Source organism: Silurus aristotelis, assembly GCF_946808225.1.
Source record: "Silurus aristotelis genome assembly, chromosome: 13".
In the NCBI taxonomy this organism is placed as follows: Eukaryota; Metazoa; Chordata; class Actinopteri; order Siluriformes; family Siluridae; genus Silurus; species Silurus aristotelis.
Genome location: NC_139586.1, coordinates 8,475,397 through 8,547,004, shown reverse-complemented (window position 1 = coordinate 8,547,004; position 71,608 = coordinate 8,475,397). Strand labels below are relative to the sequence as shown.

General features: G+C 38.5%; 5 protein-coding genes across 10 annotated transcripts in view; 2 read left to right on the top strand and 3 right to left on the bottom strand.

Moving 5' to 3' along the window:
* Window positions 1-8,739, bottom strand: part of phka2 (phosphorylase kinase, alpha 2 (liver)) — a 20,252-nt gene extending 11,513 nt beyond the window's left edge. For 3 of the 6 annotated variants that reach the window (XM_083558429.1, XM_083558432.1, XM_083558434.1), the window contains exons 1-9: window positions 8,257-8,719; window positions 6,410-6,568; window positions 5,211-5,258; window positions 4,921-5,089; window positions 2,364-2,446; window positions 2,207-2,287; window positions 1,286-1,384; window positions 950-1,096; window positions 619-672 (exon numbers count right to left, since the gene is read on the bottom strand). In XM_083558429.1, the coding sequence (XP_083414555.1) occupies window positions 619-672; window positions 950-1,096; window positions 1,286-1,384; window positions 2,207-2,287; window positions 2,364-2,446; window positions 4,921-5,089; window positions 5,211-5,258; window positions 6,410-6,568; window positions 8,257-8,334 (918 nt within the window). In that variant the 5' untranslated portion in view covers window positions 8,335-8,719. Of the gene's footprint in view, window positions 1-618; window positions 673-949; window positions 1,097-1,285; window positions 1,385-2,206; window positions 2,288-2,363; window positions 2,447-4,920; window positions 5,090-5,210; window positions 5,259-6,409; window positions 6,569-8,256 lie in introns of all 6 variants that reach the window. The other 3 variants (XM_083558430.1, XM_083558433.1, XM_083558431.1) reach the window with 3 other exon arrangements.
* Window positions 8,740-8,974: 235 nt separating this feature from the next.
* Window positions 8,975-11,950, top strand: ncbp2 (nuclear cap binding protein subunit 2). The gene is made up of 4 exons (XM_083557815.1): window positions 8,975-9,142; window positions 9,977-10,158; window positions 10,970-11,108; window positions 11,668-11,950. Exons 1-4 carry the CDS (start codon window positions 9,068-9,070, stop codon window positions 11,764-11,766), a joined length of 495 nt encoding a protein of 164 aa, XP_083413941.1. The 5' UTR covers window positions 8,975-9,067; the 3' UTR covers window positions 11,767-11,950.
* A 2,131-nt stretch (window positions 11,951-14,081) lies between these two features.
* On the bottom strand, window positions 14,082-21,988 carry senp5 (SUMO specific peptidase 5). The gene is made up of 10 exons (XM_083557733.1): window positions 21,349-21,988; window positions 19,694-20,578; window positions 19,510-19,615; window positions 19,288-19,435; window positions 19,145-19,192; window positions 18,966-19,043; window positions 18,358-18,495; window positions 18,181-18,264; window positions 16,471-16,521; window positions 14,082-15,377 (listed from the first exon to the last, which is right to left on the bottom strand). Exons 2-10 carry the CDS (start codon window positions 20,472-20,474, stop codon window positions 15,252-15,254), a joined length of 1,560 nt encoding a protein of 519 aa, XP_083413859.1. The 5' UTR covers window positions 20,475-20,578; window positions 21,349-21,988; the 3' UTR covers window positions 14,082-15,251.
* A 770-nt stretch (window positions 21,989-22,758) lies between these two features.
* Window positions 22,759-59,467, bottom strand: anos1b (anosmin 1b). Its single transcript, XM_083558523.1, has 14 exons — window positions 59,078-59,467; window positions 53,235-53,282; window positions 40,580-40,642; window positions 39,363-39,570; window positions 38,663-38,847; window positions 36,078-36,207; window positions 33,570-33,751; window positions 30,763-30,901; window positions 29,367-29,510; window positions 28,402-28,496; window positions 27,166-27,334; window positions 26,135-26,361; window positions 25,613-25,754; window positions 22,759-23,656 (listed from the first exon to the last, which is right to left on the bottom strand). Exons 1-13 carry the CDS (start codon window positions 59,279-59,281, stop codon window positions 25,614-25,616), a joined length of 1,935 nt encoding a protein of 644 aa, XP_083414649.1. The 5' UTR covers window positions 59,282-59,467; the 3' UTR covers window positions 22,759-23,656; window position 25,613.
* Window positions 59,468-62,007: 2,540 nt separating this feature from the next.
* LOC310735288 (fetuin-B) lies at window positions 62,008-69,476 on the top strand. The gene is made up of 7 exons (XM_083557920.1): window positions 62,008-62,295; window positions 63,515-63,625; window positions 65,737-65,824; window positions 65,994-66,160; window positions 67,625-67,726; window positions 67,954-68,040; window positions 68,969-69,476. The coding sequence occupies exons 1-7, from the start codon at window positions 62,101-62,103 to the stop codon at window positions 69,350-69,352; spliced, it is 1,134 nt and encodes a 377-aa protein (XP_083414046.1). The 5' UTR covers window positions 62,008-62,100; the 3' UTR covers window positions 69,353-69,476.
* The last annotated feature ends 2,132 nt before the right edge of the window (window positions 69,477-71,608 follow it).

Sequence of the window (71,608 nt, the reverse complement as noted above, 5' to 3'; positions counted from 1 at the left end):
TTTTCTTTCTTCATTTTTAAGAGCCGTGCACGTTACTTTTATTTCTACGCAACAAACTAGGACTAGGACAGTGCATGACTGGAAAGAAGTTCTTTGGACAGATGAGGGCAAATTTGACGTCTGGCTCTAACAGAAGAAATTGTGAAGGTTGGAGAACAGGAGAGAAGATATAAAATCCACCTCCATGTTTGACTGTGGGTGTGTATAAATTTTTTTATTTTAATTTTTTTTTTTATAACCCCCATTCCGTACTTCAACACCATGCACTTCCATGTGGAGTGCAGCTAATTAGAACCAAATTCACTATACAACAAGACAATGACCTGAAGCGTACGTCAAAGTCAACTAGAGTGTTTTCTGTCATGGAATGTCCTGCCCAGTGACCACACCCAAATCCTACCGAACTGCTCTGGGGTGAACTGGAGTGCAGAGTCAGAATAAACAAAAGAAACACGCACGTGTCTCTGGAAAATGATCAAATACTGCGTTTCCAAACTTTCGACAGGCACTTAATATATTCTGCTATAAAGGACGTCTACAATACTGGTTGGCACGTCTCTAAATTTCAGCCTGACCACAATGACATAATGGTTACATAATCTAAATTCTTACTCTTACCTCTTTTGGAGTCTTGTAGCCGTCTCTAATAAACCGACAGCACCCATAACGTCCCTGCAATTTGTTCGATCACAGTTCAAAATGTGTTCAAGCGAATGAAAAAATCCAAATCTTTCCATGAGAACAATTTTTAAATCATCACACGCAGAACAAACTACATTAGAGATCTGCATGTGGGGTTTTTTTGGTTTATTTTTTTTAGATATTTTGAAGTTTTGTGAGCTCTCGACTACTCAGTTTTTAGGTCAGGTTCCCCCAGTTACTTATATTGTATGTGTTGTTGTTTATAGTACATTTGTAGTATTGTATAGAGAACGTAAAGGCAGTGCACCTGCAGCTTGGAGATGATCTCGCCCTTGGTGATGTTGACCAGGTCGGCATCCTCGACTGCAAAGGCAGGGAAGGAAATAACCGAGAGCAGACCGGCATCTATCTCCTTCGATGTAGAGGCTCGTGGCAGCATGGAGCACAAGATTGACTGGAAACATATGATCATTAACGAGTAATATAACGTTGCCGCATGAAGCAAAACCTTCTCTTATATAAAAACAGCGATCCTATTTTTTTACATCTCAAAGCAGCAAATGACCAAAATAATTTATTTTTATGTTGACATGAATTCCAATTTTTTTATTTATTTATCTATTTATTTTGTAAGTGTATTAACCTGGCAATGCTCTACTTCATCTGGCAGAACATGGATGACAGATTTTGGGCTTCCATGAGCTCCAAACAGGTCAAGTTCATCAATGGCTTCCAAAGCAGCCTAAAAACACAGTACATATGGGAAGAAAAAAGGCAAATAATATTGTGATTTATTTTAATCACAAAACAATTTCAGAGTTATCAATACATATATTTTCCACATTTTCCGGTTATACATGAGTTTTGTAATGCAACGTTAATGTTCAATGGTGTAAACAAAGACAATACTTTTGATGCCTCCACCACTAGAGGGTGACATTTGACAAGGAGTTCTGTTTTTTTTTTTTGTTTTTTGTTTTTTTTAAATGCAGCTAAATTTTGGGATCCACTCCTAAATGCTATAACGTATTTTTCCCATCAGCATCTATCAGATCAATAACCTTCACCAACTTTTATTTAGTTAGAATATTATAAACGGCTATAGAACCACAACGCTCTGAACATGGTATTGTGTCAGAAAGATATAGCTTTGACAACCCGCAACATTTCAATGTTTAATTCATCTACCAAAAAGGTCTCAAAGGTCTCTATAGACACTACATTAGAAGAAGTGCTTTAATATTTGAATACAAAGAATTAAGCTTTAGACCAATCAGATTTAAGAATTCAAGTGTGACAATGTAACAGTATATAAACATACATTAAAAAATGATACAGTATCGAAGTACAAGAACCGGAGCTGTACACAGTCACTGTAATGTGACCCAAAAACCAGGATCTGATTCATGCTTATTCACTCTTCTACATTTCTATTGTTTTATCCGGTACAAGTCAATAACCCACCCCCCCCCCCCCCCCAACCCCCACCCCCCCACACACACACACACAAACACACACACACGCAAGTTGCTCACTGATGAGCTGCTCGCTTCACCCTTCATACCTTTGCCATTCCAACAGAGCTCCCATTTAATTCAGCAAGCCCCTGGTTTGTCTTGTCTCCTCTCTCCCACATGCCATAATCCTACAGACACACGAACAATGCTGTCATTTACCTGAGCTATTAACTTGCATATCGTGTTTTAATGAGTTCCACTTACAGCGACTTTATAAGCAGCTTCAATGTAGAACACCAAGTTCTGTATGAAGGCCACTTCGTCCAGGTTCGATATGATGCGCAGACCTGAAACACACATCGAATCAAAGTTCTATTAGGAGAAAAGATCTCACAGAAACAACATGAGCCGAGATTGTAGATGATCCAGGATTTCGATATTCGGTTAGATTTAGTGGTGTGCGATACTGAAAAAAAAAAAATCATATCTCGATATAATAATCAGACGATATTTTGCATAATTCAAAAAGATTTTTGTAAAAGAAAGCTGAGACGATATAAGAAATGTACAATGTCAATAGGATACTGGATATTGAAGGACAGGGTATTTATTATTTGAACCTGAAGCATTGAAGTAAGAACAACAAAAGTCACCGTTGCACTCAAAACAAGCGAAATGCAAAACCTTCTGCACTTCATGCATGAGAGTTTGATGAGATGATTAATAGAATTTAGGCAGCATCCAGGTAGTGTGTATCATGGATCTAATGTATATTAAAGCTCTTTAACCCCAACTCTCTCAACCGCTTAAACCGGTACCATGACTCTGGTAATGTAAGTAGTGACTGCGTTTGTTATGTCTTGCCATCTTTTGCTTTTTTCGGTCATATGGAACTTTGTTCGCTAAATGATGCGTGTGTTTTTTTGCCGTGTCGTGTTCAGCTGACTCCCAAATGGGATCATATTTCTCATATACAGGGGGTGGGAAGTTCGAAGGTGGCGAAAGAGGTTGGTCGTCCAGTCGCTTTTGACCGCAGCCGACATCTGAGCTTTCAAAAGCAGACCACCTCCATGCTGGTGATGATGATCCTCGTGTTGGAATTCGTTCCTGCGTGGGTTGTGAGGTTGCTGGTGTTTGAAAAACTTCTCCTTTCATAGTCTCTTCACTCATTTTAACTTCTGTTGCGACACACCACGCTCATGTTGCGTTCTGATTGGTTACCGAAAACGAGTGACGTATTCGATAATGTGATTTTGCAAATGGTTAAAACAACAAATACGATATTATCGCTCAAGATATAGCTAGATAGATAGATAGATAGATAGATAGATAGATAGATAGATAGATAGATAGATAGATAGATAGATAGATAGATAGATAGATAGATAGAGTTGTACTTTACAGAATAAAATTTGTTTATGAATTATTCAAAAATGACAAAAATATTATCTATTAAAACAACGAAGTGATCCCAAATCAAAAAATAAAAAATTAAAAAGAGCGTTCTGTTTTAGTTTTATAAGCAAATTAGATGGAAGATGTGAATGATTTTTGGTAAAATTCGGCAAAACTTTCTAATAATAAACATCCCTCTTGACTCTCCATTTAGTTTCCCTCTGGCCTGGCTTTAATACTGAATGTTTAAAATAAAGTCCTACTTTTCACACACTCTACAGCCAAGAAACTTGTTTTCTTCAGCATGCACACAACTGTGACTTCATTGCATGCATTCACTACACCTTCTCTGTATGAAAATAACAAAAACAGGAAACGTGTGCTGTTGTGCAGCAGCAGAACGATTTCTCCTCGAACTGTCTCATAGGTTTTGCAAGTTATGTGACAAAACACTGAGTGAACATGCACTATCCGACTGTTAGGATTATACAGTAATAGCTCAGCGGTTAACACGATAGACTTCTGATCTGTAAATCATGAGTTTAAATCTTAATGCTGGGCCCTTCAGAAAGGCCCTTAACGTTCAACTGCTCGGTTGTAAACGAGATTACTGTAAAATGCTCTGGATTTTCGAAGGCTCTGAGATGAATAAGGGCTGCGAAAAGATTATTGTAGAATTTCCGCAGCAATAATTACCATATAACAACATATTCATAGTAGTTCTAGTTCCTAACGAAGATGGAATATCTACTGTAAGCAGGATAACATCTTCATGAGCTATAAAAAATATGGAATGTTCAGTTTGGTTTGATCCACACACTGATACAGAGACAGCTGGAATATGGGAACCTTTTCGGTTTCTGTAAAGATCTACAGTACTTTTTGAGAATATGGGAAACAAATTCTTCTTGATTTAACTGTTGACTTTTGAGGGTTTTTTTATGCTGTCATGTACTGAAGATCTGAATGGATGAAATTGCAGAATAAGAAATAAGAACAATGTAAAGAAAAAAAAAAACGGACGCCGCTGGGAATTTAAAACAAAATGATCAAAGGTCTAACTCAAGACAGCTGTAGACAACAGAGCATTTAGGGGAGACAGGGGTGGAGACGAGACATGAATGAAAAAACAGGGCACGACTACACAAATGCTAAAACATGAAAGTGTGATGTAACGCTGTGAGTCAGCATGAGCTCTGTGAGCAGCGCTTGGCACGATGAGGATAATCTCTAATGATAAGAATGAGCCGAATTACCACTACAGGTGTACAATGGCACTGAAACTTTTTTTGTTTAAAATGTGAATGTTTTATATTCATGGTTCTGAGGCAAATACTTGCAACTGATCCTATGCAAAATATCTACATTTCAAAATCGAATGTAACGGTGCCATTTCTCCGCTTGTGCTATGTCCATTTGTGCTCACCAGAAGCCGTCATCTGTGCCAGCATCAGCAGATACAATGACGTGGCGTCTACCTGCAAGTGTCCCCACTGGTCGTCCCCAACCACCGTCGCACCGGTGGACATGTCGTACTTGGCATGCAGACAGTCCTTGGTGCTCTGTGTGTATTTAAACTTCTCCACCTTTTCCATCTGCCATACACACACACACACACACACACACACACACACAAACACACACGCACATATGACAATGTTATGCTCTTAAGAACAAATTTTTCCTCATAGAACTGGTAAATCTTCTCCTTCTTACCTGTCGCATCATGCACTGCAGCAGTCCCTGCATCAGCTTCACCACAGTCTGTGGAAGAAACAAACACAGTTAAAGCAGCAGTTTGTTATCTTTAGAGCTTTGCAAGGTAAAGGACAGTTTGCAGTATAAACAGAGACGAGGCTTTAAATATTCCCCTGATTACACCCTCTGTATAAAACGCATGGCTTGTGATGGAAAAGAAGCAGCAGGGGAAAATTGTTGGCCCAGAAAAATGCTAAAAGCTTAAATGAAGAAATTGGACAAATATCTTGTCTGGATACAATATATATATATATATATATATAAATATAAACATTTTCTTATCTTAATTATGTTACTTACAGTGATGTAAAAAAGTATTAAAAAATTATTTTTTTTTCGCATATTAGTCACATGATTCAGATCAAGCAAATGTTAAAAATATTACACAAAGATAACTCAAATAAATACAAAATGTAGTTTTTAAATGATGACCTTGATTATTAAGGGGAAAAAAAGATGACCAAACATGGGATAAAGTAATTGACACCCAGACCCCATGCTAATATCATGAATGAACTGTGATGAACCACATTTCTTTTTGGAAACCTGAGTTGGCCCAGGCCTGATTACTGACAGACCTGCTAAATCAAGAAATCACGTAAAATCTAATACGGTACTTAGTCACAGCACAGTAACTCTGAAGTATGGAATGAAAACTAAAGATGACAAAACCACATGAAAAAAAAAAATCTCTTTTCATTATACATGAAGGCTTTTCTACAATTCAGAATGTGCTACAATGTATCCTTTGACACCGTACACTACTGCAGTACGTGTATTTTATTGAAATATTTGTACAGTATTAGTAATGTTCTACTGCTAAGCATGAGATTAAAAAATCATATCATATTTTAAGATGTTCCATTATTAAGCTACACTGGAAGCGCAGCATAATGATTTAACATTGATAATTAGATTAGATTAGATTAGATTCAACTTTATTGCCATTGTGCAAGGTAAATAATGTGTCAGAGTAAACTTTTCTAAGATATCATAGACACCGCCAAAGAGTTTAAACCTGGTCAAAATTGTAAATTGACAATTTTTTTCTGCTTCTTCATACTTAGCAGTATAACATTATTAATACTGATATTAAAAATAATATGCGCATCCAATGTATCCTAATAATGGAACATCATATTTTAAGAAACGGTCACCTGTTCAAGCTCATAGGCCTTGGCCTTGTCCTCGTCACGATCCGCATTCTTGCGATAGGCCATTCCCAGACCCCACACTGATATGATGCTGTAAACATTGTCCCTGACCCAGGCATCTTTCTGCTGTGCACTGGCTGGGAGCAGACCTGTCACTGGATTCTATACAAAACACATACACACATTACTCCTGACTCACCAACATGCAGCAAATAGACAGCAAAAACTCTAAAAAGAGCCTTTGGATTTTTTTTAAGAAATTTTTTTACAAAGCACATTCACATGTGACCACATGGTTAATCATCTACTCGAAAGTGATTTCAGGCGAATTCACGGATTCATCAGGATCACAAACGAGAACACGTACCTGAACCACGATCCGCAAAATCCTTCAATAAATCTACATGTTATAAAGTCAATAGCTCAAGAGCAACACACAAATGATATACTACTGTCTTGAAGGATGCACTAGGAATGATGGCAAAACATATTATATACAGTGGAGCCCCTGTGTACGAGGTGAATTCGTTCCTGAAAACCGCTCGTGTTCCCATATGCTCGTACCTGCATGTTCATTTTCTCTTAAGAATGAATGTAAAAGCAATGAATCCGTTCCCAGACTTCAGGCGATCGCTTAAATCAGCCCTTAAAAATTAGTTATTTCTAATTTAACACAAAAAAATATACTTGTAACAAAGTTTCAACATAAACAGTAATAAATGATAAACAAAGTAACTTTTTGTTCTTTATGATTGTACTTCCTGCTGAAACAGACACGCCATATCGCAGACTATATATATATATATATGTGTGTGTGTTTTCTGTGCTGCCTTGTACAGAAAACATATGATCCTCAAGTTAGAACAAACATTTATGCCACAAATCTGCACAACAATTTTTTTTCTTCAGTTACTTATTAAATCGAGTTCTCGGGAAACATTCGTCACTCTGTGGGACCCTTGAACGGAAAAAGTCCGGCCTGAAAAATCTATATAATGAGCATGTGATCTTCTGATTTGTAATGACCTGGATTTCGTTGATGTTAGTCCTTTTTTCAACTGTACATTTTCCTACATACCCACAGTGGCCACGGTGCTCGACCCGAACTTTATCTCTAGTTGAAGAGAGCGATGCGGCAGCGCTTTAGTCTTATCGGTTGACACTCGATCTCCTCGAGCGGGTCGAGTTTCTAAAGTTAGTCGAGGGCACGTCTCTGCATTCTATAGCCGCGCTGCATTCTGGACATGTGACTCCAGAGTTCGCTGTCCGTATTTGTCATTCGTGTGACATTGAAAGATGGTTGAGAAATTGAAATTTGGAAAAGTGATTCATTTAGTGCCAACGTAAACTATGACTAATGTTTAATGGGAATTAGTTAAACAAAAACAGCAAAACAACTTCTTACCACAGTCCATTAAACACATTTCAGTTCTTCTGATTGTGTTTCAGGATGAAGTTTCTCTTAAAGGTTGATGTAGGAACATAGTGGATGGGTTGCTTTCATGATATAAATAAATAAATATATACATAAATAAAGAAGTAAACGAATGAAACAATAAATAGAGATTTGTAGGCTTTGCTCTGTAAACGCATTCCTGTGGTTTGGTTTGTTTAAATCTGCTCCTCAGTTCCCAAACAAAAGGTGACCTTTGTCCAGACACTGTTTATTTTTGATTCAGTTGAATCCCATCATGTAATAATAATAATAATAATAATAATAATACTGTACTGTTCAAGCTAGAATGCAGTTACACACATCATCTCACCTCTACCTGCTCCTCTGAGTGCTCTATATTAAAAAAAAAGAGTTGGATCAGGTCCATTATGACCTGGATTGAGATCAGACTTGCCTGATAGCACAGGATGGTCTCATGGACGAGTCTCGCAAACGCATCCAGCCGCACTCCTGAATTGCTCCGACTTCTCATGATGGTTTATTTCCGATCCCCTCCGATCATCCAAGAGCGATCAACTCCAAACAAACTCGTGTGTGTATCTGATAGAGAAGATCAGAGCAGATCCGTCGACCTGTTACTTCATTGCTCATAATCCCTTAACTGAAAACGGCAGCTCGTATTAAGAATGAAGCAAAGCCGAACAGACTTCACGTCCCTCAATGAGGAAACGTCTGATATCTTCATCCTCTCAAAACGAAACCGGTGACAGTCTCCCCCATCCTCATCCTCATCCTCATCCTCATCAGTACCCGATCCTAAACACTTTCACGTTTTCCTGACAGCGCCGGTGATCCGATACAAAAGGCCAAGTAACTGTTTTGACAGGCAGGACTCTTAAAGTGAAAGGAGAAAAGAAAACCCGGAAGTGTCGGTCATTTTATTTCGCTCACATTTATAAATCTGAAATGCTTTTAGAACTATATTAATATATATATATATATATATATATATATATATATATATATATATATATATATATATATATATATATGTTTTTTTATATTTAAAAAGCATTTAAAATATGTAAATACTACTGTACTACTGAATCATATGTATATTGTATGCAGGCCGGTTTAAAATAAAATCCAGCTGTTGCTTGGACATATTCATTTCCGGTTCAAAAAGGTGGGGGGGAGCGACTATTTCCGGGTAGTTTTGTTAGCTAGCTCGGTTTGTGTTTGTATTGTGTGTGATTTGGTTCAAAATGTCTTATAAATTAAATGCTCTTTATAGCGACTCGTATGTTGATATAAGTCAGTACAGAGACCAGCATTTCAAGGTGAGACGCAGAGGCACGTGCGTGTAGCGTGTTTGTGTATAATGAAATGATGGCGCTTGGGGGGGGGGGAACCAGTTACATTACTTGTGTGTATGCAGTTTGCTGAGCAGCTTCGTTTTCTGGGAGTTTGTTTCAAAATGTAAATGTTTGCGTTGTTGAGTTTTTCTTCAATATGAGTGCTAGTATTACGTAAATTAGTTGTAAAGAATAAAGAAATGCAACATTCAGGCTGAGAAGCAGAAGTATCGCGATATTTTAGCTCGCGGTCAGGCAGTCCTACTGTATATTATCGCGATATTTCAGGTTTTGATTGGGTAGTGATGCTGTATATTATCGCGATATTTCAGGTTTTGATTGGGTAGTGATGCTGTATATTATCGCGATATTTCAGGTTTTGATTGGGTAGTGATGCTGTATATTATCGCGATATTTCAGGTTTTGATTGGGTAGTGATGCTGTATATTATCGCGATATTTCATGTCTTGATTGGGCAGTGATGCTTTATATTATCGCGATATTTCAGGTTTTGATTGGGTAGTGATGCTGTATATTATCGCGATATTTCAGGTCTTGGTCAGAGAGTGATAGGAGCTAATGTATACTTATCGACATCAGAAGTGTCACATTATACTTAATTAAAAATAAAGGTTAAAGATATGATTAGGAAATTTTTTAATTAACTATTTTTTTATGGTAAAACCCTTGTCATGGCACCACAAACCTTTTTACATACTGCTTAAAGTTTTCTTACAACAAGTGCAAGCAAGCAACAAGTTGACAAAACAACCGTTTTCTCTAAAATAGTTACTTTTTTTTCCCGTCTCTTCTTTCCAGGGTAATCGTCATGACCAAGAAAAGCTGTTGAAACAGAGCAATACGCTTTATGTTGGAAACCTTTCGTTCTACACAACAGAGGAGCAGGTATATGAACTTTTCTCCAAAAGCGGCGACGTGAAGAAAATCGTCATCGGCCTCGACAAGGTCAAGAAGACCGCGTGTGGCTTTTGCTTTGTGGAGTATCCTTTCTGAATCCGATTCGCTCATGTACGCCTGAGCATCCAAGAAAGTTCAGAATAAACCAACAATGCACAATTAACATACAGATGCTGCACAGTAATACATTACACAGTATTTTATTTTTTACAACTAGCACAACTAAATGGCCAAGCAGAAAAAGAGCGTACACATTGGTCCAGAGACAAAAGTGACAATAGTATGTGCACGTGTGTATGATGTTTCAAGACAAGGACTAATGCGACCATGAGAACTAAACACAATGAGATGACCAGGTGTAGAAAACATGATGCATTTCTGCATCGAACACTGCTGGAAGCGCTCTTAAAGCTTCATCTGAGCTGGTAGAAATGGACTAGCATGGCTACACCATATATCTCTTGTGATGCATTACTCAGCTGTAGAGTTGGTCTTGCTGAGCTTTTAATAGATTCATAATTTTCTCCAAATCAGCGGCTTAAAAGGAAAAAGGAAAAAGCAAAGATGGAGGTCATGTGTTGAAAGAGGGAATAACTGTTCCATTCGCGGTTGAATTCACATTAGACGTGAGTTTTGGGGGCGATACATACCGTAGGTCTGGATTTAATTTATTCTAGGTCACACAATAGTAAAGATATTGCAGGTTTGTGTCATAGTTTACATACAGCTGTGTTTTTATTTATTTTTTGCTATATAGTAACATTGTCTACTCTAAACTACTAGTATTTCATGTGTGATCCATATCTTGGTCGGCCGAAGCCGCAGCTGGGACGAATACTAATGTATAATGATGAAGCTGAATTGCGTTATTAATCCTGAACACACACACGAAAGGTACTACACACGGGCCGATGCCGAACACGCGATGAGATTCATCAACGGAACCAGGCTGGACGACAGAATCATCAGAACAGACTGGGACGCTGGTTTTAAAGAGGGTCGGCAGTACGGTCGGGGCAAATCGGGCGGTCAGGTGAGTACACGATGAAGATTCGGGTCGTTTCAGACTCCCCAAACCTGGACTAAAGAGCAGACACGCATCCAGTGAGTCTTACTGGATTATCATGTTCATATGAAGCCTGATGGTGTCTCAGGCTGTCGTAACTCAGCCGTGCGCTCCGTGACGCTTTTATTTGAATCGCCGTAGCAACCGGTCCATTTAACCCCAACTGTCGTGTTCCCTTTGACGTTTCTCAACCAGACCTGCACATCAGATGGCGTTAGTTTTTCTGAGAGATGGTTGTGTATGAAAATCCCAGGATTTCTGTGATTTTCTGAGATCCTTCAATCAGCCGATCTGGTACTAACAATCATAATACAGTCACAGAGATCCCATATGTTTGAGGTGAACATTAAGCTCTTTGCCTTTATGATTGCGCAGCATTACGTGATTGGCGAATGGGACACTTGTGTACAGCTGCTCCTAATATTAAACTTTCTTTATTTTTGACTTGTCTGCTGCCGGTACGTTTGTCGCATGTAAAAGTATTTTTTATTTGCAGTGCTTTCAGTCTGGTGTTTTCTCCCTTCAGGTGCGAGATGAATATAGACAGGATTACGACCCTGCGCGAGGCGGATACGGCAAATTGGCTCAGCTACAGAGGGGCCCCGACGGACAGCAGAAATTTTAACCATTCCTAATTAGCAGTGACATTTAAAAATGGAGCAGGTTTTTTTTTTTTTTTTTTTACTTTTTGTTTAATATTAATGTACATATGGACAAGATTTTCAGAGGTTTCACTGAGGAAATAAGGATCCTTCATGTGTGCTGACTGACGTATGTTCTTTTTTTTAAATAAACAGTAGCGTCTTTACCTTTTCTTTGTCCATGGATAATTCTGTAATTGGTATCAGTGCTGAATCTGTGTAGTGTCGTAGTGCCAAACTTTAGGATCACTCATTTATGGGATGGGACCTGGGAGGGTTTTTTTTCTTTGACCAATGCCTATATTTATTAATATATATATATATTTCTTACCTTCATCTGATTAAATCGAATTTAATTAAGACTTGATACAGAAAATTGTTTCAACGTTTATCGAATATCACAAGCCGCTCCAATCAGTGCACTTGTTAGCAGGTTTTGGTCCCGTGCCTTCCTGTACCCCATCTACAGCTGGTTAAAGACTCTCTAACAATACAGTTCCAAAAACCTGCTCCATTTGGAGAGAAAATGTGAGTATTATATTTGACTACTGAATTATATAAGGCTGGATTTAGAATGAAGGATGAGAATTTCGAAGCCCTCGGAAACACATCCATCGGTCGACCTCTAGACATGACCGATGATTTGGAAGAACCAAGTGTTCCGAGGATAAGCTTCTGATCCAGCAAGATACAGCGCCCACTGATAAATCATTAATTTTTTCTCACTATGAAACTGGAATGTTGCAGAGTCAAATATATGCAGAGTCAAATATATGTACAAATATATCAATGTACAGATTATAAACTTTATTTTCATCAAAAAATCCTCCTTTAGCATGAAGAAAATCTTTACACAGTCTTTCCTTAAAAACTTGCCAAAGATATTCTTCAGTAGTTGGATGTTTCTTTCAGACCAGTTCAGAGCAGCTGAAAGTACACACACCCTTCACTCAGGTAGAAGTGCAGATACTCATGTTTTAAAAGACTCTGGTAAAAGGTACCGACTTCACTTTTTTTTTTCCACTCAAGTTAAAGTAAAGAAGTTTGGGCTCTGACTTGTACTTCAGTAAAAAGTAACCATTACTACCACCTGTTTTAGTGTCACGCTGTAACGGGACCTCATCATATTAATACAAAAGAATTTAAAATATTATCTAATGAATGTATCCAGGCTGCTCATACAGAACACAAGCAGAGAAATGATGATGTTCAGGAAAGTCTATGTGCTGTTTACATCGCTGACTCCCTCTGTCTCATCCTCGTTACTCCCAGACTTCTTGTGGCCTTCTGACTGCTCATTGTGACCTCCATAAACTAGTCTACGTCTGTGGTGTGCGAGAGCCAGGAAATAATACACCGTTGAAAAAGCCACACGACGACAGGAAATAGGTTAATGGGCTGAAAACGGCGCAATGAGAAGAAAAAACACTGACATGTCACCAAATAGATTTAAACTATAGTAAAGCTTCTGGTTTAAAAATGTAAGAAGTAGAAATACAGATATTTGTGTAAAAAATGTAGAGTGAAAGTAAAAAAGCTGGGGATCGTTTCTCATCAACGATTTGGACTGTGGTTAATGTCAACAGTCGCCTACGCTGACTCAGGACTACAGTTTGCATCTGATCGCCATCACCACACACCTCGACATCGTTTATTTGTAATAAATGGACATTCGGTGCAACCCAGATGAGGACGGGTTCCCTCTTGAGTCTGGTTCCTCTCAAGGTTCCTTCCTTATGCCATCTCAGGGAGTTTTTCCTTGGCAAAGTCGCCACTGGTTCACTCATCAGCGACAAAATTACACTTAAAAATGAGTAAGATGTTCTTTATATCACCACATTATCTGTGTAAAGCTGCTGTGAGACAATGTTCATTGTTTAAAACGCTATACAGATACAAATGAATTGAATAAAACTAAGGCGCTAGAGCATAAGCTTCAGGTCAATGTCTTGTTGTATGGTGATGATGGTTCCCATTAGCTGCACTCCAGATAGAACTGCATGGTGCTTGAATTAGGGAATGGGAGCCATTGTCACAGTATTCCATTCACCTGGAATGAGTCTCCAACCCTTTCTGCTTAAAACAACCCCAAACCGTTTAGCTTAAACCTCTGTGTTTGACTGTGGCTGTGAGGAAATCTGCTAATATCTTCTGTCTCCTGACAAATGTCGAATTAAACTCATCTGTCCACATCTGTCCTCCAATTCCAGTGTTTCCGAACTTTGGACAGGCGCTGCGAGTCTGCTGACTCAACCGATCCTCCTGCTCGTAATTGAAATAAGAGTTAGGACTCATCGAATGTTAACAAGAATGGTTTTATATGGTTGTTTAAATAATGACAAATAGTAGTCAAACAGAAGAAAACAGAAGCATTTCACTGAGGTCAAATTTTGTAGTTACATTTCAAGTAACTAAAAAAAATAAAAATAAAATACAGTATCCCACAAATAGATGTTTAACCATATTTACTCTTAACTGTTGGTCATCCTGGATGCCATACACAGACAAGCACTGTGCTGGGAAAACATGTGTACCATCCCGTGCCAGCTCCATACATTAAAGCTTTGTTGTTGTTTTTTTTTTTTTTTACAGTGAGGCCATTATTAATATCGTTGCTGTCATTGTTCAGTCTTCATGAATACATGATCTTCTGTCTGGTTGATTTCCATTCATGGGTTTAACTGGCTTTTTATTCACAAACTCGCCCTACCAGAGGTGCGTCGTTTTTTTTCTTTGTTTCTTTTCTTTCAAAAAATCGTCTTTACCATGAACACACAAAAACACTTTTATGGAAACCGAGAAACGGAACTTACAGCTACATGCTACGGGAACTCTCAGAAGACGTAAAAAAAAAACAAAAAAAAACGTTAAAGCGTTAAAGAAAGTGTCTAGAGTGCTTCTAATAAAGAGTATGAAAGATTAAAAGAATATGGCCCATTATGAAAGCGTAGTCAGTCTGGGATCTGTGAAGGAACTGTTGTTGACATGTCAAGTCCAATGGGGAGGGAAGAAAAAGAAACAAAAAGAAAAAATTTGAACCTAATTGTAACAGTACATTCAGTTAAAAGTTTGTCGTTTGTTCGAATCGCTCACAGAATGCAGTCAGGAATATAAAACGCACGTCCTTCAAGTTACATGTCGTGTATCCCACACTGCGTACATGTGGAGAAGGAACCTGAAAGAACCAGGTGGTTTTGAACATGGATAAAAGATTTAGCGAGTTGCAAAGGCTTAGGACAAAGAAATGAACACAAAAAGGACTTGTTTGTTTTCTGAGGTTGCCGCACGATCGTTAAAAAGTAGCCAACGGGTAACGGCGTCTGTGGACGACGTGTGGAGAAGGCTGATGTTTTGGCATCTTGAAGTCAGTTTCTTTATCCAGACTGATGCCCCCCCGAGGTCCTTTTCCATCATAAGCCAAAAAAATACGAATAAAATCCATTGACCAGCATGTGAGCGAACATGAAACTTAGACCTGTTTTTGTAAGTCAGTGAGCTTGCAGTCACAGAGTTCCTTGTATATTCTTTTGCGCACTTTGGGCATGTCCTCTTGTGTGAACTGCAACGGTTCTTTAAATGCCAGGCACTTGCAGTACTGGAAAAAATAAATAAATAAATAAAAGGATATTAGTACATTTGGAAACCAATGTTTTCTGTAAGGTATCAATAACACATGAGGCTCATACAGAGGTGTTATTGTTATAAATATACAGTTTTTCAATCAGACCCACTGCCCCAGGTGTTTACATTTTAGCACCTGGCCATGTGGTCTGCAAAATATGTGTGTGGGGGGGAACCTGGGACACCTGATCTTTCCTGCCATACGTGGTTCCTCTCCAAACCGTTACCACAATACTGGAGGCACACATTTGTATTGAATGGCTTTGTAAGTGGTTTTAATACAATTTTGCGTTCATTGAACTTGGAGACCCAAACCTGGTCCAGCATGGCGATGCACCTGTGCACAAAGCGAGCTCCATGAAGATCTGCTTTACATGGGTTGGCGTGGAAGATCTTGAGTGACCTGCTATAGAAGCTCTGATCTCAACCCTACTGAACATCTCTGGGATAAATTGGAACGCTGACTGCACTCCAGGTATCATCACCACACCTACACCAGTATACACAATAACACACAAATATGCACAAGCACTCTCCAAAATGTAGTGGCACATCTTCCCAGAAGAGTGGAGAAAGTTATAAATACAAAAGCCAAAAAAAACAAAAAAAACACCACACTTATGACCAGGTGTCCACAAACTTTTAGCAATTCGGTGTATATCGCATTGCAGCTAGCGTCTACGTGTTACATTTTACCATGGAGATGTATTGTGTGATGCTGTACTTGTTATTTGAAACAATAATTTTTTATATTATTTTTACCATCCAATGAAAACCTCTACTTTTTTTACATTTACATTTGCGGCATTTAGCAGACGCCCTTATCCAGAGCGACGTACAAAAGTGCTTTAAATCTCCAGTAATGAATAAATCCACACTGGTACGCAAGATTACAAACTTAATATAAATATAACTCGAATTCTACAAACTTGGAAAATAACTCTGCTATTTCAATCGCTTTAGCCAGAGGAGCAGAAACGTGTGGTGTTCAGGTGTTTCCCATGTCGTCACAGCAGGGGTTAAAAAAAATTCTAATAATAATCATTAATGCCAAACAGATATCTTACCTCCAGAACAAAAACACCACAGTCATTATCATTCTTCTGTTGTGGAATACCCTGAGAAAGAAAAAAAAACAAATGTAATGAATCATAAATCACCAATCGTGTTCTTTTCAATCCGATACCAAGTACTTTCAAGACAAGTATCGTCGATATTGATACTTCTATGAAATATGTAAAAAATATATTATTAAATATATATTATAAAAAATTTAAAAAAAGGCCCGTCGAAATATTTCAACTCGTATGCAGTGTAATTCTGCTCCATATAAAATACTGTAAGATCTTCATATCTAAAACAATGTAAAAAAGTAAAGCTCTGCTATAGAACTGTGCCTCGAGCCAGAAGACGGGGGTCGTGTCTGCGTTACAGTACCTCCTCTGCTCTCTGCAGCTGTACTCGGTCATGCTCTATAGGATGTTTTACTTTTAGGTGCTTCGTCATATATGTGGTATTGCCACATTTTTTTTTTTACATGTTACATGAAGCTTCATCATTGTTAACTGGAGTGAAAGAACTCCAGATTATGCTTCTTTTTCTTTCAGTCCTGATCGCAGCCGTTCAGAAAAAGCCGAATCCCCTACAGAACGGCTTTTAATCCCCGTTTAAGCTGATCCCCCCCATCCCGATCTAAAAGCACAGCCAGGCCCAAGAAAAGTTTCTTTCTCCAGGCAATCGACCTCAGGAACATTTAAATTCTCTTCGATAAAAATGTGTGATATCACTTTTTATTAATTTTTTTGTGTGCAAATAATCTCTCTTTTTTTAATTCTATTTGTCTCACTTTTATTTGACTGGAATCTTCTGTCATCAAAACAAATTCCTTGTAAGTGTAAACATACATGGCAATAAAGCGCTTTCTGATTCAGATTCTAAAACTTATACAAATCTATATACTTTTTTCTTTTTTTTCTGCTCAGAGGAATCTAGGAGAGAGAAAGAGAGAGAGAGAGAGAGAGAGAGAGAGAGAGAGAGATAATGTGCCTCTTATGCAGTGTAGATAATCATCATAATCAATTATATGGACAAAAGTATTGAGACACCTGACTTTCCTGCCATACGTGGTTCTTCTCCAAACCGTTACCACAATACTGGATGCACACAATTGTATCGAATGGCTTTGGATGTGGTTTAATACAATTTTGCGTTCACTTGAACTTGGAGACCCAAACCTGGTGATGCACCTGTGCACAAATCGAGCTCCATAAAGATCTGCTTTACATGGTTTGGAGAGGAAGATCTTGAATGCCTGCTATAGAGTGGCCTGCTATAGAGCTCTGATCTCTACTAAACATCTCTGGGATGAATTGGAACGCTGACTGCACTCCAGGTATCATCACCACACCTACACCAGTACCTGCCTTTAAGTCAAGTCAAGTCAAGTTTATTTGTATAGCGCTTTTCACAACAGACATTGTCTCAAAGCAGCTTTACAGAAAACAACAGTGAAGGTGAATGGTGTGCGTTTGTCCCTGATGAGCAGCCGTGGCGACAGTGGCAAGGAAAAACTCCCTTAGATGATAACTCACAACCATTGTGGCTGATAATCACAAACGTCCTCAAACTTTCCGGAAGAGTGGAGGGAGTTATAAAGTGTGAATTGGGACTAAATGTGGAATGCGATACTCAAAAAGCACATTCCATGCTTATGACCAGGTGTCTGCAAACTTTTGGCAATATAGTGTACTTGATTCGAGAAATAAATTGGCACAGACCTTGTTGACGGTCATCTTCCAGCCTTTTTGGAGAGCAGCGTGCTTCTTCTCTTTTGCCTCTGCTATGATGTATTTCAAAATGTTCTGTTAAAACAGGATACATTTACATTCAGTTACTTCACCAGAAAGTGCATGACCAGAGTTAAGAGATAAACAGATGGAGTTTTTAGTCCTTACTTCAACAGCAAACTTGAACAATATTCCTTGGGAATCATAGAAGTTTATGTTTTGCCTAGGGACGTCCACAGTAATCAGGGACCAGTGGATCTCCAAGTGGAGGGGAATCAGCAGCAGTCTTTTAGAGAACACGTCTACCTATAAAGTGCAGAGTACATACCGCAACAACAGGAAAGAACTAATCAATATTCAGGACACTAATAAAAAGGGTTGCCATGTCTACATTTTTTCCTTCAAGTTGTCTTCGTAGCCAGTCAAACCTTGACAGGAGTGAAACCTGATGTTGCTTTCTGCCTTCTAGTCTATCGATCTTCTGCTTTCTCAGGTGCTTTTTTTGATCACCATGGTTGCACAGAGTGGCTATTTGAGTTATTATATCCAATCATTATCGTCTCGTTTACTGCAGGACCAACAGACCAACACTTGGCATGAATGATCATGTGTACAGTTTAGGGTCTAGTGTGTGTATCTGGCAATATCGGTCATAATCTCTGAATTTACATAACACAAATCTTGAAAACGCATTAGTTACACTTGTTACACAGACCTGGCAACCACGATCACAACGTACTATTGAATTGTTACATTCCGAAGCTCTGCTCATTTACCTTTTTCGTCCACCTCTTCACTCCTTCATAGCCTTTTGCTACGAGCTGTCTGTAAAAGAAGCTGTTGAAGAAATGGACCTACAGAAAAGCAAATACTTCCATTAACACTAAATAAATTGGTCCCAAGAGACTTAAAAACAGAATACAAGCAGCTTCAAAATCATCCGTCATTTGTTTACCTTGTGGCTTGTAGCATCCATGATCAATTCACCATACATGTTTATGACCTGTACGAATAATGCAAAAACCATACAGAGACGTGCGATAAAGCCGTGTATTAACGTCACTCTCGTGCATAAAGGTACAATGATACATGTCTTACCTGGTCATTGACCCAGTTTTGGTCTTCAAGTGTTGAGAGGTCTTCGAGTGCCAGAGTGTGCTTGTTGTAGGCCACTTTGAAGAAGTGCATCGATGCGCAGGCCAAGCCGGCCTTGTACTTCAACACTTCCTTGTTTATCATTTTCCTTCTATACGAGGAGGCATACGGTGTCATGAGAAAACGAATGCTTACAAACTTTGCACATGGTCTTCGTCAACTTACCGGTCTTTTAAGTCAGCGTTCAAGTGTTTGTTCAGGTACTCAAAAATGTCCTCCTCGCTCAGTGGAATGAAGCTTCCATACTTCCCATAGAAAAGTTCGAGGTATTCTAAAAAGAAATTACAATGTTAACAAAAGGACGGACACACGGACAGGAGTTAAATGCTGCAGGTAATCAAAGGTATACCATGAAGGAGTTCTATAATGTCTTCCTGCTGGATTTCAGCTGTAGGAGGCTGCGAGATATTCGTTTGCTCTTCTTCTGCCTCGCCGTGAGGCCGTTTGCAGTAACGGTGGTCCCATAAAGCCTTTGTGTTTACATAAACTTCATACATGGCGTGTTCAATTTCCATGGCGTCGGTGTCTGTGGGCTGAGCCGTGGTCGTGATGCTGCCGCTCTCCGCGGCAGGACCTACGGATTTTTCCGTACAGTCGCCGTCTGAGGTCGGACTGCCGTGTATGCAGTCCAGAGGTGTTGTAGGATCACAGTGTGCATCCAAACTGGCTTGCGTTGTACTGTGCGTGACAAAGCCGGGCTCGTTTGAGTCGCTGAGTGAAGTGCAATCGGCATCGTTGCTTTCACTGTTAGTTTGCGGACTGTTTTCCGGGCTGATCGCAGTGCCGTTGTGCAGAAGCGGAGGTTCGCCACTCAGTGTCGGGCCTGGTTCAGGAAGTGTTACATGTTGCATATCGCACACAGTCATAGCGTCCGTCGTGTCCGATGCCAGGTCTACAAAAGCAGAACTTAAATGGCTGTCGGTCGTCACCTCTACTTCGTTCGCCACGTCCTTCTTCCTGCGGCCGCGTTTCTTCGTGACCGGCCCATGACCCAGAGCGTGAGCTTTGCTGTTCGGCCCACAGCAGTCGCATAACTTGGGCACGCGTTTCCTCCGTGCGCGGCCATTCTCCGACATCTCGGCTGCTGCCGGCTTTGCCTGGTCGGAGCTGTTATGAACCTGGACTCTCATGTCCAACCTTGCCCATTCCTCCAGGCCCTCTGTGCTGGCCTTTGCCTGCCTGCTCTAGCAGATCTCCACCATCAGGCTCCTCCAACGTGGATTTCAACTTGGACCTGTGCAGAAAAAAGAAAACGTCACACTACAAGCACTCGGGCTGATGTTATTCAGTGGTTCTCACAGCAGTGCGTTACAGTGCTGCCATTCTCAATCCTCTATCTTCACTCATACAAAAAAAAAAAACCTGACAAGAGTACACAAGCAGTAACTGATTTCTAAGATCACTCGATTAATTCTTAATCACCGTGGACTTGCCATGCATTTCTTACAGAATTGATTTACAAAAAAAAAAAAACAGATCTTTATCAGAGATGGCACACAAAGATGGGAAATGGGTAGAAGTGTCCAGATCTAGAGTCCAGATCTTAATCAGAAATGACAAATCCATTCATCAAATTATGATGTTTCAGGAAAATGGATAGAAACGTCTCTCTTGGCTGGTGAGTTTTTACCCTTCCAGCCTGTTAGAGTTTAATAATCTACTCTTTCCTGTGCTCTACTAAGTGTGGCTGCATCCAGGTCAAATAGCAACAGTTTATTATATACTCCTGGTTAATTACAACAATACAAGACAACACTTTCAATTTCTCAGGACACAACACGCGACACTGCAGCCTGCACGCATCCCAGAGTTCCATATTACTGCCCCAGTGTTTACAATTCAGCTAGCTTAGTGGCTAGCGAGTATTTTTTTATTTCATTCCCTCTGCTGCCCATATGCCTGACAGAACTAAGCATGTACGTATTAAGTCACTTAAGTTGACCACGTAAAAGCAAAAGGCAAAATATATGTATGTATATATATAAACAAAGAAAGAAAGCATACCGTGCTGCAGCGTTAGCCTAGCTGCTCGAGAGTCTATACGGAGGACACGGTTGCTACGTTCAAGTATAACAGCGACGCAAGCACACCAGCATTCAGCATTTATTTATCTCTACGTGTGTGCGTCATTGTCACGGAGCAAACGCGTCTGCGACAAATGCTGCTAAGACAACTCGCGCCTGCAGCATTCAAATCGTTACATTTGTATGTTTATAACGGGTTCTTCTGTCGCGCTAGTAAACCGACTCTGTCGCAGGATGATCGCGTCACGGGGTTGCCGTCACAGCTGCGGACAATGTCTCCCTCTAGTGGACGGGACGAGCTGCATCCGCTTCTTTCGTGTCGATTGTTCTCAGGCGCTGTACATCCTTTTCGTTTTGTTAGTGCACCCTTAAGGGCGGTTCCTTCCCCGTTCATCACTTAAATGTGTAAATAAAGTAAAAGAAATACCCCACACAATATGCAGTATTATACTGTATACATACATCAGGGGTGGGCCGTCAGGGCAAGCAAAAGCCTACTCAGAATCACAGATTTTGCAATTTAATAGTTTTGTCCATGAATATATCTGAAATTATTTCCAGTAAGTCATTCTCTCCATTTCATAGTGCTTCTCTCAGATGTGCTGCTTCCTGTAGAGTCTGTTTACGTTGGAGTTTCTATCCAATTAGATTTCAGCCGTCACATGTTGCCAGTTGGTGGCGCTGTGGCCATCTAGCAGTCACACGATCACATTTTCACGCCCTTTTATTGGATGATCAGAGAGCCCACTAGTCAGATTCACAACCTGCATCTCTAGCAAACTGCACAGGTTTAAATATATTCACGTGGCTTTAATAGGTGTTTTGTTTGTTTGTTTGTTTGTTTGTTTTTTGATGATCTATTTATATCTTTCTAAGTGCCTGCCTGGTCAAGGAAGAACAACCAATATCTGCATGAGTGGGATTAAAAAGCAGTTCTGCACACATGTATCGTTGAGACGTATTAGCGAATTATGAACTAAAGTGATGTTGAATTCACACAGCGTGTTCACAGCGCTGTCAATTTCTCCCAGTCAGGGCATATTGGTAGAGTTCACAGTTAATAGATCATGAGATTAAATCCAAACACAGATACATAAATGTTGAGACAAATTTATTGTACTGTACACTCTTGTCTATTTGGCTGATAAAGAGCAAAAGTCTAGAGCAATTTATTACAGGAATAAATCAGTCAGGCATTGTTTTGAACAAAGCATTGGGAATTAAGCTATACTATTCAACTTCTAGTCACGTTTACAAAATGCACCATGTGTAATCTTTAATTTGATTATTAATTGTTCAAAAAACAGAGCTGAGTGAATATTCCTATATTTGTATAGTCTGTGTCTGTCTGAAGACTTCCCCGACCTATAATTTTTAATAGGCTTGATCATGAATTTCGTTAAATGTTTATTTGTAACAACACAAGTGCAATATTTACAAAGGGTATAACATTTTTTGTACAACGGAAACAATGAACAAAATGAATTAAAAAACACATGGCGTTTGTAACATTGACGCAAAGGTACTTGTTGTTATGACCATTCCGTAAGCTGTACATTACTGTTTATAGCATGTTTTGGCACTGATGATGTAAGGCATTTATTTATTTGTGTAATAACTGTAAACCTGGGTATGGGTTCATTTTGCTGCGATTCCAACAAAGCCTTCACGATTATAAACACCTGGGTGTTGTGTTCTTTGTCAAAAAAACAGTGGGATGCCTGGTGTGGAAGATACATAACACATAGGGTTTGTAGGTAAATATATAAGCACAGAGAATGACATGAATCATGGATTTCTTTTTACTACATCACAATAAATACTTGAAGATTACAGTAGACTGTAAGTGGATGATAAAAATGTTGAAAAATAATTTAGAACTATACTTGCACAGCACAAAAATGTTTCAGAGTCAGAAACAGAATAGTAATAATACTAAACATAAAAAAAAAAAAAAAAAAAAAAAAAAAAAAATGAATACATGAACTAAACGTGGTAAGAAAAAAGCAGTACACGGCTCTCACTACACTCTACATACATCAGTGCTACACATTTTTACATGATAAAGTACATTTAAATAATATAGGCTTGAAATTTCTTTGAACATTTAACTTACAAAACCTTTTTTAATGAATTGTATTTTGTTGTTGATGTTGGAAATGTAATTGAAATGCCATTGTCATGCAGTGTAACTGTGTTTCCAAGCAATTACTAAGAAAGGAAACACATTTTATAGGGAGAATTGGAGCGTTTGGGATGTTTATGATGGTACTTCAAAACTGTACAGCCTAGGAAAAAAAAAAAGAAGTTAATATTAGAAATGGAAAAACAAAGAGTGGATTACAATACAATTTGATAGTGTGGTGTTTGTGGTACTGCCCAATATCGTGTGGTAAACAGCTGAAATATATATATATATATATATATATATATATATATATATATATATATATATATATATATATATATATATATAAATTCCAGCTGTTTACACACACACACACACACACACACACACATACACACACATGACTTTAGCGCAGTACTCAATTACTCAAATTTTTTTAAGTATCTGAAATTGATCAGAGTATTTTCATTTTGCAAACATGTATAATATCTCAAAGTCACGCTGCTCTCTATAGCCCTGGACATGATTCCAATCCAATGCATATCCTTCTTCTCCAAAATGCCTTTTTTTCAGCAATGAACTCCGTCTTCAAGGTTTCATAAAATAGGAATTTCGGTGAAGATACATAGACACTGTTGGTGTTAAACAGTACCTGTGGTATTAATGCCTGCTTTCTAATATTTAATGCGTTGTTCTGTACAAATATGCATGGAACCATCCAGGAGTCATTGAGATACACTGTATTGTTCCACTGCTAACAGCTTGATGTCAAATACTTTAAATCGATTAAACCCAGACATTGTTTTACATAAATTAATAACTAAATATACTAATTTAAAATATAAAATATACTATTATTACTACTAATTATTATTATTAAATAATACAGCAGAAATGAGTGGTAGCATTTTTATTCTAGTTCTGATGAAGAGTAAATTCGGACCCTGTGCTGATTTTGGAAGGTGATTTTTTTTTGCTGCTTTCAGCACAGCTTGGGCTTTGAAGTTGGGTTATTCATCATAATCATGTTAATGACATTCACATGCTTTGCGCTCTGCTCTGTGGAACACTCAATCACAGAGTTTGTTTTCCAGCTGGTTCCACTGTTTAATCCTTACCTCCATCTCCACACACACACACACACACACACACACACACACACACACACACACACACACACACACACACACACACACACACACACACACACACACACAGAGTCTGGATGTAAACAGAACTGCTTTGGTGTAGATCAAAGTGGCATCATTTGCTGTTGTAAAGAAATCTAGTGGAACTTTGGCGGCTTCTAATGGCTTTTCCGTCGTCTGGAATGGACCTCGGGCTCAAAAGTGATCAGGGTTGCTCTTTTCATTAAACAATGAGCGAACACATCTACAGTGGAGCGAACGCTGAGGAGAGGCTTTACCTTTTCAGTGTAAGAGTTAGTGTGAGGTGGAAATAGTTGTGGGATACACAACACATGCTAGTGTTTTTTCTTGCTCCCAGGACACATGACTCCACTTATCACCTCATTAGTCAGTCCTTTATGTCTTAAGCATGCGTTTGTTAGAGCAGACAAGGCACTCGCTGGAAAGACGCCCATGTATAGCAACCTTTCTAACTAAAATCCAAACTGGTCGCGGTTGGCTGTAACACTGGCACGCTGAATTCAATTTCTGGATTCGGAACCATTCCTATAAGGCACTAATAATTACTGCATAGCAACGATACTAGACTTGAAAACAGAGCGGCCGAAATCATTCTCAATAATTAAAAATTAATGTTAATTTATCAGCATACTGATTGCATAACCATGACATATTTCACCTTAGGTCTTGAATATTTAAGTTTTTATGAATATATCTTATGAAGAACATATTGACCTTATAGAGAGATACATGCGCATGTCTCCAAGTTTTGTTTTGCAGTTCTTGCCACCTTTACATGCTTTACATGACAAAGAATACACACAAACCAGCCTTGTTTATCTAAACTCAGCCTCATAAGAATCACATTTGGGTTAATTTTGAACTATCAGGAGGCACAGGCTTATTTGGTCCTGTAAACCTTTTGCAGTAAGGATTGATTTTAGAGTGTTTTTAGTGTGTGTTTGTACCTCATAGTGGCGTGCCATTAAGCTGTGGAGTGTTTATCATTCTGGCCACCGAGGGCCCACTGCCTGCTTCAGACAGCGCCTGCACCTGCACCTTGTACACACACTTTGGCTGGAGCTGCCCCACCCTGACCGAGTGCTGATCCTGTAAATGAGTTGACATAGGGTTAGAAATCTTTAGATATATACTATGACATTGTGCAAAGTTAAAACAGAGATAAAAACATATCAATGAAGTGTTTGCTGAGACACTATCATAGATAATGACTGATGCTTGGTCTTGTATATTTTCTATACAGAATTCAGAATGGGTAATACGCTAACAAACCCAATGTACAAAGGTACATTGATTTAGCAGAAAAGTAGACTTTATTATGAGCATCATCATCATCAATGTATGCATCAAAGTGTGTGATTCAGTGTCCATTTTGTCAAATTTTAGTCTCTTCCTGTTTCTAATTTTCCTTTAAGATGGAACTAATGACAAATGTTGCACAATGTGTCTAATAATAAGCCTTCACTCACAGGTGCCAAATTTAGCGTTTGAGAGATGAGCGAGTCTGGAGATTTGTTCCCACGGCAGCTGGAGATTTTGAGCCAGGAGAACTGAAATCCTGTAATGGGTGTTTGGCCTGGTGTGGTCTCAGACACCTGCCAGCTGAACAGACCTTCCAGCGAGCCATTCACCGTCTGAAACACTGCTAACAATTTCTCAGGGCGCTGGAGAGCTTTCTTTGCCTGAAGATGGCGCTCTAGGACAAAGACAAGCATCATCAACATCATCGGAAGCAGCAGCAGAATCGTGCCACAGACATTTATTTCAATCAGTCTATCATTAATTCCTTTAAAATTTTTCCAGACTTAGCAGTATAAAGCTGTTGTATACAGGGAATGTTTAACATGTATGTAACTAAAAAAGGAATTTCAACTGGCTTAGTTAAAAGTTTTTTTGTAGAAGTCAGACAGATATTAGGCATAAAAAAATTAAAAAAAAGATTTTATGAATTCTCAAAATATTTCTTTGTAAATGAACATGCACTCGTTTTCTTTTCAGAGGTGAGACTACTTCTTCAGATGGAACAATTTGTGGTTGTGTTTTTCCAGTGTGTGACAGTATTGGTGAATGGATACCACACAACCTTTGGAAAAGCATTAAGCGGCCAAAATAGCTTTTTATTGTATTGCTCCAGTGTTGGAAAGTTGAATAAAACAACATAAAAAAGTATTTTTCTCCTGTTTTATACTAAAACCTTTATTGTGGTTGAGTTTTAAATTTGTGTTGAAACCTAAGAGGTCTATGCTTTTGCCAATTTCTGATACCCAGACTTGATGTTCAATTACAGCCACCCAATTTTAAGGCCTTTCAGACGAATGAATCCAACATTTTCCGCACACAATAAGTCATCCCTCTAACTTAGAGGGCACAGCCAATTTTACTCTCTCGGCTGATAGTTACGCACTTTAGATGACCTCTGTTGTTTTTACTGTCAAAGTTAGTTCTATCTGTGGTAATCAAACAGCCCAAAACATGCTAACAGGCTAAAACCTTGCCTTACCATCATGGGCACAGGACAGTAGCTTCTTCCCACGGCCTTTCAGCGTCGAGCACTGTGGGGTAGTGACAGAGGTCACGGCCCCAGCCTTCTCCCCTTGCTTAGAGAGGGGTGTCACAGTTACTTTGTACTTGCAGGCAAAGAGAAGGTCTGTGATGACAAAATGCGTGCCCTGAAGGAAAAGTAGAACATGATGTAACAAATTGTGACACTAAATCTGCCCAGTGACAGCAAAACTCTATGGAGCGAAAGAAAATGAAACATAATAATAAAAAAAAAATCCTTGAGGATACGGCCATAAAACAAGGATAAATTGTGAGAACTTATCTGATGCAATGTATGATTACTGAGTCCGTGAGGCTGAATTTTACCCAGCTAATTGGAAATCAGACACTGATCCCTTTAGCTGCAGTGTATTTGTGTCGTATAAAAATTTCTGTCGTTTTCACACATTTTCATTACCTCCTCTACCAGTCCATGACTGATTACGTCTGGAAACATAACACTCTTGCCTGCTACAGCAATAAATGCCATATATCTAGGCTTGAACAATAGTTTTATGGAAACATAGGAACCCCAGTGAATAAAACTTGCTGTTATATGAGCAGATATTTATAGACAGTGTGCAGGTCTTGATAATGACCTCATATCTTTAGTGTTAGCCACTGAAAGGTAACACAATAGCACTGAGTAATGTTAGTATATTGTGATCGCTACTGATATTTCTTTACCGAGAATTCTTAAACACCGTCCAACCATGTATGTCTGGTGCGCGTTCCAGATTATTTGTAACAGTAAAACCTTTCCTTCCTGCTAAAATTAAACACCTTCAACTTATCCAAGCAGATCACAATGAAGTTGTAAGTAGGTGTGGTGCATTGTAGCTAAAAGCGGCTGGGCAAGGGCCACCTTATCCTGCTGCTGGAAAAGCAAACAGCCCGTGCCCAGCGCATTCCTATGTTTATTAAACAATATACAGTTTCTCCTGCACTTTTGTTGGCTGGTAGGTTCACATTTGAGCTGCAGGTCATCGAGGGTGTCTCATATCCACCAGCTTATTATATGACCTTGCTGCGATATATATAAGAAAAGTATTTCCAGACTAATGCAATATAATGCGGTGACTTTCTCTGTTTATGCCTGAGACAGAAGACCATGTGACACTAGATTATTTTCTTTTTTGGTATTAGTACTCCTACGTTCGTGTTGACAGCGAAGCAGAGAAAATAGTTAACATACCTGTACAGTAGCCGTTCTCTCTCTCTTGGTCACGTTATTAGCACATACCTCAGGAAACCAACTTAAAAGGTATGAAGTGGAACCCCGCTGGGTTTCTACAAAGAGAAACATAAGACCACGTTATATATTAGATCTGCAACCTGGTTAAACTTTCGAAGGCCGTGGCCAAAGAGCTGCACGGACATATTTTAAGGGACATGCTGCCTCCTGTCCTCTTCCTGTTCCGTGTCCAAGCAGCATTACATCTTTCATCAAACTCATCTCCCACAGTGCATCAGGTTGTCAGAGGCCCAGAGAGCCATGTCCCCCCCCATCTGCTTTTCATTTCACAGCCATATTGATATTATTAAATCTGTCTTCATTTGTCTATTCACCTCTTTCCAAGAGATAGCCGTAAATCAGCACCCCCTCTTTATGATGCTATGCGGTTTAAGCAGATCCCCCCATCTTTGAAGAGCGTCATGTCGCTAAATGAGTAATTTCTGAACATGCTTACTATGCAAACCCACAGTAATGTGTTGGAGGATGTACAAAGAGGACACCCCGATGAGTGTCTGTTTATGTAGGATGGATAAAATTCACCATAAGGTTGTGTGTCTTTGTAATGCATCTTCAGTAAAACATTAGTCACTATGTGACGGTTTTCTTTGGCTCCGACTGATTCAAGGACACGGACAGACCATCTGTGAAATTGAAACGGCTGTCCAGCACAGTTACGATCTGTATAATTAGGGTGAGGACAATGTAGGCAATTTAAAATTCAATTTGATATGGTTGTTGCCTGATGGAAACTCTTTATGAGCTCTTGATTTATTCCTCTCTCTGACATCAAATGAAATTTTATTGACCTGATGTACAGCAGAATTGCATAACAGCATGTACTACAGGACAGCAGTGTAACATACATGAGTCAGTGCACAAAGCTACACAAATGTAAAACAAGATATTTTTTTGGCTCCACTTGCCTGGGAGTCGACTCTTCCAAAACACCTTGACCTGTAGATGGTCATTGTGGTAGTGGGGAGCCGCGGCATCGAGTCGGAGTACCCTGGGAGACGAGCGAGAGATGGGCAGCTCGTTGGAGAAGTCCCGTGAGATTGGCGATGAGCCTGCCATGAGAACCCGAGATTCACGTTCACCAAGTGGAATTCATTTAACACATGACCCTTTTGGGACCTCTTATGACTGGTTGCCTGATCGCAGATTCTCCGTAGAAGTGCATGATGAAACGTTTTTAAAAATGGAAGCAGATGTAAAAACTAACAATATGAAAACTTTTAAATAACAATTCGGTGCAGTTGAACCAACAGAGTGGATATGAGAGATTCATAACGAGATGTTAATGCGCATTATATGCAGAAGTCATTCAGTTCTATATCTGTCAGCTGCATAAACCTCACCTCATTTATACTTGGGCTCTTTAATTTCAATCAAATCGGCCAGTCGACATTAATTTCAATGAATCTACTTTAAAATCTAAGCAATGCTTGAAAGATATCCCGAGGGACTCCGAAGGCTGATAGAAATGCAGGAAAAACAAAAATAAAGATATAAAAATGTGCACAGGGGAGCAATAATAATTGAGGTGCAAGGAAAATACAAATGCAAATAGCAGTTTTGAAAAATGGAATAAATCTTGACATTATTTAACCTGCCAGGATGCAAAGCCAATACATAGACTGGACTTACTAAATTTTCATGCTTTTTTGCTACGTGTCTGGAATTAGTTTTGACAGAATTAGTGCATGATTTATAATACATAATTAGAAGCAGAAAACAACAACATTAGAAGAGGAACTCCCCTTTGCATTGGAAACCTTTTTTTTTTTTTTCTAGTAGTAAGGTGCAGATGATGTAAACTAAAGCCTCAGCGGGGTGTTCAGTCTATTAAGACTCCCTTTAGTGACCCGCAATTCAACTGAACACAGATAAGAACTGATCCAGAGTGCTGATATATGCCAGGAAACTGCTACTTGTACGACAGGTTAACTCCTTTTATGTGAGGAAAAATGACCTTGTTTTAGGTGCCAAAAAAGCAAACCCATGTAAGCAGACACTGTTTGGACATGAGAGGCATTTTCCAATAAAGGTCTCCTGTGTTTTTGATGGCCCTGATGTTGCATGATCGTCAGTGACAATGCTGATTAATAGCTATGGGAGACGAGAACAAAGAGGGCAAATGTTCAGATCTGACAGCCATTCCTATTTAATTTATGTTTTTGGCTTCAAGCTTTAGGCATGGGCTAGGACCTGCAAAATAATTCATTAAACTACACAAACTCTCCAAAGCTCTTCAGCTTAATTAGAATCAAGCAAGCAAAAACAGAAACAACATGGACCTTGTTCAGATTTAGTCCTTACCGGTGGAAGCAGCAGTTCTGAAGGAGAGCTGTGTGCGACCGCTCTTTAAGCGCTTCTGTCCCCAGAAAGAAACTGCCTGAATGTTAACTATGTAGAGTGTGTCTGGCTGGAGTCCTGCCAGCTCCATCTCTGTCAGAGTCTATGAAACATGGAAAAAGCAAAGATCCAGACATGGGTGTTTATTTTATTGTTAATAATGTTATTATTAAAGTATTGTACAATGAATTTTATGTTAGTTCTATAACTGTTTAGATTTTTGCCTTTAGCCATAAAACACAAAAAAATCTTATCTTATTTTATATTTCTTATTATTCTTATATTATTAGAAGTAGTGGAAGTAGTAGTTGTAGTAGTGTTAGCAGCAATAAGAGTAGTTATAGTAATAGTTGCAGCGATACAAAAGGCAGCAGTAGTAGAAGTGATGGTTAAATAAAATAGTGGAAGCAGCACTAGTAGTAGTCATAGTACCAGAGGTAACAGCAGTAGTAATGCTGTTGGTCACTATTATTATATTTATCTTTACATTTTACAAGTTTAACTATGTACCATGATCATCATATCAAAACATAGACTCCAGTATGCTTTACTGTAGACATACTGTATTCATTCTTTCTTCTGATTACGTTTCTATTTAACTTTTCTGAGCATGACTGACAGGACATATAAACACGAAATCTAAACAGGCCTTCTGTTTCTAAAGCTGTAGACCAAACAGACTACACAGTAGAAAGGCATTGATTCTCCACTTGAGGTAACTGAGATCCAGGATTTGTGACATAAATGGTGAGTAATGAGCTTTAATATGTCCATACTTCTCCAGATAGCCAAAACATGTGTTTCACAATTGCGCAGATAAACGAGCCCAGTGAAACTTGCGTGAAGCCCTGCCCTGTCACCACAGAGCCATATGTTAAGACTTTCCGAATTTGAACTCTGTTTTAACTCATGGTCCAATGGGAAATCGAGTTTCTGCTCAGATCAAAAACTCCCGTGCAAGATGAGCTCAGCGTTAGTAGAAACAGTTCCCCTTTATGCCGGTATGGGATTTGATTAGTGTGTTTTGTCACTGTGAGTAAGGTAAGGAATAGGAAATCGATGCTGCATTTTCAGACTCAAGTTTTACCTGGAAGCATGATTTTTCATTCCTTTTACAGTAGTGTTATAAATTTTCATCAGAGGTCTGGTTTAAACCTGTTCGCTCTGTTGTCAATGCTTCCTTTTACATAAAGTACAGAAAAAAAAAATCTCAACTAGCTCTTTGGTGAATATTCCACGTAAATGCTTTAGGCTCCAACACAAACATTTTTATAGTGCGGCTCATAACAAGTGGTCTAACATTCTGTAAATCATGCCTGGCTCGTGGTAAAAATTTTCTCTTGCTGATGAGGTCAGGGAAAGTTATGTAGCAAAGACACAAGAAGGAAGAACGCATACTAAATTGGATGAGTCCTGGACTCCTGGATTCAATTGATACGCCTGGAAATATGCTAATTGTGTATATAAGACTTTCACCACTAGACTTTATCCTTCCTTGAGTCACAATAATTGGAGTAAAAATGTGGCTAGAATTGCCTTGGCTTCTGCTCTTTCATGTGGGAATGAAGTGGGAGCCCTTGTAAAAATTCCTAGCAATTTTGTGGTGGAAGACCCATCTTTATCATTCCTGTCATGGAGATAGAATATGAAATAAAAAAAATATATATATTAAAAAAAATTAATAAATAAAAAACATAACATTTTAAGTGTGTGAGAATTATCTTTTGGTCAAATGTTAAAAGTCAGTGTGGATTTGGCAATGCTCATACAGAATCTGGTCTTGTATCACATTCCACCATCAACCTGTCTTCTTCTGTTAACATAACCATTCTGACAAATGAGCAACTAAAGAGCTTGACACTTATGTTGGACTAATACCGTCATTGGGTTAAATGGTGCATACTTCTGAGTTCATTTCCTGCTTGGGTGACAGAGATATATAAGGTTGTGGTCTGTTTTGTTTTGAACTACTGTGTCTGTTGAATAAAAATATTTCTCAACTCTACTTGTTACATTAAAAAAAATGGGAAAAAAAGAATAGGTTTTCCTTTAATAGAAATCACAATTTTTTGTGATCCCCTTTATAGGCTACTGTTCGGCACACTGGATGGCTTTCTCAGACCCAGAAGTTATTGCATTGTAAAAACAAATTACCTAATCAAAACCATTTGAGAGTTGCGGCTTCAAGGAGAGTGCTTAGGTTACAGTAAAATACGATGATCACAAGAGCAGATGGCGTCTTTGTACTACGGGCTTTGCGGAGAAATAAATACACTTTCTAACACTTTATTAGGATGCAGGTGGTGCACATGAGTTCAACACCTGCGAGTAAACGGTGTCTACCACCACGAGTCTGAACAGCTACGGCAAAACTATGAAGATAAATTCTTAAGATCCAATTTAGATTTAGGACTTCCTCAGCCTGAAGCATTCGCAGGATCACAGTCCCCTATCTTTGCGAGGTGCCAGATGACTTTCATAAGTAAAGGATACAAACAGATAATTCATAAACCTTAACAGCTGGGGAAAGCTAAAAAACCTCACAGGACCTCATTGGGCTTTGGCACAAGTGTTCATTGTCGTTTTTCTCCAAAATGCAATTTCCACTCACAAAGGATATGTTCAAGCAAAGCAAAAAAAAAAAAAGAAAAGCCCTCCTGCTGGCTAGTGAAGGTGAGACAGAAAAATATGTTCAGCGTTCGAAGCCAGAGTAAGAGCAGCACTTGGCTTCTAAAAGAGATGAGATACGAGCTGCACTGGGGAAGCCTTACCCCGTCTGCGACCCTGCTGCTTTCCTTTCCACTCGGGCCGCTCCAGGTCACTTTGTAATGGTGGAGCTGCAGGTCTCCCTCTCTGGGGGGGTCCCACCGAAGCAGCACGCTCACCCTGCCATCAGCGCTCACCGTCTGGTTCGTGGTGCTGATGTTCTGTGGCCTCTCTGGGGGCAACGGGTCTGCAGTGTGGATGAACAGAGAATGTGCATTTTAGATCGCTGAATCTGATTTTGTTTGTGCGCTCTTGATGTGGCCTACAGCCAGTCAGAGTGGAGAAAGGCCACTAAAGCCAGAAAAGGATGCAAATCAAGAACTCATGGAAACTGCAAGGTCGATGAAGTCAGTGAAAAAAAAAACAGCCTGACAATACTTTGCTGCTGTGTTCACTTTTTCTTCCTTTTTTTTATGTAGCCAGAGGAAGGAGCTCAGTAGGATGTAACACCCAATTAAATTGGGTTTATACAACGCGCCAGCTAATAATTTTAAGAAGACGCACTGGAGTTATTAAAGGAACAAGATAAATTGTTTGCACGCCAGATTTACAATTAAACGCCAATGGAAACAGAACTGGATGTCATTGTCTTCTTGTCATTTTTTTGTCTCTGTTTTTCTGCTTTTATGGTCTTTCAAGATTCTTGGCTGCATATGGAATGTTTTCGTAAGCCTGCGCCACAGCTCAGCAGGCCATATGTGTAAGTGCATATGTGTCATTGTGTATGTGTGTGTGTATTGATGGAGGATGACTCTTCAATGGAACAGATATATGATGAATGGAGACTCAGTCTATTGCCACTGGGTGGAGTGGATAAGCCTTCCACCACAACAACGCAACCAGGGGTGTCAAAGTCATGTTGCCTGAACACATATAGAGATCTGCTCCTCATTTCACGCCAGTTGCACCTCATCACAATATTTTGGAAAGTTGCTAGGCATACAGTGTACCCAAACTACAATAATGTTCCACTGTTATTGACTAAATCGACACAAAACATAAAAGCAGCATTGAACATGAGGGAATGTTCAGACAGCAACTCAACATAGCTTTTCAGTATCGACAGCACCTCGGCAAGCGGCGTTTCACCTGGAACACATTTGGACTTTCAAAGGAAACAATCTGATTTCACTGCCACCAGGCATGACAGAGCAGTGTTATCTACTGTAAACGCTTAAACGGTTACTGCAGATGGCCTTTAGGGTGGGCTTCCAAACTCTCTGCATCCATACGAAAAACAAAGGCTCCATTTCCTGCTGCGAGAAAACCCCCGATCAACACATGTGGCCCTGCTGCCTGCTTTAAGGTCGCGAGTGGAAAACTGTCACTTGGATTTTTCCTCACCGAGTCATATAGCCTCGGAGGAGGAACCTTTCATCTCCAGATATCCTTGAGTAATGGCAGCTACGTACATGACCTACGACCCACAGCATTCTTCATGCACCCCCGCACCCCTGCCACTCAGATGTCCCATGGCAATTTGATGAAAGTTAAAATGTTTTGTGACCCTATGTAAAGGGGGGAAGAGAGCCATATGGTGAAAAAAATAGGCTTCATAAAGTGTGATTAAGGATGTATGATAAGGCCGAATTGCAATACTGGATATAGAGAACATTTCTAAGAATTGAACACAATACAAGCGAAGCTTATCACAGAAAATAGCAAAATGAAAATGAAAAAAAAAAAAGCCCAACAGCGTGTGCATAAGCACCAACAAAAGACTTTCAGCATTGTGTAACTTTTTTTTTTTTATTCTCCACATCATGCCAAGTGCTGGTAATCTTTAAAAATAAAACAAGAATTGATTTGATTCATTACTGGTGATGGCTTCAGTCTGCATGTAATTATAGCTTGGACTTGGCCTTTCAATAGACTGACTTTTGGAACGTGCCAAATCAAGCACCCCTGTGGTCTGAGACGACATGAGGCACATCCCTGAGAAACTTGACTGCAAAACATAAATTGTAATCAAACAAATAAGGCTAAGCGAAACAAAAAGCAAAACCAGATATGTTGAGAAAATCTCCTACTGAGCACGTTCTTGTTTATGCCTCTGTGTGTTCGTTCATGGAAAAGTCTATTCCAGAGCATCGCTGCATACACTAAGGCATGTTTAAAATCTGACACAATGTCGGCTCGCCAAACTCTCAGCATGAGAGATGTGGTGTGTATGTGTTTGGGTGTATGTCTGTACGTGGACGTTTGAGAATCGAGTGGAGCGGGCTGTGATGATGTACAAGCTGTGGACTGCTCTGGTTTCAGGCAGGCCAGTTTTACAAAGACGGCTGACTCTGCAGTGTTGCTTAAATGCTGTGAAGGATTTGCACGTTCGTCTTTAACTCCCCATAACTCCTCTCACTCAACGCTGTCCCAGCAACCCTGCACTGAAGCTTTGCTTTTTTTATTGAGCATCGGACAAAAAAAATAATTAATTGTGCAGACTTGATCAAAATGCCAGTAGATGCAGTAAATCTTCACTGTTATCGATGTTGTCGAAAGTGTAGCGGTTTTACCTCGTGTTGAGAAGAAGTGCTTGCTGGGAGTGGTGAATCCACGTGTGCCCTGGCTGTTTACTGCGCTCACACGAAACTGGTACCACCTGTGGGGCCGGACGTCCTTCAGCAAGGCTCGCTCCTCCATGGTCTGGCAAAGAGAGAGAGAGAGAGAGAGAGAGAGAGAGAGAGAGAGAGAGAGAGAGAGAGAGAGAGAGAGAGAGAGAGAGCGACAAAGGTCATGGTAGATTTAATTAAGACAAATCAGACTAAAAAGACTCCATCACTGCTGTAATGACTAGTTGATCGTTTGCAAGAAGATCTTCTCAGAGCTGCTGAAAAGCACTATTTATATGTTCCTATCCATTACCTTGCAGATCCTATTGGGAGAAAATGGAGATGACAATGGACTATTTGTTTTCAAAGGTCTCTTGATCTGATGGTTTGTAATTTAAAGCCCCAATTAGGGGTTGTTGAAATCATGTCCCTGGATGAGCTCAGAGCCTCTCAGAGAATATCCGCTAAAGAATCCAATCTGTAAGTAATTGGACAGTGACACAATCCTTTGTCGTTTTGGCTCTGTATTCCGGCACATTGGATTTGGATTTCATAAGGAAATCAACAACTATTAGGTTAAAGCGCAAAATGTCAGCTTTAATTCAAAGGCATGTCCATACTGAGTAAAACAGTGAAATATTTTTTAATATATGTTAGAAGAAATTTGACCGTTATTTCAGGCAGAAAGAGAACTTACACACATTCTAGGCATGACGACAAAGGAAGTTTCAATGCCAGGAAAGCAGGCTTCATGAAAAAAAAAATATATAAAATACACAACTAAAGGTCATGAATGAAGACTCTCGAAAAAGAGAATAATCCATCATTATCTATGAGGGTTTACAGAAACATTGGCAAATTGGAAAAAACTCATATGACTCATTGGAGTCCACTGAGGCATTTGGGTGCCTAAAAGTCACCAGCATATTAAATATGACCATTTTATTTCAACTCCTCGGGAATGTATAGCAAGAAATATCCTTGTTACAGATAAAAATGTAAATGTATAGAGTAAAACTAATTAATTATCCACTCGACCAATCAAGTGGCAGCACAAATACATGCAGGTTTAGGTCAAGAGTTTCAGTTCATGTTTACATCAAACACATGAATGAGGAAAAATGTCATCTCTGTGAATTTGGTGCCAGATGTGCTGGTTTGAGTATTTTAGAAACTGCTGATCGGAGATTCACACACATAGCATTCTCTATCACAGAGGTGCCTAATCTTTGTCCTAAGAAGAGCCAAAATTCTAACTTGATTGACAGCTGCAAACTGAAAGGAAATTTGCATTATACCAAACTGCATTATATTAAAATAAATGTTTCCATGCCCTCCCCTCATTTAATATTTCATAATATTTAGAAAGAAATAAACTCTGTAATTTTCTTAACTAATACAGTTCAAATTTCCAAGTTTTAGAGTTTAATGAAACTTAAACTATAAATATAATATAAACTCTAAATGCAATATGAATATAGAAACAATCCAATTTATCATACAATAGAGGTCAATGATGAATACAGTTATTCAGGCTATAAGCTTTACAGCCCTATGCATGTAATATCAGTGACAAGGTTTATCCATAGTAGGTTAATTTCAATTCACTTTTTAGTCTTTTCAGTTCGATTTACACTTTTTGTAGCTTAAAAATAAATTTTTTTATCTTGTTTAAAATATTACATTTTGAATAAATATCTGTATTAGTGTATTTTTTTCTTCCATCCTTATATTTTTTGCATGCAAAAGTCACCACAGTCCAACACTTTCGCCTTGTTTGGGCATCTTAGAGGTTTCACTGAATGCCACTGATGAAATAAATAAATAAATCCAGTAAATGATAAGAGTAATTTAAAGGAGAATGGCCAGACTAGTGGATGGGGAACAACAGCGGAAGACCATCTCAGGTTCTGTCAGCCAAGAGTGAGTCTTCATTGAAAACAGGTTCTCTCAACCTAACTGACTAAACAACCGGTGAAAAATTGGACATATTGACTAAATGTAAACAGACATTGTGTGCTAGTTGCTGACAGATTTGCCTACTTGTGAAATATTCGTTTTTTACTTGAAAAATAATTGCTTGATTCAGTACATGTGGCCTCTTGTTTAAACCTAACACATTTCTGTTCACGTTTCTAGATCTTCTTTTCAGATTAAATAAAAGTTGGCAATATACAAAGACAAATCAATAAAGGATGGTTTCAAGAAGAGAAAAGCTTTTAATGATGTAGTTTGGAAAACAGTTCCCTTTTGGCATTTTGGAAGATTTACAGAACAAAATTTTCTACATTATAGATCATAGGGTTCATTTTAATGGACCACTTAGGTATGACATTCGTCCAAGAATTTTCATTATCATAGCTGTAAACTCTCAAATGTCTATATAAGTTAACTTTGATTATTTGAATGCTGTCTCAAAGGAGCCAAATACCAGAATACTGTCACTCACGCAGAGAAAATAAGCGTCATTTTGATTCAGGCACGGATGACGGCAGTGTGAAGTACATTCATGGAAAACATGGCCTGGAGTAGTGTTGCTGTTCTCTTACCATCATAATAGTGTGCCAGGGTGAGGCGTCGTCCTCGCTGGGATGAATGCCATGGTTCCATCTCCTCTGCAGAATATACAGCACTGGCTCAATAGACACATTGAACTTAGACATCCATGTCACCTCCAGCTGTCCCTGCTGGTCCTCTGTAAAGGCCATGTCTTTCCTTGGCTTTAGGGGGACACCTATGGCACAAGGATGACACATGATGGAAAATACCTACATAATGGCCTACTTGTTCTGCGTGTTAAGAATGATTGGAAAAATAAAGTAACAGTAAATCAAAATGATGACGTGATGTTACAGTGCAACATTAAAATGGACCATTGATGTTCTAGGTATTAGAGCATACAGAGCATACAGATCTAACATTCTCCAAAGCACTACCGAGAAACCAAAACCCTGGTTTGGTGCGCTGTAGGTGATTGTTATTATTGGGACATCTTCTGAACATTTATCCAATTTTGTCAGCTCTTTTTCGGGAAATGTTAAACTTTCCATTAGCAAAATATTTTAGCTGTAACCCAGCAGAAGACCGTCTGCAGTTCTTTCTCTGATAGGTTATGTTTTACATTTGACATTAACTTCTAAAGTGATAAATATAGACACCGAGATTTGGTTGTATGTAAGCTCTTTGTTTTTTTTTGGTTTTTTCGGGTTTTTTTTTACTTGTATTGCACTTTTAGACAGCCTATCATACCTTTATAAAGATTGGTTGGTGCTTGGCAGGTGTGTCCACAGCCATTGGAACAGCATTTTTTCGAGCCAGAGCACTCATGATCAGCACTGCAGCTCTCCACGCAGGCAGCTGCAAAGCCTGATGCCCTTTGAGGAGAAGGACAATCACCTTGCTTCTGCATCTGCAGTGACTGTAAGAACTCGGCACTGGTGACACACTCATGGTGTTTCTTTTTTAAAAAACAAGGGAGGAAGAGACAGACAGAGGGAGACAGAGACAGAGGGGGAGATACAATGGTTAGCAAAAGACATGTTCCCTGGCCATAGCGTAGTGTATGAGACAGAGCCATGGTCTCTGTATAAAACTCCTGCCAAAGCTGGCACACTGCTACGTTAAGCCTAAAACAGAGCTGCGCTTCTGAGGACACATCTGGCTGCGGGGTTTCTGACCAAGATGGTCTGGAAACTGTTCATTTGCAGAACATCTCCAAGAATTACTTAACTCAATGCATCTCTGCATTGATGCAAGGCACATGTTTCTTCCATTGGGGGAATCGCACAGCTGGGGAAATAGCAAAGCATGCAGCTTGTTTCTAATACAGAGCAAATGAAAGTTACACCAGAGTATCTTTTACCCAAGTGGCTTAATATCCTGCCATTTTACTGCATTTTTACACTAAGCATCTTTATAAGAATCCTAAAATTCATGGCTCCATTTGAGTAGTTATTATGCTTTCTAAATGCACAGTTACATTGTTTTGTCTGCTTGAGATCTTTTCCTTAATACCACAGCACTCTGCAGAAGAGGATTAAAGATGTATAATCAAATCTGATCCTATGGGCCAGGTGGATAATAGGAATGTGATTAAATTTTCCATTCCACACACATAATGTACACTCACATGTGCACATATATACGCTTGTCATGTTTTAAATCATTTGGCATCACAGTGTAATTTTATATGCTGGCCCACAATCTTTCTCGTCGAGCTCCCTAATATGGGTGAAATCGAATCACAGGAAGATGTTTTACCAAACATGCTCATACATCATGTCTAGAACTCTTGGCTCATTCTGGTAATGCATCATCTCCCAGCAGGTTAACGACTGTTATGTTCTTTATGTACATCCCATATCCCATTGTGGTTTAGTGTTCATCCTGTGTTAGTTTTAGTTGCACTGATTCACTCACACAAACACACTGGCACTCCAAGACCGATTTTCTGTGGTAAGACTTACCTCGCAAAACTTGTGAGAAAGAACTCTTCTGGTTTCCCATAATTCCTTGCATGGCTGCAGGCACTGCAAACAAACAAAGAAAACAGACTTGAGAATGGAATGAAACCAGCCATTGAGTAACGGTAAAAAATAGCAAACAGTGGAGCCAAATATGCCAAACAACCTTAACCTTACATCATAAAAATAATCTAGCTCATTAATACCCACTGCAATCAAGCCTTTTTTAAAGTACCATTAAACACACCCTAGAAACCTTAATAGCTGTTTTCCTGCTATGGTCATGAATTGGATATTATTAGTAAATGGTAATTGTTCTTTTTAAAAATCAGGAGATTTTCATAATAGGGTTTCTTGAAGTAGCTTCCTTCTTAGTCATTTATTGGTTATTCAAGGGCCAGACAAGACGTGTTAAACGAGAATCATTTTAAACTGGGGAAAATTGGGCAATTCACTTACCACCATATTAGTAACAAGTTTACACTCACTGCTTCGTTCAATTATTCAGTCAGCTAATAAAGTGGCAGATACCAATCAAGAGCTTCTGTTTATATTAAAATAAAATATGTCAGCCAGAGGGGGAGTGGTGGCTCCAGCGGTTAAGGTGCTGGGTTACCGATCAGAAGGTCGGGGGTTCAAGCCCCGGTATCGTCAAGCTGCCACTCTTGGGCCCTTGAGCAAGGCCCTTAACCCTCTATGCTCCAGGGGACCCTTACGAGAAAAATAAACCCGAGGACCGTGACGTCGGAGCGACGTGGGGCCGCCTTCCCGTGGGCTCACCACCTGCAGGAGGGACCGTAAGGGACCGGTGCTGAGAGGATTGGGCAGCAGTCGAAGGTGGGGGCCTTGACAGCCCAATCCCTGGACACAGAGAAGTGTCTGGGGAATCTGCTTAGACTGCTGCCCCCGCGACCCAAATTACAGATAAGCGGGAGAAGATGATGAAATATCAGCCAGATAGCCTAGTTCAAGTATATCTAAAACTTTTTATCTCAGGCATCTAACACCTTAAACGGAATAGGCCAGACTACCTCTAGGTAACAACCACTGTGTTGAGCAGAAAAGCATCAAAGAACACATGTAAAAAACATTGAATTGATACAGCAGCTGCTGACAACATTAACCAAGAACAGGAATATAAGTTAAAGAAAACACGGGTTAGACCAAACTGAACAAAGACCAAATGCTCTTTTTATAGTTTTTTAACATTGTCCAAGTTTTGGTGAGCTAACATGGATATTCAAACTGGGTAGTGAGTTTATATGTGTTAAAATGTATCAGTGTCGGTGTTTATTAATTGTACACATAAACAAATATTACCCCCTTTAAAGCTTTCTGTATTTTCTCTTTGGGTCTACACTGTTCATATCTTTTTATATTTTGTATAATCATGGAAACAGACTAGCAAGCTAGCAGTTAAAGTAACTGTTAGTCTGGTGGATATTCAGTGCAAAACTCACTGTCAGCTGAAAAAAAACATCCATAACACTGTAATCAGATTTACATGCTGATCCACAAAAGAGAAATGGAATGTGTATACAGACCACAGATTTTTTTTTTTTGTTATAGTAATGTACAATTTGAGTTCTTGTAAGCATCTTGAGTAGGCAATAGGTAGATTTCCTATTTCCTATTTCCACAAAACCTAACTAGCTTTAATGACAAGGTTCTTCAATTCTAATGCTGGAGTGCCTGAATGCTACAAAACCAAGAAATTATATAGGAGTTGAATCAGGTGTCTTTGAACCATGCTATGTGTTTTGACTAGGTCAAACATAGAAGCCATGCTCCCACCTTCCTGTGGGAAAGACTGGTGCATTTAACAAAATATTTTATTTTGATGACATAGTTTGAACCATTGGACTATTCCAATTGGATTCATGCACTTGACTGCCAAAGTCGGGGAAGTAAAAGCTTGTCACTGCGGATTAAGATACAGATCTGGAGTCAGGCGATCTTTCTTGTTATGAAGTTAAAATAAATATTTAATAAAAGAGTAAATATTCAGTTTAACCTTACACACTGCTAATGCTTAAATAATAGATTATAGTGCCACCCTGACAGGAAAGGGTGTGTACAGTAGTGTGTTTAGTCTCAGTCCTCTCATTCTTTCCTCTTTGTGCTCCGCTTACTTCAGTCCCCTCTAATCTATCAAACATGTGCGCTCCCAGCAAGCCTCTGACTCTGCCTCACCGGGCCAACCCTAGTCATTCATGTCGTCTCCGGTACGAGCTGGGCAATATTAAGACATCTGTTGTGTGTTATCTGACAGATTATTTCAACATCTGCCATCATCTATTCTCCGCTGGAGAAAAGACGGCTTTCACTTGGCCGAACCCCGCAGAGTGCACTCTGCCTTTCGAAAGAGACCGGGGTTGGGGAGAGGGTGCTGATTTAGGTTTGCGGGAAAACAGACAAAGGTGTCGTTTTACTGCAAAAATAATCACAGCAAATGTGCAAATTTGATTTATCAGGCAGTCCTGCTGTGTCCTATCAACATGGTTTTGCCACATGAATTGCAAAAGAGTTGAACATGTAGGAATTTCGACAGCGAATTTGTTTTCTGGGTGTTGCTCCGATTTTTGGTGATAACGTTAAAACCATTTTCTGTTGAATTATGAACTAAACCTCCTGCAAGCTCTAATATTGCTCAGGATTATGAGAAGAAGGTGGATTTGAGTGCATTATTGTGTTTGTGGGTAACAAATGTTTCACAAACCAAATGGTAATAGGTGTAATAAACACATCAAAGATGCTGTAGGACCTTTTTACTACAGAAAGTCCAACTACATGTTAGTTATAGATATGGCCAAATATGTGGGTAACCATTTTTGCCTCAGTAATACAAGTTTCATTTCAAACCTCTAAGTATAATAAAGATGAAACATATTTGTGGCATATAAGAGCATTTGGTTGCAAGGCCAAGGCCAGATTGACCAGAACATGCACTGCTTCCACCTAAAAACCGCTGACAGCCTTCATGGGTCACCTTCACACCCAGCACTTCAAAACAGAAAAAACCCACCACCCCCTCTCAATTCAACATACTCCTCAATTCCAAACACACAAAGCCTGCAAACCATCAATGTGACAACACTCTCCCGTGAGGGTGTGGAAAGAGGGCCAGTGGTAAACGTAGTGGCAATAAAGGATGGGAGCAGGACTCTATAACAGGAAGGTTGTTCTACATCCTGCTGCCTTCACAGCACAGCTCCCATATTCATCACAACTAAACAGTTATGCGGTGCTTAGTCTGAGGCTGACAAGGGTTATCAGCGGCTAATTTCTCTAATGCACAGGGCACCAACTTAACAGACAGCATGTCATTATGATGTGATGGACGGACGACAGGCTTCCAAGTCATAATGAAAAAAAAAAAAAAAAGAGAGACCGAGCTTAGCCACAGTTTTAGTCTAAACAAAATCTAGCTTTAAATACGTTTGTGACTATTTTTGTGGATAATGTTATGGCTTAATGCATTTTTTTAATCTTAACGATTACATTTTGAAACAGAAATGATCATTCACTGAGGGATGTTTGTGGCATTCCATTTCCATGACAAAGACCCAAAGGATTATTACTGAACATTGAGTTTAACCTGAGTGTTTATATGATGGCATCCCGCAGGGACAAAAACTGCTTCCTCTGCTGGTCTTCATCACGCTCGCTTAGACATATTCTGTTTCTGAGCAAAGCTGACTTTTTGGCCTTGTCATGCTGTATTGACTAGCTACTGACAGACTGGCCTAATGGGATCTTTGTGCCCAGTGAAAGCCACTTAATCTTCATTGACAGAGAGAAAATGCAGACATTTCAGCAAAGCAGAGGAAGTTTCCGATAAAACTCTGATAAAAGTACCGTCTGTGACCTTATTTTTTAAAACCAAATATTCACATGAAAAAAAAAACATGAAAAAATTTACACTGTAAAAAATTACTTAGATAACAATTATGTTCACTTACAGTTTTCTTTTATACATTTTTCTTTATATATCCCAAAATTCTTCATTGGTAATCAAGCTATTGTTCTCTGTAAAATGTACAAGTCTAGACATTTTATTGACTACATCAAAACTTTAAGCTTTCCCAACACATTGGTGCTCTTGGTTAATAAAGCTTTCCAATAGCGCAACAATTAAGAGAACAATTGAAATAAGTCTCCAGCTTCAGTCCACCAACAGTCGTAAAGTGAAGCCACTCCATGGAAATAATAATAAAATTGTTTAATTCTGATGGATGACAAACTAAAGGATACCAGCAAAATGTGTTTTGGTAATGTTTTCACATGCCAGGAGAATTCTGGCATGCCTTGGCATCTATTCTGCAAGTCTGTGAATTTGATGATGGTGGTGGAGACCACAGGGTCACTATTATTACCGTCACACAAGCTGTGCCATACTTAAGTACCCATGCTGAATTCGGACAAAATTTGTGTACAGTGCTTGCCAAGCTGGGATTTAGTGGTAAAACTAAAAATAGTGCAGACCACTGATTAATCAAGCAGTCGCACAGAATTGTCCTGATTAATATCTCTGGCTGAAATTGCTTTTCTACTGGCACAAAAAACTTCAGTAGTAAGCTAGAGTAGTGTCTGCCAAAGTTTCTCACTCTTTTCGAAAATCCCTTTTTGGCAGATTTAAGAGAGCAGCAATTTAAATAATTCAAACAGATTTTAAACAATGTTTCTTATTCTTGTTTTATTTATTTACCCACAGGATGCGCATACATTTCACCCGTGTGATCGAAGCTAATTCTACCATATTCTAGTTGAGGAAATCCAAAACAAAGGAACTCAGAGTACTGTATTGTGTTGAGAAAGTGACGCATGCACTCAGACAGTATATGGGTAGTCATGGGTTCTCAGTTTTGTATCTCAATCCCACTGTGCTGAGCTGTGCACTGGAGAAGCACTACAACAGGACAGGTAAACCCACATGCTGCCAATAAAATGCCATGCACGGCATAACAGAATTACTGTTTTTCTATTTTTCACTGGCCAGACAAAAACGCGGGATCCTGACTTGGAATTCCTCAGGAATTTTAAAGCCTCTTTGCCCAGCCACCAAGTCATCATCCAGAAATTCCAGGATATCCCATCTTTCTTGCTTTTTTCAGTACAGTAAATGTGTAGGCAATACATGAGAATCTCCCAGTTTCCTCATCACCAGTGTGCTCTTCTGTCCGCTTGCCAACTTTAATGTTCCTGCTGTAATGCTATAGTGCTTGTTCAAGATTCTCAACTAAAGTGCCAGTTTATAAAGTGATAACACGTGCTGCATTAACGTAAGCGCTTAGAAGTGTTCCAGGTATACAGACCATATGTTAAACCAAAGTTGCTCAAGAAAAAAGCCGGCCCCATAGATCTTGCAAGTATGTGTGATGATGTTGCATACACTTTGGTGATAAGATACATGGTGAGGTATACCAGAGGCAAATGGCATCATGATTTGTCAGGGTTAAAAATGTGTTACTGTTTAAAATTCAACCTTGCTGGACAGTAGACGATGTCGATGATGGATGGTAAGCTTCACGGACTTCAATCACATATTTAGACATCTATATAGTGCCACTTGCCAAAGTCATAAACTTTGCCTTTTAAGCCTTTTTGATTGGTTGTTTTCATTACCTTTTGCAAGAATTTGATCCTATCACGTAGTGGAAAAACGCGTGAGGGAAGGGTCGGCTGGAACACATTAGGGACAATATGGAAAACCCTTCAAAAAGATATAAGCCAACTGTCCTTCAGTAAAAAAGACATTCACCAGATGAACAAACTAGCCAAGAATTGCCAAACCTTCCATCTGTCTTCACCTCTAACACACAGGCTTTAATGCACATGGACAGAGACAGAAAAATTAGACACACTGAGCAAAAAGGTCTACTACCATCAGTACAATCCACAGTACCAAAGCATTATCACCTTCAAAAATCTGATTATTGATTATCTGAAAATTTCTAATTACTTATTACTTATTACTTATACTCTGTATGCTTGCAGATTCTATATTGTAACTTTAGCATTCATTGCTGTTTTTTTCTATTCTTTTTTTTTTTTCATTCCTTGTAAAAGTTTAACATCACCCCTGACATTAGATTACTGGAAAAAAACGGTTGGTTTTATTGAGTATTGTTGTGTAGTCAGTTTCAGTCGTATATATTTAAGGTCTCCTTTATAAGCGTCTGAATATCATAAAGGATCTGGATTTTATTATTATTATTATTATTATTATTATTATTATTATTATTATTATTATTTTTATTATTATTATTATTTGCCAGTAATTACTGGATTGACTGTGATCATGAACACTTTTGACATTTGTTACAGAAGTTATGACTTGCTTGCTGAAAAATCAACTATTATTTTTCGTTGACTGATTTCTAAATCAGTAGCAAATGTACAAATAGATCAGTCTCCTGAACTACTGTGGGTGAAAATGACAGCTTGGCCTGCCCATGAACCTCAACAGCAATGTTAAGCCTGGTTTATTTATTTGCCCTTGCTTTTTTGTTTACATTGTAGAGAGGAAACATCCTCATTCCTAATGCTCTAATCCAGGCTTTTGATCAGCTAGACTCAACGAGCATTTGGAGAACCACAGGCTCTGTTAACAATCTGTCCTGTACCAACAACGATGGGGAAAATTGAGTGGGGGCACATACACATTTTTCCAGCTAAATCCATTTATGGCTGCATAAATCCCCAAATCAAAGCCAAAGCCTAAAGTTAATTTAAACAAGGTCTATGAACAGAAACCTATACATTTCCAAATGTCCACCAAAGCATGGAAAAGCCAAAATAGTTTTTGTTCCAAAACAGGGCTGGTGCTTGACACACTTTGTATCCTAAAAACAAAAGCTTTTCCAGCTGTCACTACAAAGTGCCTTTTATTGACAAGCAGTGGATGGTATTCGATCTGACACTCCTGTCTTTTTCTCTCTGTGCATCGAAATTTTAAGAAAAAAATTCACCAATTGCTCAGCTTTTTCAATATGTTTACCAGGTCTAATACTGTGCCAAAGATGTAGGGGGTGATTTCTAAAGCTTTGTTTCTCTATTATTAAAATGTTTGTATTGAGCCAAGGCATGAGCCCATATTTTTGGCAAAGTTGCCTTGCATTTTAGGATAAAATAAGCTAATGTATTAGAGAGACATATTTCAATAATTCACTTCAAAAACCTTCTGGAAAACAAACTAACTTTTCCTTTAACAAGTATATGGGGAACTGGCCTCAGAACAACAATGAGGGGAAATTTGTAGCAACACCTAATACACTGAGACAGGGCTTTTGGGATTGTGGACCACTTGTTATAGGGACAAAAAAAAAAAAAAAAGGTTTCACTAAAGCCTGGACCATTAATAAGATTATTAACCAGAGAGCTAGAGTTTTTGTACAATACAAATATAAAAAAATTATGATTTCATTTCAAATTTGAATTAGGATTTATACCTCTACTTAAAACATGACATAACAAACTCTACGTGGAAATGTAAGCAGATGTAAACCACTATGTAGCATTGGCTGATTATGATTTACTGTAGTAAAACAATCTCACATAGCTGTGATCAGGCCAAGAAAAGTTAAAGTGGCGTCGGACAATAAAAACATCAACGAACAGATCGGTGCTTGGAAGATAACGTATAGAAAATTTCAGTCAGGAGTTTTTTTTACATTTTATAACTGTGATTATGGTTTGGTTCAGTTCAGCTACAGGGCATGGATGCTTTTTCATTCGAACACAGCGAATAAAATGGCTCTAATTTAGTGTTATATTTTAAATATGGTATCTAAATGACAAAATACAAGGTCCCCTGGTGGTCTAGTGGTTAAGATGCAGCGCTCCCACCGCTGCGACCCGGGTTCGATTCCCGGTCAGGGAACCATCCCCAGCCACTCTTAGTGCCGGTCCCAAGCCCGGATAAATTGGGGAGGGTTGTGTTAGGAAGGGCATCCAGCGTAAAACATGTGCCAAATTAAACGTGCGGAGGATCCGCTGTGGCGACCCCTAACGGGAGAAGCCGAAAAGAAAGCATCTAAATGACAAAATACACATCAAAGTTTCATTTTGCATAACCTACATCCTATGTATGTACAGTGAAATACTTTGTGTAGAGTGTAAATGACCTTGAAAATCACCTTGGAATGAAGCCTCGTGCCAGAAATAAACTAATAATAAATGGTTCAGTAAAAACACTTGAATGCCATTTAGCACTCATTTCAATGTACTGGAACATATTTTCTTTATATCATCCTGAAGAGCAAAGCTTTTTTTGAGACAACATGGGGGAAATTCAGACATTAGACACAGTCTTGAATTTTTTCTTTCTTATTAACACCAGTAGGACATTTGAAATAAAATGCATAGTCATTTCAATAATAATATGCCACATGGCTCTGCCAATGTGGAAGAAATTAACGTAGTATTATAAGGTTTTCCTCAGGCATAAATCATCCTGGACTTCATTTTTAGCCATGCAATCCCATGATCACCTCTTGGCCTCTTTTCTTTTTGGTTTAAACATTTTCATTTTGCCTGAAATGCATGAAAGGTTGAATGTTCTAGTTTGGTGTACTGACATTTAAACGCTCTCGGGCTCCAGACCTACCATGACAAAAACCATATGCAGCACATCTTTCATTCACAGAGGGAACGTTGTAAAATTCCACAAATGTCCAGTAAACGTGCGGTGCTGTATAAATACCTTTACGGCTAAAGAGCCCGCTCACTGCTGAATGTGGCGCAAGCTGGTCATTAAGGTGTCATGCAGGGCACCAAGTGAAGTGGAAAACACCCACTGCTTAATGCATTTTAAAATCAGCAGTTAGCAGATGAAAACAATTCATGCTGATCTGTGGGAACAACCTGGGTGTTCTAAAGAAGATCTGCTAAATATTTACTGTGACATAGCACATATATGTATATGTATATGTGTGTGTGTGTGTGTGTGTGTGTGTGTGTGTGTGTGTGTGTGTGTGTGTGTGTGTGTGTGTGTATCTATGCATTTGATCTAACTCTGATCAGGTGTCTGAAGAAAGAATGAGTTAGAAATCTAACCTTTGTAATAAAGGTAGATTACTCTAGAAACACTGAAAATGTTTCTGAAATGTTGTTAGTGACTTGATAAACAGAGAATATTTTAATCAGAGAAATCTATAAAAACCAGTCCAAAGTTTCTTAGTGCGAACTACCAGAATGTTCTGTACTACGAGTCAAATTGACAAATGTGTGAAAAATAACTTTGCAGAACTTTTGAAGCAAGTATATCAATACATTTTCATTTACAGTCATATTTTTTGTGTGAGGTTGTTTTCCAACTTTCCAATAGTAATTAAGACCGCTCAGAGGAGCTTTCAAAGGAACACAAAGTGCAATGCAGAAGTTCGAGCAAAACACAAAGATTTCTACTGCTTTCAAAATAACGCTATGAAAATGGAAAATTTGCTAGGTCAACATTGGCTGGAGATGCCCTCTCCACAGGGCTAAAAGAGAGCTGAGACCGCACTCGGCTGGAGAGATTCCCCTGGAGAGATGGCCACACAGGAAGCGACCCTCCACCAACTGCCCCCGATGATTCAGCTCAGTGGCCAGGGCGGGGGGTCAGGTCAGCTACCATGCCTGCAGCTCACCTGCCAAATGGGGGATGGAAGGGAGGGATCCAGACTCGGGAGAGAAGTGGGGTATGTGCAAAGCCTCCAGCTTCCACGGAGCTGTCCATTAAAACCGCAGGCTCTCCGAAACTAAGGTTAATCGAGGTCTAGAACTGTAAAGAGGTGCGTGTGAAGCAAAGTCTCACTGTAAGGAATATTACATGCCACCCTTTTTTTCCTCTTTTGCTCTGTTCACATAGATAAACCTCTGGGAATGATGTCAGGGTCCTCACAAAAGCCGGTTTGTACTCAGTCCCGACCGAATTGATTTATCGAGTGGCAAATTAGTCTAGAACTTTAAAATAATAAGGAATGTAATTAAATGAGAGAATGTATGGAAATTTGTCTTCCTTATAAAATGCATGGGCTACATGCTAAAAAGAAGTGTCCCTGACACTTGCCCTAAGTGAACAAACAAGGGCTGATGTCAAGGGCCCTTTATGAGAAGCTGCACAGCCCAGGAGGATGTGAAATGGCTCTCATTATTTTCACAAGAAGCACAACATTTACTTTACCTATTATTGGAAGGACTGTGGGAGAATCACCTCCATCTGAAAGCAATTAGAACAGCTCAAGTGCTTGGTGTGAGAAATTCAGCCTTCATAGGGGGAAAAGCTCTACCTTTTTCAGGCACGTTTAACCTTGCTCCCTTAGGGCGAGTGCCGGAGAAGGCAGCCAAAGACGTCTGGCTTCAGCAATTACTATTAACGACCTAACCATGTTTACTGGCTTATTACAGAGCAATTAGTGCTGCATATCATTTCATTCTGCAAGACTGCACGTTGGAGCAAACAACAAATGCCTCAATTATATATTACATTACACATTCTATTAATTATATCATTTCTACAGTCACTGAAAAATGAACCACATCAAGCATATCGAGGGATTTCGTCGAGAAATTACAATGAACAAATGTCTCATATAAAAAAAAAAATGAGGTGCAATGACCAAGTAAAACATTCCGACATTTAACAAGGAAAGGGGCAGTTTCCTCTTTCAGACAGCTGTTCAGTCAATCTCACTAGCTTGAGTCCGATTCAACTATGCGGTTTAACACCTTTTGGTGGTGCAGTGATAAAGAAGAGCACCACAAACTCTCTTTGACTGCTTTCTTTTATCGCTGTTGCTTTCAGAAACATCAATTTATATATGTTTTTTAAAACCACTCTTTCACATATTACATAAAAAAACCCATAGAGCACAGGCAGAGATTTGTACAGGGCTTGCATACTGATTACCAAGCCAAAAAATTATCTGCAATAAAAAATAAAAGGATTTAACCATAACACTGTATCGTAACCATTTTTTTTTTTAAATAAAGTTTTATGAATGCACCCTATTAAATACATTCATTGTATCAATAACCTTGGCGCTGGAGCAGTTAAAATAATCTGCAATACTGCGAGAATGGAAATTGTATTAAATGTAATCCTTGACCTTAAAACAGGGTCCCTGAGCACATTTAACTCACCCTGTTTTGGTTTTTAGTTATGACTCATGAGCTGAGCTGAGCTGTGCTTATATATATGCATATGACAAAGTAGCCAGACAGAGGACTGATCCAGGACTTAGGATGGAGCTGCGTCCAGATAAATGCGGGGAAAACCAATGAATTGGTGGTGGATTTCCACAGACACAAACACTCTTTTCTATCACCAGTGAACATTCAGGGAAAGGACATTAAGAGAGTGGACTCTTCATCTGAATAGCAAACTGGACTGGACAGATAACACAGATGCAATTTACAAGAAAGGACAGTAAAGACTCTTTCTGCTGCTGAGACTAAGGTCTTTCGGACTGCAGAGAGAGCTACTGAAGACCTTTTTTGAATCTGTGGTGGCGTTAGTTATCTTACATCCCTTCTGCAGACAGAAACAGACTGGACAGGGAGGCCAGCTCAGTCTTCAGGATGCCCCTGGACACTGAACAGGAAGTGGGAGAAAGGAGGATTGTAGCTAAACTATCATCATTGCTGGAGAACGACTGTCACCCCCTGTATGAAAGAGTTTAATTACTGAGCTACTCCTTCAAGACTGTAACAGACTGTTAAGTGTCTGAATGAGTGTCTTTTCTCCCTGCTGCTATTAGACTTTACAACCAGAGCTGCTCCCAGTGAACCAGTTCATTATAATACACACCGTTAATACCGGTTTTTTTTTTTAACAATAACAATAACTTAAATTGTTGTGCAATAAGAACTGTGCAATAACACCATTTTAAACTGTGCAATATTGCCTAGTGCAATTCGATTGTTTGATAATGTAACTATTATATTCTTTGCTTCTTTTCTTTTGTATTTATTAGGGCTGAAAATCGAGTCAAATATTTATTCCCCATTAATCGTATGATTGGCATGAGTTTACTCACAGTTAATCACAACTTAATCACACATTTTTATCTGTTCTAAATGTACCATAAATGAATACTTTTCAAGTTTTTTTAATAATTTAATCAACATGGGCATGGACAACTATTGATGCTTATTGCAAATGTATGTTTATTATTAGTAAAACCAAACTTAACAACTAATTATGCTGTTTGAAATTACATAAATCATCAGGACACCTAACAGAACTTTTGCTGTTTTAATTGCCGCATATGTGCTGCATGGCGGATTTTGGTGCTTGATTTATGACAAATTATTAAAACAAATGATTAAACATTTTTTTTTCGGCGGAATTGATTTTATTTTATTTTTTATTTTTATCGGTATACAGAAAGGACGCCGTGAATAAATGTGTTGTGTTAAAGGTTTTAATTTCAGCTCTTTCATATGTATTTGTTTATATTTTTTATAAAAATAAAATTGTCAAATGGTCAGAAATGTGTGAATTAATCAAGCGTTAATAAAATTCTTATAAAATAAAAATACAATTCATTTACGTTAACGCACAAACATTACGTTATTAATACATTCAATTTTGACAGCCCTGGTATATTTTATTGTACTGAGTCAATTAGACAGCGAGCAAATTTTTCAACAGATCAGCAATTAGATTTCTTACCTGAGCACATCTCCTATGGTTTTCACACCAGCCCAGAACCTCATCGCTCTGCAAAAAAAATAAATAAAATAAAATAAAAAAATCATTATGCAAAAATGTAATTTCAGTAGCTCTTTCCAAATGATTTTTTTTTTCCATTCACTGTCAGATCCTTACATTATATTTGGTTCTTATGTCATAATTCGTAGGCTGAAACCAGATTTGTTTCCAGAGTAAGGAAGTGCACTGGGCATGGATGAATCAGACTAGATATAAACACGGGAGTACCACATGTCAGCGCCGTGACCCTTAGTGTACGTCAACATCTAACCACACAGCCTGATGGAAAACTGGCAGCTGGGAATTAAACATGACTAACAAAGCTAATCATAGTGAAAAGTGTCTGTGTTTTGACTTAAACTCCCTTTCTGATTGAAGCTGAAACATCCTGGACAATTCCAAACGGCATTCAGCCATAAAGGAAAATTGTAACCGTCTTACTGAAATAAGAGAAAATGCAAGCAGTGTCAGTCATAAACAACCATTTAAAACAAATCACAGAGCACCGGCACAGATTTTGTCCCTCTAAGCAGGGTTAATTACCTCTCTCTAAACACCCCCTCTGGGCAACCAACATTTATCCTCCACAAACTTAGCGCATGCCACTTATGAGCTCCCACGCTGCCTTTGTGAGGTCTTAATAAGCTCTTAAGGACAAAAGAAAAACCCATTATGTTTGAGAGACTGTCTTGAGGTCCAAAAAAAGCGATCTCGAAAGGAATGTTGGCGCGCAACATCATCTCAAGAGATTACATCACTCTTTTAAATCCTTTCTTGATGATCGTTCCATATGAAAAGCCAAAACCCACACCTAGAAACTGCAGTCCAGAAACAGTAACAGGTTCATATGCCAAACAGGTGAAAAACAATAAAAAAGCACATCAGTGTCAGTCTTGATACAGTAACAAGGGCTACTGAGGAAAATGTATTCAAATGCAGATCATAAATTTAAGAGACAGGATTAAATCTTTGCCTGAGGGAGACTAAGGCCTTTGCTGCCTCTTTGTAAGAGCATTAACCTATTTAAGAGGTGCTTCCTATTTACAGCAAAGCTCTTAAGGATGTCTTCCAGAGTCGTTTGCAATTGTGCAACTGTACTGTATTCTTCGAATAGCCATTTAATGAATCGACTTGAATGTGCTTACCTCCTGGCCTAGTTTTTCTTTTCTTCTTTTTCCTTTTTCTTTTTTTTTTTAATTTCTTTACACTTTTTCCTTTTTGAAACACTATTAGAGTGTGTACACTTTAATCAAATCGACAGCATCTATGCTTTTTTAATGACAATTTGGTAATATTGTATGTGAAAGATACACACACGGCACTGGAACATATCCTATCCATGACCTCCAGCATGCCACACAGCCAGCTGCAAATACTAAGACCAGCACATGGCCCTAACACCCAAACACATAAGCTTTTGTTCTGTTTGTTTTTTCCCCATTTAGTGGCTTATTTCACACATCATGCAAACTGCCATCATTCATGGGAATTTATTTTTGGCTCTTCGGCTTACATGAGACAAACTCTCAGAGCACGGAGAGGGAAATCATCAGAGAGATAGCATCTAAACAAGAAAGGGCAGCAGACAGAGAGAGAGAGAGAGAGAGAGAGAGAGAGAGAGAGAGAGAGAGAGAGAGAGAGAGAGAGAGAGAGAGAGAGAGAGAGAGGGGCTGTCAGATAGGCTATGTTAAGCTGCGTCACTCAGCCTGGAGGCCGCCCCTTTGTTCTCTGCCCCTATACCACATGTGCAGCTGTTTCAGCTCCAAGCACAAAAGAGAAAAACCCCATACCACAAAGACACACGCGCCAACATATCTAAACACACTTTATGACATCTGACAGCAAAAATGTCGCGTGAAATTGTTGCAGGGTTTAACCCCTCAGGGCCACGGAGATGGAGCTCTCTGTCTATATATGCTCAACATTTACATTTAACTTCCTAATTCTGCCATTACGATGATCATTGAACAACACGGTTTGATTGTAATGATTACTGTCTGGAGTTTTCTCATCCCAAATACCAAACAGAGCTGACTCTTGATCTTCCCTTTATGAAGCATGATGTTAAAAAGGAACCGCATTCAAGCAGCCTTATATGACTGCTCCAGCTGGGAGAGTCATGAGTGATTGTGGCAGCTGAATGTTTGTTGCCTTTTATGTGGACAGGAAGAGCTCATTTGGACACAAGAAGGTAGAATCAGAGAGACCTAGTTAAGAAGCCATGCTTTATGCACATAGGGTCAACTGGCAGATGTAATGACCTCGCTACAGCTAAAATTACAGTTGCATGTAACTTTACGTCATGTGTTCGCAACACTTGTGCTCGCTTACAAATAGTTTACAGATAGAATTTCAGGAGAAACTAACTGATGTTTATATATTTTAAAACATACATCTCCATTAAGATGGTTCGACAGCAGCTGTAGGCCATAGTGCACTGAAAAGGCATAATAAACAGACAGATCCAGAGGATCAAAAGAGGAATCAGAGAAAGATAGATAATGACAATAATAATTATGGCACTATTAGGATCTATTTAGTGTTTCAAATATCTGTATATGTAATCCTGTCCACAATTACAGTGGATGTGGCCTAAACTGCAAGGTTATTTATTTTGAATTAAAAATCCAAAAGTATCACTCAGTATGGTGGGTGAAGTCTTTCTTACAGTTCCTCAAGCTTATTTATATTAAGTTCCATCTAAGGATGTTCAAGGCACTTTCTTTTTTAATTCTTATAGCATGGTTAAAATGTATTTGTGTGTACCTGCCTGAGAGATGTTCTAGCATATTTAGCTGATTCTAGATTAAACTAAACTACTGAGATCACAGAAACTGACTAAGCAGATGCTGAAAATCGATTGCATACCACCACTTATGAGCATGATGTTCATGAGGTCTTTCTTTTTCCCACAAGCTTCATATCTGTCCGGTCACTCACGAATAGTGCACATCCATATTATAATACCCATTATCAGTCCGTTATGAACAATCTACTCATATTCGATTACATCCCTACCAAACAGACTGACAGATATAGAGAGCAACAGACAGACATACAGCATTTTGCATAATAGCTGAATATTTAATGACCCTACAATCAAAGCTGTAAAATCATTAAGTCACCATCCCTGGGCATGTTTCATACAATATGATAATCAACCACAATAGCAAAACAGTATGTGTTCATCAGATCAAATGACAAAAACAGAATTTTCTTAGACTCTGATAATGACTGTTATTAAATGACTATCGGTCCATCCATCAAACTTTCTTTGGAGCAAGAAATGATACCGGATCAAATTTGCATCCGAAACTTTACTATTCAATATCATGTCACTGTGTTCACAAAACGCTTCATAATTTATGTGTGATATCTTTTGCAATAGTTTGTCTTCAAGGGGGGAAAAAAAATCCATTACAGACAAAGGATATGCCATGCTCATTTACATGTCAAACTAAAGGCACACCCACAAGCAAAAAGCACATCTACCACAATTTCAGTAAATGACTAAAGATGGGGTATAATGACAGTGTTTGCATGCCTAATAACAGTGAAAGTAATTTTATGCTGTGTGAACCAATAGATTAAAAGCAAAATGTAAATCAAAACTTGTCTTCATACAATACACAATACAGCTTTTTTTGTGCATACTGTGAAAATAAGTGCAATGTAAAGCACATAGTCAAAGTGATGATTAAAGAAATGTAGCCTTTGTATACATGCCACATATTAAATGTATGCATAATTACCATGGGCAATCATTTTGACACTTTTTCCTTTACTGAGAAAGAAATGGGAACACCCATTTCCTGGAAATGTAATCATAAAGGGAGCTGGTGCACATGTTTATATGAAGCACATATTTTTTTTAGAATGCTTTCATGTATTGGTCATTAATTCCACAAATTCCAACGACATTTAAAAATTAGGCTATTGGTCTTTCAGGGGCAAGACTTTTTTTGTGACTTTGTGCTATCACATAAAACTGCCAACATTAAAGTAACTGGGGTTTGCTCTGTTTGTGTGTGGATTCCATGAAAGCTCATGGTAAACAAGTAGAATAATTGCTTTTTACAGTACTGGTCCAGTGTTAATATCTTCCTGTGGTCATTATCGATAGAATGTCAAGCTGCAGGCTTACATTTGGGTTGTGTTATGACATTGCAAATGTTTTTATTAATTTTTTTAACATTAACACTAACACTAGACTGTCATTCGAAATAAAAGATGAAAGTATTTATTTTTGGAAATGGGGACAAAAGTTTATAATCCATAGTGAATGAGCATTCAGAGCTCTATATTAGTTAGGTAAAAAAAAGGATTCATTCATTCTCCACAGTGCTGCACTACACAATTGTTTTCCATCCTTTCCATCTACATTTCTCTATCTAGTTTGTTCCATTCCCCCACATATGCTATTGCAAGAAGAAAGCGCAAGACAAAATCAGATCAAGGAACAAAGCTCTGCTTTGGGTGCTGCAGTTGTTCAACCTCTGAACTGATTCCCACCACCCACAGAGGAGGCATACATGAGAATGAGAGAAACACACTTGTGACCCTGAGCTTTTCATGAACCATGAGGTGCGAACTGGAAACATTTGAAGGTCACACTGTGTTTAAGGAGCTGAGAGAGAAAAACGTGCCCAAGATCTCCCTGCTACTTGCACTATGTGGAGCGTCTTCTCAATGTGGATCTAATTAGGGTGATTTCAAGCCACAAGGTCAATTAATTAGCTTGAATTGCAGCAAAAAAAAAAAAAAAAAGATGACTTCAAGTCCTGAGAAAGGGTGTCAGCACAGAACAAGTATAAATTCTCATTTATTCATGTGTTTCGTCTGTTTGTCAGCTTGTCTCGGAGGGAGAAGGCGTTCACAGGACCTTAAATTTTGGCACCAGTCGAGAAAGAACAGAAAACAGACATAAAAGAGGCACAGCACAGTGCACTTCAAGAAAATTAGCCTACACACCATTTGCTTTGAGTTTAGGGGCCCCCCTTCTATTAACGCGTACCCAGGTGGGCAAAAGGAAAAAACAGCCAGAAGAGCAAAAACACAGCTCCTTCAACCACACTTTAAACTGCACTTAATGACTTCCCCATCCACCAAACTGAACACACACTTGAGTGGACTGTTATGTTGACTATAAATTGGAGCAAGGCCTGGCAACATGACAGTATAATGTAGTGCAGAATAGCCTACACTTTTCAATGTATGGTTATATGGTATGTTTATAAGGCTGTGGTTTTATAACTCAATAATTAGTGACTGAACATTAACATCAATTTTGGTCTCTGTTTTTATTTATTTCTTCTGTTGTTGCTTGAACACAAGGCTTTACTATTCTGTCGCCACTTTATTTTTTTGATAAAAGCCAATTACAACACAGGTTTTACATCAAATGGCTGAGCAATATGACAATATGATCTTGGTACTACATTACTGTTACTCTTGTCAGAGTTTATAGTTAAATGTCAGTGCGTTATAACCCTTGTTAGTTCATGACTGAAACAGTTAGTTCATGAATAGAAACAAAGGGTCCCTATGTGAATGTATAAAATTTTCACTCATTTTTATTTGATTACATTTATACTTTATTTAATCGGTGTTACTCTTTTATCAGCAAAACCTACAACATTGAATGTATATTTGCATTGCATAAAACTGTACCATGTGCATGCGTTCAAGTGTTGTGCAATAATATTTTTTTGTCATATCAGCCATTCCTTTTTATTCAGAGAGTTCACAATGAATTGCATGGGTTGTAACGTTTCTAAAGGTGTCGTTGAGGTTAAATCTCTGACCTGAAGGCGCCTGAAGGCGGAAGTGAGCTGAGTGATGTGCAGCGTGAGGCAGCGCGAGGTGCAGCGCGCGCTGTTAATCTTCTCCACAGTCTCGCCGTCTTCAGCACCGCTCCTGCGCGCGACGCTCAACTCCACAGCGCAGCACAGCAACAGCGGCAAAACCCCGGAGACAAACATGCTCCTGCTTTTATTTTTCGGTTTCATTGTTACATGCACGTCGAATGTCTCGAGTAGGTTTCTTTCTTTCTCTTCTAATTTTTTTTCTTTCTCTTTTCTTTTTCTTTTTAAATCGGCATCAAAATCCACCTGAAAGTGGTGCGCTCGGAGAGTGTGCTGAGCGCGCGCCGTCAGAAGTGAAGTGTAGAGTCGCCTCTAGATAGACACTCCCCCATGCACACACACACACACACACACACACCATATGTTTGAACGTGTGGCACTTCGTCACTTGCCAAGAGCTTCTTACCAAAAAACGCCTTCTTTCTCTCAAAAATGAAAATCAAATGTTCAAATATTACCAAAACTTCCCAAGCTGGCTGGGGATCCGGATCTTATCCCGGGCACACTGGGTATGATTCATAAAGAAATGTTTCGGAAGGCCCGAGTGGAAGAGCTTAAGTGGCCTTTCACAGAGCCTTGAACACTCTTGAGATGAACCTCTACACTGACTGCACCCCAGAACTCTTTACTCAGCATCGGTTCTTCACCTCAGTATTACTCTTGTGGCTAAATAACTACAAATCACCACAGACATGCTGAAAAGTCTTCCCAGTAGAGGTTGTTATAACAGTAAGGGAATGATAAATCTGGAATAGGATTTCCAAAAATGTCAAATAAGCACATATGGGTGTGGTGGTTAACTGTCTACAAACCTTCGGCCATTGTAGGTAAAGAATCATTTCGGATAGTGGGAGGTAACCAGAGAACCCAGACAAAACCCACATGCCCAAAGGGGAGAACATGGACAGAATCTCAGCATCGAACCATGGCCCCTGGAGCTGTGAAACAGGAATGTGCTTACTACTGCTTAATTAGTTCCGATCATCAGAGTCAGTATCATTTAAGCCATAAAAGGTGAAAAGGGGCAGGAAATCAATGTGTACCACTCACAAAATAAAAAATAACTCCTAATTCCCTTGACAGTATTTGCTCAAACAGGATTACTTTCAGATTTTTGGACTCTCAGGCTGTACCCTAAAACTTTAGTTGCATCAAGCACTGTAAAATTTTCCCTCTAGATAAGCCTATCATATAGAATTAAACACTTTGTTATCAGGTTTTACATACAATCTTTTTCTCCAAAGGAACAATAAAAAGGAGCGTGATTATGTCGACTACTGCGAAATGAATTTTCGTAATAAAGCTATGAAATGCATACGGAAGTATGGAGATTCTAGTGGGGTCACCTTATTAAAAAGCAATTGTACAATTCATTTTTAGATTTTTGCTTTACAGTCATTTAACACAGCTATCTCTCTCAGACTAAGTCATGACACCGATTTGCCTTATTATCTTTTTAAAAATCAACAGTTTCGCTACACACTAACACAAGCATCATGTTGTTAGACGCTTGTGTTACCACTTCCATACCTCACAGCCTAATCTATTCAGATTTTTTTTTATCATTGGCTATCTGGATTCAAGAGTGACCATCTGGAGTACAAAACCGAAAACATCTGGCTAATCCATGGATGAATTACTGCATTGCACAAGAGATATAAAAATGATAATTCCTTCACATTTGCCAGTAATTTTGTAGGTGAAGCATAAAGGATTGAGTAACGTAAAAGTCGGGAGAGCACACTTCCACGCATTTCTCAAGAGAATGAATATGGCATTGAACCTGATTTAGCGCAAAATATGTGCAATCATGTGTAAAGCATACAAATGTGGAGTGATTTAGTTACCAGGTCGAAAGAGTACAATGATAATGACCTTGTGCCGCATGTCTCCTGGGAACAAGTGTAGAAGAAGAGATTCTACTGATCACACATGTGCACATTTTTATCCTTAGCCAGTTAACCAAATTATATGCTTTTCTAAAGGATTCAAATCCACATAAAGGGCAAGATAGCTAGAATTAAATCTGACTTTATGCAACTCAGCAAAATAGCTTTGTCATAAATCCTTAAATTGGGCACCAGGTATTTTTGAATCATTATTTGCCAGAGGTACTACATTTCTCTCAAAATCCTTGGTGTCCTTGGTGTTGGTGATGCTGTGTGTGTGTGTGTGTGTGTGTGTGTGTGTGTGTGTGTGTGTGTGTGTGTGTGTGTGTGTGTGTGTGTGTGTGTGTGTGTGTGTTTCCATTTTCTCCCTGTTTTCCCCTGTACTAATGAGCTCAGAAAAAGATCTCAACAAAAGTGATTACACTAAAACAACTCTTTATATTGAAATTCCGCAGTGAGGTTAGGGAACACATTTTGGCACCTTCAAAACCAATAAAAAATATATTAAATCAACTTTTCCTGAGGCAACATCAGGGTCATGTTACATGATAGAAATGACAATAGCAAAAAAACAATTACATGATAGCAAACGAATACAAAGGATACATTATATTTAATTTGCCATATTTGTATAAAATTAAAGTTTGCACACAAAGCTGATTAAACTAATATATTTCTTTAAATGTTCATATAAAATATAGATGAAACTCTATAGCGCCCTCATGTGGTAACCAAACAAACCACACGACAAGCTGTCCTTCCTTTGCAGCTTTGAAGTTAACTAACAATTAGTCTGTTTAATGGATCCAGAGTCTATGTAGGCTTCACATTGACCTTTTTTTTTGCTTTGACCAAATACGAAATTAAAGTGGTTTATTAAAAAAATCAAAAAATAAAAAACTATTTAAAAGTCTATCCAGGTCATCAGCACATGAACTTGGCTTCCAGTCAATAACACCATTCTCCTATAGGCTACCAAAGTCCAAGTCACAGGCACATTCTAATCATAAACAAGTAGCGGGCAGGAAATAGGTTCTAATGTAAAACCTAATAAATATATACTGGAAAAAGAAAATGGAATGGACTTTTTGGTTCTTTGCAACGGTGTATATGTGGTCTGTCATGGGTACACATGTGTCGCATGTTCCCTGTGATGATAAAAGCGTGATGAAGCTTGCTCGACTTGCCGTCAATTACATCAACGAGGACAGAAAAGAAGGATACAAATTTGCCCTCAACAGAGTTTTTAACGTGCATGTTCATCCTCAGGTTGGTTATCTTGCCATAAACTAGAACTTAACCTACCAATCTAATTAAACTATTGTATTACATACTACTATTTAGTACACTAACAAGTGCTTTTGTAACAGAAGAACTAGAAGTGTTTAGTCTAAAACATCAGGGATTTATCTTAGCACAGTATAATTGTATTATTATTATAAATCTATACAACAGTAATTGAAACTCTCATAGAATTTAGAAGTGGTTCATTAAATAGGCTATAATATGTATTGTTTTTGTTTTACTGGAAAATCTAATGATCTCTACTGGTAATACTGGTAATACCTTTGCCTTTTGTTGCTGGCATGTTGTGTCTGATGCCATTAAAGACCAATAGAACATCTTGGATAACTTTACAGGTTTGGTATCCACTGCACACCAGTCGGAACCAGTGTTCGATTTGAGGGGGGCTGGGGGGGATCCAGGCATTAGGGACCCCCCATGACAAGTATAAAATAGACTTAGGTGGGTCCCCAAGATTATTTTTGTAAAAATATATGAATTACACAACAACTGGGGACTAAGAAATGACCTAATTTGAGCACTGGTCGGAACAATAATAATTAAATAATTAAATAATAATAATAATATATAATTAATAATAAATAATAATTAAAAAATTTGGTGTGATGGAAATGTTTTAACACGAACACTACATAAATGTTTCATAGTGGTTTTAATGGGTAACAGCTGATGGATTGCAAAGGTATGTGTAGTGTAAACCATTAGATTTTCTGTGATGATTTCTATAGTTTTTGTGTATCGAATGAAAAGTTTTTTTTTTTTAGACTTGCAAAGACTCTTAATGCAATATTTTGTGTATATCAAGATTGCAAAGGGAAACAGAAAAATGATGTTTTGTCTTAAAAAGATAATTCTGAACATGATGGCCCAATACCATGAATATATGTTGGCCCAAAACTTTACATTGTCAGTAATTGCCATGATGTGCTTAACTGAAAGTGAATGTGTCAGAAGTGTGCTGTCACAGAAAGGTGTAGTTCTGTTCAGCAATGCCACAATGTTTTTACTGTGTTTTATACAGTTCTGTAATGAATATTGTTACATTACAAGCTTAGGAGTGCAGATTATTGTGTTACTAATCAGTTTTGAACAAGGCTATTTGTTTATTTATTTCTTTGGAGCATCTGAAAACCAATATTTCTTTACTCATGGACTGTTTTTTCATCCTGCTGGTTTGTTTTAGGGTCCAGCTGGAAAGGTTTATTATCTAGACTTGGATGTCCTGGAGACCAAATGCCATGTCCTCAGCCGAAAATCATGGAAGCGCTGCGACATTAGGCCTTTTATGGAAACAGTAAGCCTACTTTTCAACATCGGGATCGAAACACATCTCAAATCCAAGCAAAACTTGACCACGTCATGGCCGAACAGTGATATTATTAACAATATCAGATATATATAGTAACAGTAAGAGATATATATTAACAGTGATATTATTTTGACAATAGGAATGTTTAATATTTGTGATTCTGCATTGCTAACCACTCATCGTTTCTGTACAGTTGTTGAATGAATGTAAGATGTGAATGTCCAAAATCCCCCCAACCCACCTATTTCCAAATTCTCACCAATTTCATTAACCTTTGTTAGATGATTATTATTTACAATGGCTTACCTGCAGTAAGTATTCATCACCATTTTGAATCTACAAGTTTTTTTCTACAACCTGGAACGCATTTATATATCACATAGTTGTCTGATGAAAACTGGATGAAAGTACTGTCACATTGCTCATCGTTACTGTATAATTACCAATAAGTACTAAATGACTATATGAAAACAAAAGTATTTTGCACGGTAATAACACTGCTGGCTTGGTGGTGGTGAACACGTTTTATGGTGTTGAGCAATTTTATTCGAAAATAAATTCAAAACATTTAATCTCATTGAAGTCCAAACATTTTTTTATTTTTTAGCATTACAATTGTGGACAAGTTCAAGATGGAGGGACACAAGGCACTGGAACTGGAAGTTATATATTGCTCTTTATCAGTGCAGTTTTTAAAACAACACTGCTGTTAACTTTATATATTTTGGTAGTTTAGATACTAATACATTAAGTGCTTTAAAACCCCAGTATCTGAACACACATGCAAGAAGATCTATAGTATCTAACTGTGTATCTAGTAGGTAGAGTAACGGTTACTTGCCAATAAAGTTACAAATAAGTGTTTACAATCTCAGTGCCACTGCATCAGTGTTATATAATATCTGCTCAGTGGTGGTCCTATGATTGTCCATTTCCATTGACGTTCAGGGTATGGGACTAATTGTGCACAGATGGCATGCAGTCAGAAAAATCTATTTATACATGTACATACTGTATATACAAAAAAACTGGAGATTGGATGTAGATACAATAAACGTGGAACTCGGTGCACATGTAAGAGAAACTCTTACTGCAGTTTTTTTGTTAGCTCCAAGATACTGTCTATTTTACCTTTGTCCACAGACTAATGTGCAATTTGTTGAAAAGAGACACTATATGAACAAAAGTATTGGGACACCTGACTTTTCCAGCCCTAGGTGGTTCTCCTTCAAACTGTTACCACAAATTTGGAGGCACAGTATTGAATAGAATGTCTTTAGATGCAGTATAATTGAGTTTTCTCTTCACTTGCCCCTGTGGACACAACAAGCTCCATGAAGATATAATTTACATGTAAACGGTTATTCAAAAAGAATGAACCGATATCATGACGCATTGCTTTAGTTCTCAAGCATCATCATGGAATGAGGCAGTGACCATTTGAAAGAGGAGTTATCTAAGTTGATTGTGAGTATAATACTCGTGACTTGGCTGGAGTTTTGTATGAGTTTTCCTTAAGAAAATATTGCACAATGAAATCGGTTCACTCTTTTTAAATAGCTGTATTATAGTGGATCTCAAGTAGCCTGCTATAGAATTCTGACCTATTGAACACCTTTCAGATGAATTGCAACATGCCCTTGTGGCTGAATAAGAACAAATCTATACCAGCAAACTCCAAAATCTAGTGGAACATCTTTAAGAAGAGTGGATGATATTATAGCAGGCAAATGGGGAATAAATGTGTAATTGGATGTTTAAAAAGTACATACAAATCTGGAGGAGTACATGTTTCCTATCACGTCTGGGACTAGTTCATTATTATTTAAATTGAAGCACGGCAAAGGTTTTTTTGGGGGGCTGGTAGCAACAAACTAGTCCAAACCATACTGAAGAATAAAACCAAATGTTTTAAACATAATAAGCAATAGAATGCAGACGGGAGATGCTTACGAGCCTATAAAAGCTCATTATGAAATGTACGTATTGTGTTTGTGCCTGGAAAAATTGGAACAGAAAATGCATTTGTTTGCGTGTGACCTGTGTTAGACTTAATGACTTTTCAATATTTTTTTCCTCTTATTATTATTATTTAGCAAATCACGGGGAACTGCAACACTACCATTCTACACACCCCAGATGGCTTCTCCTACCTCTACAGCTATGACTGTACCCTTGTACCAGGTCCTCAAATCAACAGACCAAAAAAACTCACTTATTCACCTAATACATTTGATTATACATATACAATCATAGTCATTTATATATAATGCATGTTAAAATATTTTGTATTGAAAAATTAAATGTATATTAAAATAGATTGAATTACTGTATATTTTCATTTGTTTCTTAGCCCCCACTGAAAAGTTACAGAAGACATGTCCAGACTGCCCCCTGCTGTTGCCTGTGGATAGTGACAGAGCCGTCTCCAGTGCTAAGATCACTCAGCGCAGCTACAACGGTCAGAGCACTCTGCCTGTACAGCTGACTGTGGCAGCTATAACCAGAGCCTCTCACCAGGTAATGCATTATCCATAATCACACTCAAATGCATAACTGAAAATGTCTGGCATTTAGACTATAGGGCTAAACACTGCAGAAGTAAACTTGTAAATGCCAATGTGTTCGATCATAGCTATTTATAACTGCATTTTGAAAAGGTATCTCAAATCAAACAAGATATAGAAATTTGTAGAGGAAATGAATTTCTGCAAGCAATCACTATTGCACCATTTAATGAATATGGTCCCTTGTGGATACCCTAAAAAATAAAAGGGTGGGTCACAGCAATGTTTTAATTAGTATAATCCTTCCTGGATAATGTAAAATTGTAAAAGAACTACTGCCGTAATCCTACGACATTTCTCTAATCATCATCTTCATATTGCATAAGACATTTCCCATGACTCTTATTCCCGATATACCCATTCTGTTCTTATACTCATGCATTCAACACAATTATTACACACTATTATCACTTTATAACATTATAGTATACAGTCAAAGAAGAGTGAAGAATTATAGTCTCACTATCTGGTGTCATCTCCGAGTCTGGGCTCTCTTAATGCTTCTTCATCATGGTTGTGTCAGGGAGTTCTGCTTTGCCTCTGTTGTCTCTGGCGCACTCATTAGGGCTCTATAAATCAACATCCAGATTTCCATAAAAGCTGCTTTGTGACAAGCTGTGGAAATCTGTTTCACACTAAATCTATCATGTAAATGAACCTCACATACTTCTTTCAAGTGATATTATTCAGTCAGTTTAATCCCTACAGGTTATTACTAATGTAAACCTGACAACCACATACACAATTTGTCAGTATTAGCTTACAATATTCGAACCGAAAGACAATAAATTATACTAACACAAATGAACTAATCCAGTCCAGGATATCCAAGATGGCTATCAGTAAGACATTGATGTCTTGTTTATTTTTTTATGTCTGTACTGTTCTTTAAATATAACAGGAGCATTGCGCCAACATTTTGGACTTTTTTAGTTCGGAGTCCATCTAGGGCAAGTGTGTGGGCTTATATTTAAACAGGAGTGAGAATTATCTTTAATCTTTCTGTTTAATTCAGAAATCCATTAAATAACTAAATATATGAATAACTGTTAATACAGTTTGAAAGACCAATAAAGACTTCTTCCAAAAATTGTCACCATATCTGCATTTACATACTTTCAAAAACAGCACATTAAACCTTTTTATTTTTATAATTAAATTATGCCCGCCCTATTGACAAAGTTGCCGATATAGAAAATTATTTCTAACCTTCGAACCCCTATTGAAGAACTGCTTGGTGGAGTCATTACTTTCAACAATGTAATTCATGTGTTATTGATTGATTCAGCTTTACACAACTTCCAAAATACTGTTCAAATTAATAGCTTAAATGTAGAGGAGAAGTAGTGCATACATTAATGTATAGTGTCCCTCCTTCCTTTATACATTTACTGAGTTTGGTTCTTTTATTGAACAGGTTTCTCCAGTTGCAGCCAGTTTTGTCGAGTACACTGTGCAGGAGTGCTCTGAGCCACCGCTGGATGAAGCTTTGTGTGTGCCAGCAGATGCAGGGAAAGGGGTAAGCATTTAAAATCCACCCTAATGCCACATAACTATAAACTACGGACCATGTTCCTTAGCTACAGGATTTAGTTTAGTTTATTACAAACACATAAAAGGATTCACATTTTATAAGTCTATAGAAACTATTATTTATTTATTTATTTATTTATTTTCCCAAGGGCTAACATCACATCTCCTTGCTATTTGCCAAATTTCCCAAGGTGCAATGTGTTGTTGTTTCAGGCCATTGGATTCTGTGTCGGGGCGGTTTTTGGCGCCGAAGCGACCCCAACCGACGTTAAGGTGTCCTGTGAAATATTCCACCCACAGGTACCATAAATATCCACTTTGTTTGTCAGCCTTGTTCCCCAGCTCATGCTCTATAAAAGTTTATTTTCTTGGAAGAGAAAACTTTCCAACTTGGAAGCAATAACGAATAAGATCCAGATGGACCCGATGACAGCAAAACAACACCCCAAAGGAGTCTCCTGTGAGTCAGCAGCATCAGAGGGTGAAGCGAGAGTGCCAAAACTAACACAGAAACTCCCTCAGACCTCTTTTTGCCCCTTTTCACCCACACCTCATCTATCTTTATTTGCTTTCTTCCCCCGTTAGCATCTTTCTCCATTTGTAAGCGTTTAGTATTTATGACATGTACAACATTCAAGACAATATTCAACATTACAGCATCACTTTGTTTGGTCTTGTAAGATGTCAAGGGCTTACAATCAGCTATTAAGTTAATAATTACACAACCAATGAACAGAGCCAGGCTAACATAAATATGTAATAAGTTAAAGGAACTCAATGCCTTTTAATATGATGATTATCATGAGGTGGATATGTAATTGCTGACTCAATTAGTCTTCCAGGATATAAAAAGTAGACAATAAAAAGCACATCTACTCAAACAGCTTTATCCCCCAGAATGATCATGTTGAAAAATTGATATCAGTTCCACAGGTTTTACTTCAAAACAAATTAACAGGATATACAGGCGAACATGCAGTTATTATAAATCAAGGACCAGAAAGAAAGCACATTAGCAGAATAATTAAACTACACACAGCAATATGGATACTACCAAGCAGACCTTGTCCATAAAGTTCAGCAGGGACAAAATGAATGTTATCTTGGCACTATGATTGTACTAGGATATGGATATGTAACTTAACATATGCAGTGTAGAAGATGTCAATGTGCAGTAAAGTGCTGGTGCAAATAATGGTATTATGCTTATTGCTCCTAAATTTTGCAGCACTCTGGGATTTCTGTTGGTAGTGATACAGGCACACAGAAGCCAGAAAAGCCCAGCTCTCCACCATACGTACCACCAGCTCTTGATCGGCCTGGAACTGCATTTCATGACATCAGTCCAGGCAGACTGCCAGACCCTGTTCATCAACTTTTTTCAGACAGAGCTGGTCCCAAATCCAGTGAATCCAGCGAGTCTTCTTCATCAGAGGAGGTGGCAGGTTTGGAGCGAATTGCCAGGCCTCCGCTGAACTTCCGATATGAGCCTTCACGCCAGAGGAGAGAGGCATCGGTGGTAACGATCAGCCCTACTTTTCTGGCTGTGTTCCCCAGCACACCCTCCCCTTTTCGTTCCTGCCCTGGAGCATCTCGCTATACCACTGTGTAAAAATATTTAGAGCATGGTCATGACAATTCATTCAGAACTGAAGAGGTTATAGACGGTTTTAGCAGAGGAGAACTTTCCTTATGAATTCATTCGAAAACTCTGATTAAATTGTAGCTAAAATTTGTAAACATAATATACGTGTGTTTGCAACAGTAGGAATATCTAGCTTTGAGAAATAGCATGATAAATCTTTATGCAATGTCATTTTCTCTAGCATTCTATTTCTTTCGTACACGCATTTCTACATTTTCCATTCTGATTCTTTACAGTGCTTGACTGTCATCATGTCTTTTATTAAATAAAGAAGTGTCAATTTAACTCATTTACCTGTTTTGTGCTTTTAAGAATAAGACCTTGTCACAAGTCAGCATTACAATACCTAAGGTGTAGAGGTGTTGACTATTGCAAAATTCGAGATAAATTTTGTGGACCGAAACATTACTGCATTTCTGCATTTATTAACAAGAAATTATCTGTCAAAGTAGTAAAGAATTGGAAATTGGACTTCAAGTGTGCTGAGTCTGAATCTTAGCCTGGTTTTATCTTAATATATAGATAGCAATAGCAATTTAGCAACATCTGAGCAACATGGAGAAACCATGTGTGAAAAAGTTCAGCTTTTTTTATCGTCTCTCACATCATTCTGGAGGTATTCTGGTTCACTCTTTTCTACAACGTTGCTTCAGTTTATTGAGGTTTGCAGGTAACTCTCTTAACGTCCTGCCAGAGCATTTCAGTCAGGTTAAGATCTGGACTTTGACTGGGCCATTACAACACCTTCAATCTGTTATTTTCCATCTGTTCTGTTTTATATTTGCTGGTGTGCTTGGGATCATTGCTCTGTTGCATGATCCAATTTCAGTCAAGCTTTAGCGTTCAGACAGCCTCTTATTTGACTCTAGAATACTTTTTTATACGGAAGAGTTTATAATCGACTCAATCACTGCAAGTTGCTCAGGTCCCGTGGCTGCAAAACAAGCTAAAATTATCACCCCTCCACCACCATGCTTCACAGATGGTATGAGGTGTTTGCGCTGATATGTTGATTTTGGTTTTTGTTAAATGTTGCATTGTTCATTGTGGCTAAACCTTTCAACTTTCATCTTATCTGTCCAAAGGACATTGTTCCAGCAGTCTTGTGTTTTAATGAGATGCAACTTCTAAGTTGTTCTTTTTAGAGAGAAGAGACTTTCTTCTGTCAACCCTTCCAAACAACCCTACTTGTTCAGTCTTTTTTTTAAGTGTGCTGCCATGAACTTTCACATTTATTATGCAAATGTAGAGTGTCTTTCTTTTGTAATTTTTCTAAACATTGCAGTCTTGAGGTGAATTTGCTGGCTGGTCTACCCCTGGGAAGATTGGCAATTGTTTTTGTTTTCTACTTGAGAATAACGTTCCTCGCTGTAGAATAATTGGGTTTAAATTGTTTGGCAATGGTCTAATAAACCCTTGACGTGTTGATAGGCAGCAAAACAAGTTATGCCCATCAAGAAGCAGAGCAACCAAAACAAACGTGTGTTGTGTTAACAAACTCCTAAATGCTCCAAGCCAGCAAAGTGCTAAAACTTGGGATTTTATAGAGGTGTTTAAAATGACTGATCAGTTAATAAAGGACATTTCATTAGTAGCAGCTAGCTCTATCTTAGCTACTGAATTTATAGGAAAAGTAACAGTAACATTTGTAAATCTGCTGTTCATTTTTAATAAAGGTTGTATTTAACTAAGTTTAAGATCTGCTAAGACCAGATGATTTTTATTATGTATTGATGCATAAAACCATCAAATTCAAAGAGGGTGGACTTTCATTTCACATGGTGGCTATGTATACAGTATATGAAATGATAAATAAGCATTTAAATAAGAACAGTATAGCATTTCAATTAGTTAATTTTCAAGCAACAGTTTCGCCTGGTATCCTATCAGCATGTTTTTGAAGGGGAGGAAGAAATCCGGAAAACCTGAACCCTCGGGCTTCAAATTCAGCTTGATTGGAGATGCTAATTAAAGTTATTGCAAAATATGATTGTCAATGCAGTCACTTTTATGTAATATAATATAGACTAAATGTTTTTATTTTTACAACTTTTTTTATTCATATCATTAATAAATGTTTTGATTTGTTCGAAACCTTTCGAACAATAAAAACTTCAGTACTCTCAGTGTATTTACTACAACATTAAACACAGCAAGAGTTCACTGTGTCCACCTACATATTCCAAGTAGAAAGGCCAGAAAACAGACGGTCATTTACACTCC

What these genes read in the sequence shown, in the direction of transcription:
- anos1b (XM_083558523.1), bottom strand. Translation starts at nt 59,281, where the DNA reads ATGAAACCGAAAAATAAAAGCAGGAGCATGTTTGTCTCCGGGGTTTTG. An exon ending in ACCAACCAATCTTTATAAAG is followed by an intron (nt 38,848 to 39,362) that starts GTATGATAGGCT and finishes CTTGTGCCATAG; the next exon opens with GTGTCCCCCTAAAGCCAAGG. An exon ending in AAACGCTAAATTTGGCACCT is followed by an intron (nt 25,755 to 26,134) that starts GTGAGTGAAGGC and finishes ACTCATTTACAG; the next exon opens with GATCAGCACTCGGTCAGGGT.
- senp5 (XM_083557733.1), bottom strand. Translation starts at nt 20,474, where the DNA reads ATGAGAGTCCAGGTTCATAACAGCTCCGACCAGGCAAAGCCGGCAGCA. An exon ending in CATTATAGAACTCCTTCATG is followed by an intron (nt 19,616 to 19,693) that starts GTATACCTTTGA and finishes ATTTCTTTTTAG; the next exon opens with AATACCTCGAACTTTTCTAT. An exon ending in TGAAGAGGTGGACGAAAAAG is followed by an intron (nt 18,496 to 18,965) that starts GTAAATGAGCAG and finishes TGCACTTTATAG; the next exon opens with GTAGACGTGTTCTCTAAAAG.
- LOC310735288 (XM_083557920.1), top strand. Translation starts at nt 62,101, where the DNA reads ATGGAATGGACTTTTTGGTTCTTTGCAACGGTGTATATGTGGTCTGTC. An exon ending in TGACTGTACCCTTGTACCAG is followed by an intron (nt 65,825 to 65,993) that starts GTCCTCAAATCA and finishes TTTGTTTCTTAG; the next exon opens with CCCCCACTGAAAAGTTACAG. An exon ending in TAACCAGAGCCTCTCACCAG is followed by an intron (nt 66,161 to 67,624) that starts GTAATGCATTAT and finishes TTTATTGAACAG; the next exon opens with GTTTCTCCAGTTGCAGCCAG.
- ncbp2 (XM_083557815.1), top strand. Translation starts at nt 9,068, where the DNA reads ATGTCTTATAAATTAAATGCTCTTTATAGCGACTCGTATGTTGATATA. An exon ending in ACAGAGACCAGCATTTCAAG is followed by an intron (nt 9,143 to 9,976) that starts GTGAGACGCAGA and finishes TCTTCTTTCCAG; the next exon opens with GGTAATCGTCATGACCAAGA. An exon ending in GGGGCAAATCGGGCGGTCAG is followed by an intron (nt 11,109 to 11,667) that starts GTGAGTACACGA and finishes TTCTCCCTTCAG; the next exon opens with GTGCGAGATGAATATAGACA.